General features: G+C 40.2%; 6 protein-coding genes and 1 non-coding gene across 9 annotated transcripts; 3 read left to right on the forward strand and 4 right to left on the reverse strand.

Annotated features, from left to right (window-relative positions):
- The first annotated feature begins 12,391 nt into the window (after positions 1-12,391).
- Positions 12,392-19,112, forward strand: LOC121795171 (calcium-transporting ATPase 4, plasma membrane-type-like). The gene is made up of 7 exons (XM_042193623.1): positions 12,392-12,709; positions 15,226-15,280; positions 15,386-17,367; positions 17,451-17,609; positions 17,955-18,126; positions 18,227-18,525; positions 18,600-19,112. Exons 1-7 carry the CDS (start codon positions 12,533-12,535, stop codon positions 18,903-18,905), a joined length of 3,150 nt encoding a protein of 1,049 aa, XP_042049557.1. The 5' UTR covers positions 12,392-12,532; the 3' UTR covers positions 18,906-19,112.
- Positions 19,113-26,933: 7,821 nt separating this feature from the next.
- Positions 26,934-29,577, reverse strand: LOC121795173 (UDP-URONIC ACID TRANSPORTER 1-like). The gene is made up of 4 exons (XM_042193625.1): positions 28,905-29,577; positions 28,052-28,155; positions 27,529-27,757; positions 26,934-27,343 (listed from the first exon to the last, which is right to left on the reverse strand). The coding sequence occupies exons 1-4, from the start codon at positions 29,346-29,348 to the stop codon at positions 27,197-27,199; spliced, it is 924 nt and encodes a 307-aa protein (XP_042049559.1). The 5' UTR covers positions 29,349-29,577; the 3' UTR covers positions 26,934-27,196.
- A 143-nt stretch (positions 29,578-29,720) lies between these two features.
- Positions 29,721-32,914, reverse strand: LOC121795174. Of its 3 annotated transcripts, none has more exons than XM_042193628.1 (5): positions 32,709-32,914; positions 31,880-31,922; positions 31,691-31,782; positions 31,506-31,617; positions 29,721-29,893 (listed from the first exon to the last, which is right to left on the reverse strand). In XM_042193628.1, the coding sequence occupies exons 1-4, from the start codon at positions 32,775-32,777 to the stop codon at positions 31,507-31,509; spliced, it is 315 nt and encodes a 104-aa protein (XP_042049562.1). In that variant the 5' UTR covers positions 32,778-32,914; the 3' UTR covers positions 29,721-29,893; position 31,506. The 3 variants fall into 3 exon arrangements, with proteins under 3 accessions (XP_042049562.1, XP_042049561.1, XP_042049560.1); XM_042193627.1 differs by lacking the exon at positions 29,721-29,893 and adding an exon at positions 30,962-31,212; XM_042193626.1 differs by lacking the exon at positions 29,721-29,893 and having other exon boundaries at positions 31,337-31,617; positions 32,709-32,913.
- Positions 32,915-35,673: 2,759 nt separating this feature from the next.
- Positions 35,674-38,720, forward strand: LOC121796639. Its single transcript, XM_042195447.1, has 8 exons — positions 35,674-36,331; positions 36,415-36,470; positions 36,720-36,837; positions 37,343-37,390; positions 37,593-37,789; positions 37,879-37,977; positions 38,066-38,131; positions 38,350-38,720. Exons 1-8 carry the CDS (start codon positions 35,674-35,676, stop codon positions 38,527-38,529), a joined length of 1,422 nt encoding a protein of 473 aa, XP_042051381.1. The 3' UTR covers positions 38,530-38,720.
- Positions 38,721-55,498: 16,778 nt separating this feature from the next.
- On the reverse strand, positions 55,499-58,039 carry LOC121793926 (alpha carbonic anhydrase 4-like). The gene is made up of 7 exons (XM_042191950.1): positions 57,850-58,039; positions 56,737-56,954; positions 56,541-56,647; positions 56,322-56,424; positions 56,064-56,222; positions 55,942-55,995; positions 55,499-55,720 (listed from the first exon to the last, which is right to left on the reverse strand). The coding sequence occupies exons 1-7, from the start codon at positions 57,944-57,946 to the stop codon at positions 55,649-55,651; spliced, it is 810 nt and encodes a 269-aa protein (XP_042047884.1). The 5' UTR covers positions 57,947-58,039; the 3' UTR covers positions 55,499-55,648.
- A 672-nt stretch (positions 58,040-58,711) lies between these two features.
- TRNAT-UGU lies at positions 58,712-58,783 on the reverse strand. Its single transcript has one exon. It is a non-coding gene; the product is annotated as a tRNA-Thr (tRNA).
- A 464-nt stretch (positions 58,784-59,247) lies between these two features.
- On the forward strand, positions 59,248-60,415 carry LOC121796640. The gene is made up of 2 exons (XM_042195448.1): positions 59,248-59,567; positions 60,225-60,415. The coding sequence occupies exons 1-2, from the start codon at positions 59,366-59,368 to the stop codon at positions 60,413-60,415; spliced, it is 393 nt and encodes a 130-aa protein (XP_042051382.1). The 5' UTR covers positions 59,248-59,365.
- Positions 60,416-63,641: the final 3,226 nt, after the last annotated feature.

Here is a 63,641-nt window from a genome sequence, read left to right on the forward strand (position 1 = left end):
TGATCACGCACTCTGTGATATGACCCAGTATGCACCCGAACAAGTTGACACGGAAGAGAAACTGGCAGAAAAATTCCGTGGGGGCTTAAGGCATGAGATAAAGATGGCTTTGGCTAGTCGTGGAAGACTTACATATGCGGAGGCGTTGGCCCTCGCGCTAGATGTTGAGGCAGCTATGCCTAAGGAGAGGGTGACGGAGAACACTACACTGGCTTTAACTCCATCACATCATTCCCGGGAGAAGAGAAAGTGGGATGGGAACAGGACCCACTATGACAACAAGAGGTACCAACCTACTCAAAACCGACCACAGTATGGAGGCAGACAGAATTTCGCTAGCCAAAGGGGTGACTTCCGACCCAGACCACCCCAATGCAATGTGTGCTCCAAGTACCATTTCAGAGAGTGTAGGATGCAGAACACCACCAAGTGCTTCAACTGTGGTGGAAATGGTCACTTCTCTAGAGAGTGCCCGAGCAAGAACGTGGGGATGGGTTCAAGGCCGAACAACCAAGGATTTCGTCCGCAAACGAGGGCACCACCAGTACCACCAAGGACGAATCATGATCAACCTCCGCGACAACAACAACCTCACCGTCCGAGACTACCCCTCTCAGGCTAGAGCATATGCGCTGAGTTATAGACAACCCAAGACCGAACAAGGGAATCACGAGAGTGGAAATTTGGCAGGTATGGGCAAACTTCTCGATACACCTATTGTTGTGTTATTTGATACGGGCGCATCACATTCATTCATATCAGAACTATGTGTGGACACATTAAGTTTGCCAGTTGCTAAATCTGAACATAAGATGATGATGACCTCACCAGTGGGAGGGGTAATAGAGATTTCTCGAACATGCTCGAACATAGAAATTGTTATGGGAGAACTTAGGCTAGTCGCGCAATGACTTACGAGTTATGGCCATGAAGGATGTTGACGTAATCTTAGGAATGGATTGGTTGGCTTCGAATTTTGCGACGATACGATGTAAGGAGAGACAAATAACATTACAATCCCCTGGAAAGGAACCAATCGTGTACCATGGGATCACGATGAACAGAAGCACATCTATCATCTCCGCACTTCAAGCCACAAAGATGTTGAGAAAAGGGCGTTCTGCCTATCTGGTCTATCTACAAGGAGATGAGAAGGAGGAAAGGAAAGTGGAGGATGTCGCGGTGGTACGAGAATTTCCAGACGTCTTTCCTGAAGCTTTGCCTGGTCCACCGCCAGATCGACAATTGGAGTTCACGATCGACCTAGAGCCAGGGTCGGCACCAGTATCCAAGGCCCCATATCGAATGGCGCCAAAGGAGTTGGAAGAACTCAAGATACAACTACAAGAGCTCATGGACTTGGGTTTTATTAGACCCAGTGTTTCACCGTGGGGCGCGCCTGTGCTTTTTGTGAAGAAGAAAGATGGATCCATGAGAATGTGCATCGATTAAAGAGAATTGAACAAGATGACTCTCAAGAACAAATATCCACTGCCGAGAATAGATGACTTATTCGATCAACTTCGGGGAGCCGGTGTGTTCTCAAAGATGGACTTGAGGTCCGGATACCACCAATTGAGGGTCCGAAGAGAGGACATACTGAAGACTGCTTTTCGCACAAGATATGGTCACTATGAGTTCGTGGTAATGCCATTTGGATTGACGAATGCACCTGCCGTATTCATGGATTTGATGAACCGAGTATTCCACCCATACCTGGATAAATTCGTTTTGGTATTCATAGATGATGTACTCGTTTACTCGAGGAATGAGAAGGAACACGAAGAGCACCTGTGAATTGCCTTGGAGACGTTGAGGAGTGAGAAATTGTATGCTAAATTCAGCAAGTGTGAATTTTGGCTTAAGGAAGTAAATTTCCTTGGTCATATCGTGACGGCAGAAGGAATTCGAGTGGATCCTGCTAAGGTTGAGGCGGTACAACGGTGGAAAGTACCTACAACACCAAACGAGATTCAGAGTTTCCTAGGCTTGGCAGGATACTACCGAAGGTTTATTGAAGGGTTCTCCAAGATAGCGAGACCCATGACTCAACAACTCAAGAAGGGGGTGAAGGTCAATTGGACCCCCGAGTGTGAGACAAGTTTTCAACTATTGAAGGAGAAGCTAACTAGTGCACCGATTCTAGCTGTGCCAGAGCCTGGAGTGAACTACGTAGTGTACACGGATGCTTTAAAGGTGGGACTTGGATGTGTATTGATGCAAAACAACAAGGTGATTGCTTATGCATCCCGACAATTAAAGCCACACGAGTTGAACTATCCAACCCACGACTTGGAGTTAGCAGCGGTAGTTCACGCCTTAAAGATTTGGAGACATCATCTCTACGGAGTTCGATGTGAGATTTTTACAGACCACAAAAGTCTGAAGTATTTCTTCGAGCAGAAAGATTTGAATATGCGGCAAAGAAGATGGCTCGAGTTGGTGAAGGACTACGATTGTGGCATCAATTATCACCCCGGCAAAGCAAATGTAGTGGCGGATGCTTTGAGCCAGAAAGATCATTCCCAGCTGGCTACTTTTATCACCAAGGAAGAAAGCCTAATTCGCGAGTTCAGCAAGATGTGGTTGGAAGTGGTAAGAGCACCTGAAACAATGGAAGCACGAATCGCCACTTTAGCCGTTGAACCGGATCTGAGGTCGAGAATTATTGCAGCACAACGGATGGGTGCAAAGTTGGAGGAGATTCGCGTAGAAGTGCGAACCGGTGAATCTGGGAATTTTAGTGAAGAAGGCGACAATGCCCTCACTTTTGAAGGAAGATTATGCATGCCGGATAGCGCGGAGCTCAAAAACGAGGTTATGAGTGTAGCACATGAAACTCCTTACACCGCCCACCCAGGAAGTACGAAAATGTATCAAGATTTGAAGAAATCCTTTTAGTGGAATGGTATGAAGATGGACATAGCATCATTTGTCGAAAGATGCGTAGTCTGCCAGCAAGTGAAGATTCTACATCAACGACCGTATGGGAAGTTGCAACCACTAGAGATTCCTGAATGGAAATGGGAGCACATCGCCATGGATTTTGTGACGGGATTGCCAAGGACTCTGAGAGGGAACACCGCCATTTGGGTAATTATAGACCGACTCACTAAGAGCGCGCACTTCATTCCGATCCTTGTAAGCTATGGGTCCAACAAACTGGCTCAAATCTACATAAGGGAGATAGTTCGATTGCATGGAGTCCCAGTGACTATCACGTCCGACCGCGACCCAAAATTCACCTCAAGATTTTGGATGAGTCTACAGAAAGAGCTTGGAACCAAATTGAATTTCAGTACAGCGTTTCACCCGCAAACCGATGGACAATCCGAAAGAACGATCCAAACTCTCGAGGATATGTTGAGAGCCGTGGTACTCGACCGAGGGGGAAGTTGGGAGGCAGCACTACCACTGATCGAGTTTGCCTACAACAACAGTTTTCAGGCAACGATAAACATGGCACCGTACGAGGCATTGTATGGAAGAAAGTGTAGATCACCGCTCTACTGGGATGAAGTTGGCGAGAGAAGAGTACTCGGACCTGATGCAGTTGAAGAGATGGTGGGAATCGTTCGACAAATTCGTGAGAGGATAAAAGAAGCTCAAGACAGACAGAAATCATACGCGGATGTCCGACGAACCGACTTACAATTTCAAGCTGGCGATAAAGTTTTCTTGAAGGTATCTCCGTCAAAAGGATAACACGATTTGGCGTCAAGGGCAAATTGAAGCCGCGATTTATCGGACCTTACGAAATTCTCGAATGAGTGGGCCCTGTTGCATATCGATTGGCGCTACCACCAAACCTTGGAAATGTGCACAACGTTTTCCATGTGTCGCAGTTACGAAAATACATGTTCGACCCAAAGCACGTGATCCGTTTTGAGGAAGTCGCGTTGAATCCAGACTTGAGCTATGAAGAGAGACCCCAATCTATTTTGGACCGAAAGATCCAGAATGTGAGGAATAAACTTGTTGCTTGTGTGAAAGTGCTATGGGAAAATCATGGGCATGAAGAAGCCACGTGGGAGAATGAGGATAAAATGATGGAATTGTACCCAGAACTCTTTACTTGAGGGTAGCAAATTTCGGGACGAAATTTCTGTTAAGGGTGGTAGGATGTAACACCCCACTTTTCGAACCCTAAAGTACATGTATTTAATGCTTTTGATATTGCGAGGTCCGCGAATTAATTAACGAGTAAAATTGTTGAATACCTTTCGTGACCTAATTTTGAGTTGGAATTTTGACCGGGTCAACATTGTTAAATATGTGACGTGGCTGCTCGAATAACTGGATACGGGGATAAATTAAAAGTTTTGAAAAAATTGATTATTTGTTATGAGAGCTAGAAATTATGAAATAAATTACAAGGAGAATTTAAATAATTTCCTTTCCGTGAGGAATATTTATGGGACTCAATTCCGTGTTGGATCCGATAAATTTAATATTATAAAAATCCAGTCCGTGATAAATAAATTGTGGACTGTATAATTTAAAGAAAATACAAAAATACCGTGAATTAAATCAAAACAAATCCTCTTCCTATTGACTTGGTCACCAAGTCAAATTTAATTAGAGATTTTATAAAGATTAACCTCCTCCGTGAAAAGATATTCATCCTCCGTAATCTACAAATAAAACACCAAATAAATTCAATTAAATAAAAAAAATGAATCCCTCCTCCCTCAACCCACGTTGAAAACACTATCTCTCTCCCCTAAAATCTCTCCCACATCTTTAACCACCTCTCCCCCTAATTTAATCACCAAATTAGTTCATTCTTCCTCATATTCACTCTCTGCAATCAAGAAACCAGACGTCCTCTTTCAACTTCTATTCAAGGTAAACTCTACTGAATTTCTTCCTCTACTTTACATGATTTGAAATTCAGATCAACTTATTCAATTATTCCGGTCAGAAATCGAGAACTAAGGAGAGGGAGTTCCTGTTCCGTCCAGTTGCAGATCTGCAAATTTAAGGTATACACCTCTCCCACCCAAATTTCCAATGGCATGCTACTGCATCCATATATATTTCCTCTACTGTTGCCACAATCTGCGACATATCTCCTAATCGAATGAATCGAAGCAAACTAAACTAAAAAAACAAGCTTTAACTCACGAAATCAAATAAAGAACTTACCCTCGGGGAGAAATCGGGGCGGAAGCGGGGGCTGACCAGAGGCAGCGTCTCCCGGCAGCGGTGGCGGCAACACTAACGGCGGGCAGCGGCAGCAGCGCTCCTCCCGGCGACGGCTGCACGACCACCAGCAGCGGCTCCTCCCGGTTGAGCAGCAGCGGCAACGACGGAGCAGCGGCGACGACGGAGCAGCAGCGACGCGAATCCGGTGAGCAGCGGCCGGCGACGGTGAATCGGTGGAAGGCGACGGGAGTGGGAGCTATAAATACTTTCGTCGAGAGAGAAGAAGAAAGAGGAGGAGAGAGAGAGTGTGAGATGGGGAAGATGGGGAGTAATTCTGGCCTTGGGTAATTGGGCCTCATTAAATTAGAAGTGGGTAGAATTATTAAATTGATGGGCTCCTTTTAATTGTTGGGTTTATTTTGTGATTGGAGATATAAGGTGATGAAATAATTAAGTTTTGGGCCGATAATTAATTGAGGCGAACTATTTAAATAAATCTTTGAATTGATAATTAAATTAATTGTGGGGAATTATTTAATTAATTCCGGAATATTTCAACGAATGAATAATTATATCCTAAGTCCGAAATAAATATAGATCGAGGGGAAAATGCTTGCGATAATTCAATTACTTTTTATTAATTTTGGGAATTTTAATTCGATATCAAGAGGGAAATTACGAGGAGCCATCGGAGCGATTATTGGCGTAAGCGGCCGAATAAGCGAAAATTGAGAGAACAAGATAAAAGACTTCAAGTAGAGTGCATGCATTTTATTGATTTAATTGGAAAGTATGTTGATATATGTATTATTTAAATTCTAAAGGTGAGACTTCGCAAGGGAATCGAGATACCAAAGGGAGGGAAGTGTAGAGAATTAATCAATTGAGGTGGGCTTTCTTTAAAATAAGGACAACGTCCTAAATATTTTATCGATGGAAATGAAACTGTATTTATCATGCTATGATTTGATTTTTACGTGCCTATCTGATGTGGCTTTATGCCATTATTATATAAATCGAATTCGGGTCCTTGTAGGGCCGCAAACCCTACTTGGGCTAGTGTACACCTATGGTAGATCGTGTGCTAGCGTACGGGCTGGCCGGTCTAGTGGCTTGGTTTGTGGCCACATTCCAAGTCATGTATTGGCAGATACGGTAACGTCTATGGGAAAATGACTGATCAGTCGATGTTTGAAATGGAAATGATTTTGAGTGCCTCGGGCATTTCTAAAGCTAAACCCCGATGGTTACTTGTGAATGGCATGATAAATTACTCTTTATTGAAAATGTTTTCGGCATGAGCCACTGGATATTCTTAAAATACTCAGCTCTGCATGTGTTTTCCCTATGTGCAGGTTGAGCGGCGACGAGGATGTGGTGGTGTTGAGCAAGTGAATTTAAGATTTTAATGTGTCGTTGAACCTTGAGTATCGTTGTGTCTTCACACATGACGTCACTCTCTCTCTTGGTCGTTTCCACTGTGACTTTTCGTTTATTCATGTTTTATTTGGGCCGACAACTTTAATTGTTAGGATAATGGATATTTTGAGTTACTTGTTGGATAATATCAAACTCATGATTATTTATTGGAATATTAATTGTTGGTCCAACTTGTGTTGAAACCCTAATCCTTTTCGTCCGTTTATTAAATTCTTCTTATCACGACCGCCCGTATTTATTAACCCTAAAGGGGCGGTCGTGACAGGATTTCTACAGAAATCATCTGTGAAAAGCCGCAAATGAGCTTGTTCACGGTCTCGGTGGATATACATCCGAGTCTGTGGTACTCGGACATGTTGTCCGTTCCACGCTTGAACAGTAGCTTGGTAGCGAGCAACCTCGTTGTTGATTTCCTCTTGAATTGCGAGCATCACCTCCTCTAACATTCTGGCAAATTGAGCTTCGATTGCTCTTTGAGCATCCGATCAAGCAGACATTTTTTATGGATATATTTGCGAGTGATATAGTTTGAGAGGGGGAGAAATGTGGAGTAGTAGAATAGAAACGAAAATGGTGTGGAATTTATAGAAGAAATTTTGAATTTTTAATAATAAAAAAAATCAAAATTGGGGCCCGGTTCCGTCCGTAACCCCCTCCAACATTGGGCCGGACCGCGACGAGGCCCGTCCCATCTCCATCCAATCCTGAGCCAGGCCGGAACTGCGGCCCAGTCTGCAACAATGCCTCCTCCAGCGCGCCGGGCTGCGAGCCGGGACCCAGGTGCGGTCCTGCCCACAGCGTTATTTTGCTCTAAGACACACTTGACGCAACATTATTTATTCAATAATGCTTAGTAGTTAGCATCTCCAATAATTAAGAATTATCCTATAAATAATCAATGAATTTTGGACCGTATTACTAAACCTCCCAGCTGTACATAGATCCAAATGTAAAGCTGTTTAACTAATTCAATCAAGGCAACCCAAAAACTTGTCAATATTGAGACATTTCTTCCATTATTTCACTTTGTTTTAAATTATCCCCGTCAATATTTTCTATTATGATATTCATCTATATATTGAACCAAGTCAAATTTATGAGGTCTATAGTACATAAAAGTGTATATGAGTGATCCAAAATTTGATCTTATATATACTAAGGAGGGAGTAGTATCTACATAAATAAACTGAAATTAATTGTATGTAAATCTATTAATAATTATATTCTGCCTAAAGTAGTAGTAGTAGAGTTTGACTTCTTGGCTAAAATGGTAAGCTACTAATGAAATATTGAAAATCCATTTAATTTAAAGTAAATTCTGTATACAGATTATAAAAATCTAATACATAGTATGACTTGTTCAGTAAAATGGTAAGCTACGAATTAAATTATGAATTATGAAATATTGAAAATCCATATAATTTAAAGTAAATTCGGTATACATAATTTGTTTATATGAAATCAAATACCTTAAAAATGAAATGCGACGTGGGATAGACTGAAAAGATAAAATGTGACACTTATTGTGAGACGGACAGAGTAAGTAAGAAATTACTATCTTCAAAAAAATAAAATATGTTCAACAACTTTGGTATGTCCATAAGAGCATCCACTATGGGACCGCCCCGCCTATAGCCCCGGCGGGGGCGGTCCCGGGGCGGTTTATACTGGGGGAGGTGTCCGCCCCCGGGGCGGACGACGATTTTGGGGCGGTGGGGGGCGGACAGCGGACAGGCGATGGGAGGGCGAGGACGCGCTGGGCCGTCCGTTCGCCGCGCCGACGGTCAACTCGAAAATTTTATTTTATTTTATTTTTTATTACTTACCTCTATAAATACCACTCTACACCCCTATTTTTTCACCATTTTCACAAAATCCCTCCATTCAATCTCTACACTTTCACTCTCTATAAAATGCACGGTGGAGACGACGAATCACCCGGCTCGCAAGAATCGGGCTATGGCGGCGATCCTTCACAGCCGTCGGCCGGCTATCCTTCACAGCCATCGGGGTATGGCGGATATCCTTCTCAGCCGACGGGATATGGCGGGTCTCTGGCTCAGCCGTGGATGTGGAGTCAAATTCCCCCGCCGTGGGCATCTAGCCCAAACCTACCTCCATCTCAGTCGTGGAGGTCTTCTCCAATGCCTGCACCTATTCAGCGGAATCTGAGTCGCTCCGCATTTGGAGATTACAAACCCAACCTCGACACGCTTAACCAGCCGCGTTCGGAGTCCCCTTTCCAATCCAGCCAATCTCTTTTCACCGAAGCAGATCAAGACGCGCTGGATACTATGATGGGTCTGCTCAGTTCCGGCGTCCCGGATACGCCGACAGAACGGGGCGGTAGGGGCGGAGGAGGTAGAGGTAAGGGCGGAGGCGGCAATGGCGGCAGCCGGGGCTCGGGGGGCGGCGGTGGCGGCGGCAATGGCGGTAGCCGGGGCTCGGGCAGCGGCGTCGGCAGTGGCGGTGGCGAGGACTCCAACGTCGGCGGTACCGGTGGCGCGAACCGGGGCAAGCTCTACACCAAATAGGAGAGCATTGCCGTGGCGAGGGCGTGGGATGCCATCACATCGGACCCCGTGGTGGGCACCGATCAGCCCGAGGGGAGCTTTTGGAGGCCCGTCATGATGGCGTACGAAGAGTTCAAACCCGACGGCGCCGATAAGCGTGACCCAGAACAGCTCCGAAAAAAGTGGAGCAGGATTCTGCGGGCTAACAAGCGGTTCGCGTCCATATACCAGAACAACCTTCTACACGCTGAGAGTGGCCGCAGCGAAACAGACGTGAAGGCCCTGTCGATGGGCCAATACAACACGGAGGGCTGGCCGAAGTTCACCCTGTGGGAGGAGTATCTGGTCCTCGCGGATTGTCCGAAATTCAAGTCCATCGTGGCGCGAGAGGTCAACACAGCTCCTGGGCCGAAGCGTACAAGGCACAACCTTGCCGGGGACTATAGCAGCGGAAGTGGCTCGCACTCGTTCGATCAGCCCGACGAGCAAGTCGAAGAGCCAGCCGCTACACACACTAGGCGAGGACGGCCCCCGGGACAACAGGCCTCTATCCACAGCGCCAGAGGGGCTAGAAGTGCCTCCCGCCAAACGTCGGCCGCTTCTGGATCTCGCATCCCCCAACCCGTCCCAATCCCACAGCACATGGTGCAAGCTCCCCACGAGGTCTTGAGAGATAACATAGATGTGCAGTTGATGCAACAACTGCAAGACGTATGCAGCAAATACGCAGCGGAATCTGACCCGTACGTCAGGAACGTCTACAAGAGGCTCATCACTCGGATTGACAGTCGGCTGGGGTTGGTTGATGATGCTCCTGGGGAAACCGCGGCCGGCAGCAGCGAGGGAGGAGGAGGAGGAGGAGAAGAAGAAGAAGAAGAAGAAGAAGAAGAAGAAGAAGAAGAAGAAGAAGAAGAAGAAGAAGAAGAAGGAGGAGAAGAAGAAGAAGAAGGAGAAGAAGAAGAAGAAGGAGAAGAAGAAGAAGAAGAAGAAGAAGAAGAAGAAGAAGAAGAAGAAGAATAATAATAATAAGAAGAAGACGAGGAAGCCGACTCCGACACCGAGTAGAAAAGTGGCGGAGTTTTTAGTTGTATTTTATTTTAAATATTCGTTGTATAATTTTACCCTTTTGCAATACAACGAATATTCGGGTCCAATTACCTCGTTTTCTAATTATTCACATTGCGATGATTTTAATTATACTTGATTGAAACAAAAAACATTTTAAAATAAAAATTGATTATAAAATTTGGTGGCTATTGGAAGTGTCCATCATAGTGGCGGAAACAAAATTTTGGGGCTATGGACAAAAACTGGGGCGGGGCTATCGGGGTGCCCGCCTTATAGTGGACACCCTAAGAGCATCCACAATGGCGCCTAGCGCACCGCCTAGCCGAGCCCCGGCGCTAGGCGGTGCGCTCGGCGAACCATTGCAACGTCCTAACGGTTTTCCGAAAAAAAAATCTCCTAGAGTTAGGCGATATACGGGCGCCATTGCAGGGTCCGGATCGCCGAGCGCATCACCCAGCGGATTTTTTTTCCGAAATTAATTTTCGAAACACTATATATACGCGCTTTGCACGTCATTTTCATTCGCACCACTTGTTTTAACGAGTTTTCTCTCTATCTTAATTTCTGTACAAGAGCAACAACGCGAAATGGAGAACAGCAACGAAGGTACTCCAATGACGAGTGGGCCTCAAACTCCCTCGGTACCCGTGGGAGGTGGATGGGGTCCGATGCCAGGGTACCCGTGGTAGGGGATGATGCTCGGTATGGCAGCCGGGGGGAATATGCTCGGGATGGCAGCTGGGGAGAGTATGCCGGCATGGCAGGGGGTACCGGGGATGCAACCCGGTATGCAGATGATGCCGGGGGGGAGACGGCGATGCAGCCCCCGACAAGAGAGGTACCGGCAACGCAGGGGACGCCGGGGGAGGAAAACGTCTATCGCCCCAGTTTTGGTTTTTCGACTGCTTCTTCGCACACATCAACCCCAACGGAAGCGCAGTTCACGCAATTTGAGACTTTTTCCTTAGAGGAGTTGGGGTTTGATATTCTCGGAGTTCCGGATACTCCCGTTCAAACGGGGGAGCAGTGCGGGGTCGTGGCGCCCCAAAGAAGAAGGGCAAGGGGAGGAGGGTCGGCGAGTCGTCGCAGCCGGGTGAGGACGACTGCTCGGTACGGAGGAGGTGGACGGATGCAGAGAACGCCGCGCTGTCCAAGGCGTGGGTGAGTGTTTGCGATGATCCCCTCACTTCGAACAATCAGAGGATCGTCAACTTGTAGGCTAAAATAGCAGTAGCCTACAAGACATTTTGCCCGGAGGGGAGGCCACGCACCGGGGAGGATTTCCGGAAGGTGTGGGACCGAATCCGGGCTGCGGTCTCCCAATTTTCGGGCTTGTACACCAACGCCCTCAGCATGCAGAGCAGTGGCCAAACGGAGGATGACTGCAGGAGGATAGCGGAGAAAGCCTTCCCCCAGCCCGGGTTGTATAAGGATTTCACCTATTGGAACTGCTTTGTGGTGCTGAACGAATCCGAGAAGTTTCGAGCAGGTGTTGACGCTGGCTGGCCGAAGAAGCAACGACTGAACTACACCGGTGATTTCAGCGGCAGCAGCGGTGGTTCCCACGACCTCCCCGAGACGGCCCAGGTGATCCCCACCCCTTGTTCGTTCGCTCGTCGACCTCGCTCGGCTGGGCAAAAGCAGGCGCAACGGGAGGCGAGGGGGTTCGTCGGGGGTTCTAGGAGGTCCAGTCGGCATCCCCCTTGGCCAGTCTATAGAGGATCTCAAATTCTTCGCGCGTCAACAAACGCGCGCGCTCAGATGGTCAAGACGTTAGCCGAATGGCGGGCGGCTATGGACCCCGAGGAGAAGAGTTTTCTTCACGCATTGCTCGTGAGCATGCGTGACGATTTGAGTGGAGGCGGCGGCGACGACGGTGGCGACGGAGACGAGGAGGGAATTTTTTTAATTAATGTACTTTTTTTTAATTAATGTACTTTTTTGATTTTATCATACTTTTTTTAAATTAATGTACTTTTTAAAATTTTAATAGTATTATTAAATTTTCCCGTATCTGTGTCGTAAATTTAATTCCGTATGTTGTGTGATTGTTAATTATTTGTTTTATATAATTTTGAGTGATGTTGCTAGGCTATGACTGAGCTATTTGTTTTTCTTGATGATGTGTCAAGAGGATTTTTAGGGCTGATGATGTGGGAGGAGGAGTTTGTGGCTAGGATATGGCGGCTATTTTTACCGTGGATGCTCTAAAAGATTTAGTAGTTTGCAGCAATAAAAGAGACGAGCTATATCAGCGCACTGATCGTCGTCATTCATCATCACTCTGTTTATCTCACTTCTCCACTACTGTGTGCGTATACATTCGTATTGAGGAACCCTAAAGCCGGCCAATCTAACCTCTCATGGACAATTTTATACCACCGGAGTTCGATTTGGACCACAGGAATAGGTCGGACGAGGCGCTCAAAAATTGGCGGAAAGCCGTCGGGAAGCTCGTGAAGAACCGCCGCAGAAGGTTCAGGTACGCCGCAGATCTTGAGAAGCGATCCGAAGCCAAAGAGCTGCGCAAGAAACTCAGTGTACGTATATTCATGCTTCTGTGTTTTCCCAACTACATCACTTTATGAAATGTTTGTTTTGTTTAATTTTAACATAAATTTTCCTTTCTTTGGGGATAGTATTTTATTTTTTTTAAAATTTCATTTGATACTTCGTCAATTTTTCCTGATTGTAAGGCGTAAACTGTTTGTTGCGTTATGTGCTTAATTTTTGAAGAGATATTATTTTGTGAAAATTGAGATTCCCGAATATCTTCAGAAAGATGAGTTTTTTTGCAGGCAAAGCAAAGCGATTGATTGCGTAAAAGAATCATGATTTATTATAGTAATTTGGTTGCAATTGTTAAGTTAATTTATTGGATGTGTTTCATAAAGCGAAAAAGAAGAACTTATCTCTTTGTTTCCTTCTACTTGTAAAGGACCACAGATCTGTATTACTGTAGAGTGTAGAGTGTAGGGTTTCGTTGCCAAGGGTATATCAGATCTAATTTTCCATTTCCCGAAATTTTAAACGGGATTTTGATCTTGCAAATCGGAAGGGATCAGCTGAGGCATAAGCTAATCCACCATATAATACACTAATAAAAAATAAACATGTGGAATTTATTTAGTCATTACTCCTACACTGCAACTCCTTTTTCTTTAAGAGGAAGAAACACGCGGATGAGAGACTGGACGCGGTTGTGGAGGTTGAGGCGGGGGCCGACGAGAGCTGAGGTCGAATCGGGGAGGCGGGCTCTGTCGGCGGCGTCGGCGGCGGAGGGAGGAGGGGATTGAGGATTGAGGCGGAGGGCGTAGAGAGGCGGCTCGATCCGGAGCCTGCGCTTGCGGCGGCGGCGTTCGGCTGCGGCTTCCTCTGCGGAGGAGAATCCGTAGGAGCGCTGCGAGATGAAGGAGGAATTGTCCAGGCATTGGGGCTGGGAGTGTTGAGCGGCGGCGGAGAACTGATTGGGGGTGAAATTGGTGGTAGGATACGGCGGATGAGGGGGATTGGTGAGAGGGGTATCTGTAAAGTGAATGAGATTGCTATAATTTTGAATTTCCTAACTTAGAATGCCAAGCTTCAGCAGTAATCACTCACAAACACATGCGCGTCTGTGTGCGAACAGAGAGATAAGAGAGGGAAATCGGTGTTTCTTTCTCTTAAAGACAAAGGAGTTGCAGTGTAGGGAGGGAGAGAGTAATGACTAATGAGTGAAGATATGAAGGTAGTCTTTTATTTAATTTTATAAATAAATTCCACATGTTTATTTTTGATTAGTGTATTATATGGTGGATTAGCTTATGCCTTAGCTGATCCCTTCCGCTTTCAAATCTGTTTATCTTCTGGAATAAAAAGAATATTCTCATATACTTTTAAAAGAATATTATAGTATGAGTATCGTCTAATGCTGCCTTAAAACTATGTGCTCTCTTTATTTTAATTGATGTCCACTTCTCCTTAATAAATCATGTTTATAGTATTTTGCTGGTCCATCTTACTACTACTGTATTCTGTAGCTTTAAAAACTTAGTAAACACTAACAACTCAATATGTTTCTCTTGAATACTTAAGATTTATTCTATGAAGACAAATCACATTTTTCTGCGTTTTTGCTGTTATTTCTACTTGAAAATCGCAAACTAATTTCACCGCATAAAAGAGAGGGAGGGAATAGCCATTTAGCAGCCTTTGCATGACCAATGGCTTTCGGGAATGGTTGTTTGTCTTTACAATCATGACGGTTTCTAGTGTTGCTTTTCGGAAATTATTTCAGCTTAGTCGGCTAAAGGTCTTTTACATGGAATTGACCCAGCTAACAACAATGCCTTTTATTTCACTTGCATTTATTCATCGACCACTGGAGTCTAATGGATTATGAGATGTTTAACTGAGGGCCTACACAAAATTAATTCTGAACTAGTATGTGGGTCATAGAAATTTATAATGGGACTGGTTGCTGTGACTGTGAGGGGTCATGCTGACATTGCACATGGGCTAGTTTCATGATCCTTTTGGTAAAATTTAGGAAATGTAAGTCAAAAGTTAATATTTGAGTAAATAAACACTAATAAATAATTCTGCGTGCACACATGTCTATTTGAACGTATGCTGACAAGGTTCTTTATATGTTTATGTACTCAATTATAACTTTTTCTTCCATTTAATTCACGTTTTCTCAAGTTTATTAATGGTCAACACTTATTAGTCTTGAGTTAAATATGGGGCCAGTGTTTGGTTGATATTAACCTAAGCACACATACTCTTGTAAATTTGGTATAGATTAATGGTAGATACATCAGTGTATTTCACATAGTTAAAATCTACAAACCCAGCCTTGACTGGACAAATTCTGTGTTCTGAATCTTCTGATATTCATTCTTTTTCTAGTGATGATATTGATTGGCTCGGATGTGGTTCTAGTGTATCATGGCCCTTGAGTCTTGGTTAATATATGTTCATGATAGTTTTATATGTTTCCCTAAGTTGCATCATCTTAATTACCTTCATGGCCCATTCTATATCTGATGGTGCAACTTTTCTTTATTTTAACCAGGAAAAGATTCGTATTTCTTTCCTTGCTCTAACGGCTGCCCTCAGGTTTCTTAACGGTAATGCTTCTGCTCCTGTTGGTTTGCCAGTTACAATACTCAATGTTTGATTATGATTTAGCATACTGCTCTTAGTTTTCTGACATCTGTCTTCTTTCTCTGTAGGTGCACATTTTAAGAGAACTCACCCTGAACCAGTGGAAGAAGAAATAGAAAAGGATATCCAAAATGGGCTTCCGGAAGAAGCTAGGCTTGCGAGGTTTAAAATACACCCTGATAAGCTTGGATCACTTGTTGCTTCTTATGACATTAAGACTTTAACTAAACTCAAAGGCATTGATGGACTTGCTGATAGATTGAATGTTTCTCTAGAAAAAGGAGTGAACTCAAGTGATGTGCCCGCAAGGCAAAGTATATATGGTGCCAATCGCTACACTGAGAAACCTTCTAAAGGTTTTTGGGTGTTTGTATGGGAGGCTTTGCATGACTTGACACTAATTATACTTATTGTTTGCGCTGTGGTGTCTATTGGAGTAGGTCTTGCTACTGAAGGTTGGCCAAAGGGTACATATGATGGTCTGGGAATTATCCTCAGCATACTTCTTGTGGTCATGGTTACTGCAATTAGTGATTATAAGCAATCATTACAGTTCAAAGAGTTGGATAAGGAGAAAAAGAAGATATTTATCAATGTCACTAGGGATGGAGTTCGACAGAAAGTCTCCATATATGATTTGGTTGTTGGAGATATTGTTATTCTGTCCATTGGAGACCAGGTTCCAGCTGATGGAATTTTCATATCCGGGTTTAACTTGTTGATTGATCAGTCAAGTTTGACTGGTGAAAGTGTGCCCATAAACATATACGAAAAAAGACCATTTCTTCTTGCAGGAACAAAAGTTCAAGATGGGTCTGGTAAAATGTTGGTGACTACAGTTGGAATGAGAACTGAATGGGGAAAGTTGATGGAAACTCTAAGTGAGTGTGGAGATGATGAGACCCCTCTGCAGGTCAAGCTGAATGGTGTTGCGACAATTATTGGTAAAATTGGACTTTGCTTTGCTGTTTTGACTTTCCTAGTCCTGACTGTCAGGTTTTTGATTGAGAAGGGACTTCGCGGTGAAATTAGCCAATGGGGCTCTAGTGATGCTCTCTTGCTTTTGAACTACTTCGCTACTGCAGTGACCATTATCGTTGTTGCTGTTCCTGAGGGATTGCCCCTTGCGGTTACACTTAGTCTTGCCTTCGCGATGAAGCAATTAATGAAGGAGAAGGCACTAGTAAGGCATTTGTCAGCATGTGAAACAATGGGTTCTGCTACGTGCATTTGTACTGATAAAACAGGTACATTAACCACAAACCACATGGTTGTCAGTAAAATATGGCTCTCTGGAAAATCAAATGAGGTTGATGCCAGTGGACACAAGGATGCATTAGATAGCTATATATCAGAACAAGTGTTTTCTGTTCTCTTGCAAGGAGTATTTAACAACACAGGAGCTGAGGTTGTCAATGATAAAGATGGAAAGAGGTCAATTCTGGGTACACCAACGGAGTCAGCGATTCTAGAATACGGATTGCTTTTAGGTGATTTCAAGGAGCAACGCAAAGTCTGTAAGATATTGAAGGTTGAACCTTTTAATTCTGAAAAGAAAAAGATGTCTGTTCTTGTGTCACTTCCAGATGGCAAGACCCGAGCTTTCTGCAAAGGTGCTTCAGAGATTATACTAAAAGCATGCAGCAGGGTAATTAATGCTGATGGGGAGGTTGTCGAGTTGTCAGAAGAGCAAGTAAGCTCTATCTCGGATATCATCAATGGGTTTGCTAATGAAGCTTTACGCACACTCTGCTTAGCTTTTAAAGATATTGACTATGGTTCTCCCGAGGATAGTATCCCTGAGAGTGACTATACATTGATTGCAATAGTGGGAATCAAGGATCCGGTTCGACCTGGTGTGAAGGAAGCAGTTAAGACCTGTTTAGATGCTGGCATTGCTGTGCGCATGGTTACTGGTGATAATATTAATACAGCTAAAGCTATTGCTAGAGAGTGTGGTATTCTTAAAGACGGTGATCTTGCTATAGAAGGTCCGGAGTTTCGTTCTCTAAGTATCAACCAGATGAAGGAACTAATACCAAAACTAAAGGTGGATTACAAATACTAGTATATACATGCAGATACTCCACTATTTCAAAATCATGATTTAAAGTGCCGATATATTGTGATTAGGTAATGGCACGGTCCTCACCAACAGACAAGCATACTCTAGTGAAGACATCAAGAAATGAACTAGGAGAGGTCGTTGCAGTTACAGGCGATGGGACAAATGATGCTCCAGCTATGCATGAGGCAGACATTGGACTTGCTATGGGCATCGCAGGAACAGAGGTCTGATTATATTATGTTTCCTACAGATGACTGTTTTAAGTACTGAACACAGTCCCATGCATTTCTATATTTCTTCTTCTCTAAGAATCCATTTCCTATTCATTCTCCCAGAATATAATCCAACACATTCATGTTACCAATATTTTCTTTCTAATGCATCACTTTTTTCAAAAACATTTGTTTCCAAGCTCAACCCCAGAACAATCAAAAGGCATGCAAAATTTTCTTATGGTGAATAGCATGTGAACATCTTTTGACATATGGATGCTGACTGATGGCAAAACTATTTTAAATGTCCAAGTTCATGGATAGAACCTATAATCACCCATCGAACAATTTAACCAGGTTGCAAAAGAAAGTGCAGATGTGATTGTGCTAGATGACAATTTCTCAACTATTGTAAATGTTGCAAAATGGGGACGCTCAGTGTACATCAATATTCAGAAATTCGTTCAATTCCAGCTGACTGTCAACATTGTTGCTCTCTTGATCAACTTCATATCTGCTTGTGTGTCAGGTAACTTTTTTCACTCTGCATCCTCATTTTCTCCTAAGCTCGAGCACTTACTTTCCATGAAATGAGACACAACACTGCTTTTCTTTTCTTGTCCCTTCAGGATCAGCTCCCCTCACAGCTGTGCAGTTGCTGTGGGTGAACCTAATAATGGACACTCTTGGTGCACTTGCACTGGCTACCGAGCTTCCAAACGACGGCCTGATGCAGAGACCACCAGTACAAAGAAACGAAAGCTTCATAACGAGGACTATGTGGAGGAATATCTTTGGTCAGAGCATCTATCAGTTAGCTATTCTGCTTGTCCTCAATTTCATCGGGAAGCAAATATTGGGGCTCACGGGCTCTAATGCCACTGAAGTGCTCAATACCTTCATCTTCAACACCTTCGTCTTCTGTCAGGTAATTGTTTCTCCATTTTCTTCACACTGTAAAAATTTCAGAATTATGAATTCATCTTTCCTGTATGCATCCAGGTGTTCAACGAGATCAACAGTCGCGAGATTGAGAAGATCAACATCTTCCACGGGCTGTTTGGTAACTGGATATTCTTGGGAATCATTGCGGCCACAGTAGTCTTCCAAGTAATCATAGTCGAGTTTCTGGGCGCGTTTGCCAGCACCGTACCATTGAATTGGCAGCTGTGGCTAATCAGTATTGCATTGGGCTCTGTGGGCATGCCTATCGCAGTAGTCTTGAAGTGCATTCCTGTCAAGAACAACATGACTGTGTCACAGCACGACGGTTATGATGCGCTCCCAACTGGTCCAGAACTTGCTTAAATACCGTATTTTTCCAGCTCTGACTTGAATGGAGTTCTGCAGTTTCCATTTCGGCCCACTGACACTTTCTTTGAGATATTTAATAAGGTAAGAACGAAAAAGATTTTACAGATGATCAAACACATTTGTGAAGTTGAAACCATGTTTCCGTTGGTGCTGACGTAGAACTGTACATCATTTTAAGATTATGGGCTTTTTTGGTGCAAATATTCTGATTTTTGCTCATCACATTCAAATTTGAAGAGTGTTGAAGCGTGATTTCTATCTTTTCGAACTGCCTTTGGCTTCGACTATGACGCCGATGTGTGAAGAACTTGCAGCAACGGCGCACCAAAATCCCTGTATTTAGAATCTGCTGTTTGATGAAGCGGCGAATTTTTGATGTTTGTAAATGCAGGAAATAAATGAAGATCAACACAGAGATTTTACGTGGTTCGATTTACTGAGGTAAATCTACGTCCACGGGGAGAAATGGGGGCAGGTTTGTATTGCTTGATCTGCGAATTACAGCTTACAACACTGGCCTGCTTTATGATATTCTCTCTAGAGAGCTTTTTAGAATTTAACAGAAGAAGAAAAAGAGACCTTATCTATCTGACCTAGGTTCTATTTATACAGTGAACCAAGATCGTGGCATGCAGCATTTATTAGGTAGTGGATGTCGTGGAGATCGTGGCGACCTTGCATGGGTCCACTATCCTGCATGAGTTAATGACTGCTTGACACCACTAAATAGATCGTCGGTGTAGTGGAGGTGGAAATCCTGCATGAGTCCACTATCTCCTAGTTCGGTCGAATACTGAGACCGAACTGCTGAATTATTGCCGAGCAGCTTTTGCCGATCTGAGAGTAGAGCTTGATGCCGACCTGAGAGCAGAGCTTGATGAGTTGGCTTTCACCGAGCTGTAGGCTGGGGCCGAACTCTTTGGTTGTGCCGAACTGAACTCTTTAGTCACGCCGGACTGATACTCTTTAGTCATGCCGAACTGATACTCTGTCTTGGGCTTTACTGCTGTTGGGCTTGTTTAGTACGTACTCCATCACTACCCCCTCCGAAAAGTGAAGTGAATCACTTCGGCATTCTGGATAAAAGTATGGGGTAAGTTGATGTTTGTCCACGGTCTCATGAAGTGAACTCTTCTTTGACCGGACTTGGTTTGTGTCCTAATTTGGCGAGTTTTATCGCTCGGATCGGACTTTCCGTTGTCCTAATTTGGGGATCGGACTTTCCCTTGTCCTAATTTGGGGATCGGACTTTCCCTTGTCCTAATTCGGCGAGTTTTATCGCGTGGATCGGACTTTCCCTAGTCCTAATTCAGGCAAGTTTTATCGCGAGAATTGGACTTTTGTTGCAGTTCGTTTCAGACGAAGTGCTTGTTTAAGCTGAATTGTGGTCTTGTATCCTCTTTAGAAGCTTTGACGCACAATCGTGGGCTTGTTGCAGCTCGTTTCAGACGAACTGCTTGTTTAAGCTGAATTGTGGTCTTGTATCCTCTTTAGAAGCTTTGACGCACAATCGTGGGCTTGTTGCAGCTCGTTTCAGACGAACTGCTTGTTTAAGCTGAATTGTGGTCTTGTATCTTCTGTAGAAGCTTTGACTCATAATTGTTTAGCTTGTATATGTTCTAAGAAGGGGATCAGCCTTCGAAGAACAAGATACCTCAGTAACATTTGTAAGAGACGACACGCACAGAGACAGACAAAACACACAAACAAAACGCACAGAGACAAATAAAGACCAAGTACACCAAATAAAGCACATTGAGCAAACAGGACTCAAGACTGACTGACCGGACTGTCTCTTACAAATGGAACTTTTTGAGGTTGGAAATGTGCCATGTTCGGGGGTACCTGTTCTCCTGACATGTGAGCCAATTTGTAAGACCCTTTGCCGAGGACTTCTGATACCCGATACGGACCTTCCCATGTGGGTTCGAGCTTGCCCAGCTTTTCTGCTCGGCTTACTTCGTTGTTTCTCAGGACGAGATCTCCTACTTGAAATTGCAGCTTCTTCACCCTTTGGTTGTAATACCGGGCTACTTGCTCCTTGTACTTGGCTGCTTTTATGCATGCCAATTCTCTTCTTTCTTCGGCAAGATCTAGCTCGGCTCTCAGTCCGTCGTCGTTCATTTCTGAGGAGAAATTTAGAGTTCGGGGACTGGGTACGCCGATCTCCACCGGAATTACGGCTTCAGTGCCGTATACCAGACTGTACGGAGTTTCACCGTTGGAGGTTGTGGGTGTAGTTCGGTAGGACCATAGGACTTGAGGGAGATTTTCTACCCATTGTCCTTTGGCTTGTTCTAACCGAGCTTTTAACCCCTTCACCAGGATACGATTTGTTACCTCCGTTTGTCCGTTTGCTTGTGGATGAGAGACCGAAGTGAACCGCTGTTGAATATTCAGCTCTTGGCACCAATTCTTGAACGTCTTGTCGGTGAACTGAGTCCCGTTATCCGAGTTGAGGATGTGGGGTATGCCAAATCGGCACACTATGTTCTTCCAGACGAAATCCAATGCCTTCGAGCTCGTTATCGTAGCTAATGGTTCAGCTTCCACCCACTTCGTAAAGTAGTCCACGGCAACGATTAGGAATTTCATTTGCCGAGGAGCTTGAGGAAGTGGTCCCACTATGTCTATGCCCCATTGCATGAAAGGCCAAGGACTTTGCATAGTGGATAGATCGGTATGCGGCATCCTTGGGATATTTGCATGGATTTGGCACTTCGGGCATGTCTTGACGAGCTGCACTGCTTCTTGTACCAAGGTTGGCCAATAATATCCCCATCTTAGAACTTTTTTAGCTAAAGCTCTAGCTCCGATGTGGCTGCCGCACGATCCTTCATGAACTTCTCTGAGGATGTAGTCCGTCTCTTCTGGTCCTACGCACCGCAATAACGGCTGGAGGTAAGACTTTCTAAAGAGGACTCCTTCATGAAGTTCGTACCGAAGTGCTCGGCACGCGATCTTCCGAGCTTCTCTCTTATCCTCGGGCAATTGTCCTTGATCCAGATACTGCAAGATCGGCGTCATCCAGTTCGGCGAGCTGGATACTGAATGTACCTCGGCTTCATCAATGCTTCGATGCATTAATTCTTCCGCCTTTGAGCTCGGATCTGAGGCCAACTTACTTAAAGTATCTGCTCGGCTATTTTCCGCTCTGGGAACGCGGATTATCCGAAAATAGGAGAAACTTCGGCTGATGCTTTGCGCTTTGTCCAAATACTTCTTCATTCTCTCGTCACGAGCTTCACTTGTACCCAACATGTGATTTACTATGACTTGTGAATCACAATGGACTTTGAGAGATTTGACGAGCAGACTTTGCGCTAACTGGAGTCCGGCAAGGAGGGCTTCGTACTCGGCTTCATTATTAGTAGTGGGGAATAGGAACCGAAGTGAGTAGGTTACCTCGTGTCCGTCGGGAGCGACGAGCAAAATACCAGCTCCACTTCCCATCTTGTTTGAAGCTCCATCTACGAATCCGCTCCAGCAGTCTGGCGGCTCTACTTCGGATTCCAAGGGCTGTGCTAGTTCGGCATTGGCAGACTTTTTCTGTTCGGCAATGACAGGGATTGCTTGATCGAACTTGGCCTCTGCAAGAAAATCTGCCAAGGCTTGTCCCTTGATGGCTTTCCGAGGTAGGTACTCGATTGAGTGTTCTCCCAGCTCTATGGCCCATTTGGCGATTCTGCCTGATGCTTCTGGCTTGGTCAAAACTTGCCGAAGAGGCAGATCGGTTAAGACGCATACCTTGTGAGCATAGAAGTATGGCCGCAGTCTCCTTGCTGCATTTACTAACGCCAGAGCAATTTTTTCCAGAGGTTGATACCTTGTTTCTGGACCTCTTAATGCTCGGCTGGTAAAGTAGATGGGAAACTGCTTTAGGCCTTCTTCTCGTACAAGCACCGCGCTGATGGTTTGATCTGATGCCGCTAAGTATAAGAATATTACTTCGGCTTCGGTTGGAGCAGAGAGAATAGGAAGCTCGGCTAGATAACTTTTGAGCTCGTCAAAGGCCTTTTTCTGCTCGGCTCCCCACTCGAACTTTGGTGCTTTTTTCAACACTTTGAAGAACGGCAGTTGCTTTTCGGCTGCTTGGGAAAGGAATCGATTCAGTGCGGCTAGACATCCGGTTAGCCTTTGCACGTCATGTATGGACTTCGGCATTGCCATGTTTTGTACGACTTGAACTTTTGAAGGGTTTGCCTTGAGTCCGTCCTTTGAAACCCAACAACCCAGAAATTTTTCTGAATCTACCAAAAAGGTACATTTTTGGGGGTTGAGTTTGAGGTTGGCTTTTCGGAGCACGTCGAGAGTGGATTTGAGGTTGTCTTCGTACTCCGAAGTGCTTTTGCTTTTGACAACTATGTCGTCGACATACACTTCAACCTGTTTCCCGATTAGGTGCCGAAAAAGCTTGTCTACCATCCTTTGATAAGTGGCTCCGGCATTCTTTAAACCGAATGGCATCTTTTTATAAGCGAAAATGCCGAAATCGGTGATGAAAGCTGTTTTCGGAGTGTCACTCTCATCCATCAACACTTGGTGATATCCTTTGTATAAATCAAGAAAACAGAAAATTTCGAAGCCGATCAAAGCTTCTACTTTTTTATCTATATTCGGAAGGGGATAGCAATCTTTTGGACAGTGCTTGTTTAGATCGGTAAAATCTATGCACATCCGCCATCCTCCTCCTTTTTTCTTGATCATCACAGGATTGGCCACCCAAGAAGGATATTTCACCTCGAATAGTACATCCGCTTTTAGTAATTGGCGGACTTCGTCATGGATGACTTGGCTTCTTTCTGCCGCAAAGAGTCTTTGCTTCTGTTTTACTGGCCGGATTGAAGGATCAATATTTAACCGATGAGTGATTACCTCGGGGGGCACTCCGGTCATGTCCAACGAAGACCATGCAAAGACATCTTTGAACTCCTTGAGGAGCTGAATGGTCTTTTCCCGGAGTAGAGGCGTTCCTGCGAAGCCGATCTTGACCGTTCTGGATGGATCATCTTCGTATAACTGAACGGTCATTGAGTTCGGCTCTGAAGTGACTTCGGTCATCTCGCTTGCCTCCGACTCCGGTTGCTGTGATTGCTATGCTTGATGGTGCCGAAGTGATTGCTCGGCACTTTTAAGCGCAATCTGCAGACATTCTTTTGCTCTCTTTTGATCACCTCGGATGACCGCTATCCCACCTTTAGTGGGGATCTTGATGGTGAGGTGATAAGTAGAGCAAACGGCCCGAACTGTGTTGAGCCAGTCCCTCCCCAGGATGATGTTGTACGGAGACCGAGCTTTCACCACAAAGAACTCGATCATCGTATTGGAGCTTGTAGGCGCTTTTCCCACCGTGATCGGAAGGCTGATAATACCTTCAGGGCGGGTGTCCTCCTGGGCGAAACTTTTCAGAGGAAGTGGAGCCGGACTGAGCCGAGCTGGATCCATTTCCATTTTATCGAAACATTCTTTAAAAAGAATGCTGACTGACGCTCCTGTATCCACAAATACTCTGTGGACCAGTTTGTTTGCCACCCCGGCTTGAATGACAATAGCGTCTTGGTGAGGAGAGATGGCTGGGACGGGATCGGCATCTGAAAATGTAATCACTTCGTCTTTCTTCAGCCTTTTATGTGTTGGTTCCTCTTGATTGGAACCTCTGCGTTCTGCTTTTAGGGACGACTTAGTCTTCCCGGCTGGGAGAGCATCAATAGTCAGGATTACTCCATCATATTGCGGCTCGTCGTCGTCTTCGGGATCCTCATGCCTTTTCGGATCCTGAGGATTGCAGTTCGCACCTCTCTGCTTTTTGTTCTTTTTCGGCTGCTTGCTTTGGTATTTTTTTAACGTTCCTGTTTTCACAAGAACATCAATACCTGCAGCCAAATCTCGGCACTCCTCGGTATCGTGACCGTGGGTTTGATGGAAGGAGCAATATTGATCCTGAAGTCGCCGTGCGGCTGATTTCGTCATCCGCTTTGGTTTTTCGAACATATCGGAATGTAGTTCGAAAATTTCCGCTCTTGACTTGTTTAATGGTACGAACTGAGCGGGCGGCTTCTCAGGATTGAGACGTGGCCCCAATCTGCCTTGTACCGGTGCCCTTTGAATTCTTTCAAAAGGAGTTCGGCGAGGAAGCACCTGGTCGCTTTGATCGGGCTTCCTTTTGTCTCCTTGGGATGAGCTGTCTAACGACCGTTTTCGACGGTCTGCCTCATCCGCACGAGAAAACTGGTCCGCAATGTCCCACATTTCTTGAGCTGTTTGCGGACCGCACTCCACGAGCTTTCTGTAGAGAGCTCCGGGCAGGATTCCATTTTGGAATGCCGAGATGACAAGTAGATCATTGAGATTATCTACTTGTAGGCATTCCTTATGGAATCTCGTCAGGAAGTCGCTGATCTTTTCGTCGCGACCTTGACGTATAGAAAGCAGCTGAGCCGAAGTGATTCGGGCTTCCGCTTTCTGAAAGAACCTCCTGTGGAAAGCATCCATGAGATCTCGGTAGGATCTGATGCTGCCTTGAGGAAGGCTGTCGAACCACCTTCTGGCGTTCCCGATGAGCAGCTCGGGGAACAGCTTGCACATGTGGACCTCATTGAGACCCTGGTTCGCCATATTATATTGATAGCGTCCCAAGAAGTCATGAGGATCCTCTAGCCCGTCATAAGTCATTGACGGTGTCCGATAGTTCCGCGGCAAAGGAGTTCGGGTGATGTCGTCCGAGAATGGAGTCTTTAATGCTCCGTACATGGCGAACCCGACATCTCTTCGGTACGGAGGAGATGGAGTTCTCCTGTGGTTCCGGTACCGAGGAGGAACATGTCGGGGTTGAGGATTCTTTCTCCTGGAAGACACGTCACTACTGCGGTAGTGACTTTCATGTCTGGATGAGGAGGGAGAATCCGCCGTTGTCTTCTCCGACTGTTGGCTCTTCTGCAGGAAGGTTAAGAACTCCTCCTGCTTCTCGGCCAAGAACAGCTTGACAGCCTCGTTCAAATTGGGCTGCTGGGAAGACTCGGTGCGATGACTCCTGGAGTGGCTTGCTCCTTCTTCGTGAGAACCGGAGGTAGACGTCTCCCGAGGCCGTTTTTCAGACCTGCGAGCTGGACTAGCTTCCTCACGGTTATCACGAACAGTATTATGGGTGTTATGTGATCTGGTATGCATTTTTTTTTTTTTTTTTTTTTTGGGGTAGAAAAAGGGTCAAAAATTCGCTTTATCACAAATTTGGTTCTCTGTTTCCCACAGACGGCGCCAGTGATGAAGCGGCGAATTTTTGATGTTTGTAAATGCAGGAAATAAATGAAGATCAACACAGAGATTTTACGTGGTTCGATTTACTGAGGTAAATCTACGTCCACGGGGAGAAATGGGGGCAGGTTTGTATTGCTTGATCTGCGAATTACAGCTTACAACACTGGCCTGCTTTATGATATTCTCTCTAGAGAGCTTTTTAGAATTTAACAGAAGAAGAAAAAGAGACCTTATCTATCTGACCTAGGTTCTATTTATACAGTGAACCAAGATCGTGGCATGCAGCATTTATTAGGTAGTGGATGTCGTGGAGATCGTGGCGACCTTGCATGGGTCCACTATCCTGCATGAGTTAATGACTGCTTGACACCACTAAATAGATCGTCGGTGTAGTGGAGGTGGAAATCCTGCATGAGTCCACTATCTCCTAGTTCGGTCGAATACTGAGACCGAACTGCTGAATTATTGCCGAGCAGCTTTTGCCGATCTGAGAGTAGAGCTTGATGCCGACCTGAGAGCAGAGCTTGATGAGTTGGCTTTCACCGAGCTGTAGGCTGGGGCCGAACTCTTTGGTTGTGCCGAACTGAACTCTTTAGTCACGCCGGACTGATACTCTTTAGTCATGCCGAACTGATACTCTGTCTTGGGCTTTACTGCTGTTGGGCTTGTTTAGTACGTACTCCATCACTGTTGAATCTGTATTTTGATTTCGAACTATTTCTTACTTTTATTGTTCAGGTTTCTCTTTTGCTTTATGTTCTTGTTTGCTGTGTTATAAATCCATAATTTTATCACTAAAAATAAGCTTACATTTCTAAACTTGTCTACTAGTCTGATTCAGGGCATAGCATAATGCAAATTGGAGCTGCCAAAAAATAAACTCTATCTAACTATCTAAAGCTGATGTTGCACAGCAATGTGCAAGCCACTGATCTCTTAAGTCTCTTGTAGTTGCAATTACAATAATGGCCTCTATATATTCCTACTGAACATAGGATAAGATCACACGCAAAGAATAGCACTGCGAATGCTCATTTGAGTCTCCTCTTCGACTCTCCATAGGCAACGACCCCCATGACTGTCATGGTGTAACCAGCAATACCGATGAAGGTGACTGGATTTCTGAAGATGAGGATCGAGATGACAACGGCCACTGCACCTTTAGCATTACCTAAAACCTGGTCACAAAAATAAGCAAGTACCAGAAGACTTCAGATAGATAAACAAATATGGCTAATTTTATCACATCACTGGTCTTATTTTTCAAATGCACGATCATATGTATTGCGGTGTGAAGACCCCTTAAAAGAAACGTATTCAATACTATCCATCCATACACACAATCTGGTTGAGGAATACGTACTTGGAGTGTTAGAGCACTGGTATGCTTAGTCACCAGGAAATTGCACAAGTTCGCTCCATAAGCCATTGTTGAATTGACGAAAAGAAAAGTCCACATGAATTTATGTTCCTTTCCAAGCGTGACAACTAAGTCGAGCACATCAGGCTCCATTACGAACGCAGCAGGGATCAAAACTACAACAGCAATTGGTGCCATATAAAGCATCAAATTCATAGAGTTCAGCTTTTCCCTGCAATAACAAGTGGTTTGTTGTTGACTATGCTTTGAGAAAGAGAAGATCAACTCCAACAGAGAGCAACGATTATCAAAACACGGATACAACAGTGTTTTTATTAAGACAGTCAGCTAGACTACATGTTGCTTCTCCTTCAGCTTCTATCTGTTGATGATTGAAGAAAATAAAATGTGAAACGGTCTAGACTTACTGCCTAAAGCTTTTTTTTTCAGCTAGAAGAAGTCATACAGGAAAGGCAAAAGGAGAGTCAAGAAAATAGTTTAGCAGATATTTTGATTAGTTACTTACCCTTCACTAGAAAGAAGGACCCCCTGAAGCACTGACTTGAAGGCTCTCGCTGCAGTTGCGCTTATACACATAATAAACCCATACAAATGGAAGCTGGGCTCGCCCTACAAGAGACAAGAAACTAATGTAATATCAGAAACCAGAAATCAAGATTGAGTACGAAACAATTGGTAGTAGTTAGTACAGATGCCATTAACCAACGATAGTATTGCTTTAGACTAAATGCAAAATGCGTATATACTAATGACTCCAGAACAGGGCTCAGTCGCAGCATTCACTGTTATTAAGGGAACTAGGAAAGTAGCTCGAGCACGTTGGCAACTTCTGCAGATATACAGGACGTGGATAGAAATTACATTGCGAATTGTGAATGCGCTGTGCAACAGAGGTAAAATCAGCATGCATGAGCACTGCCGATCCTATTATGTCTAACCAACAAAAGATAACCACGCCAGTGAAGGTATAGTCTTTGCACAATATAGTAAATTCGTTAAAACTTTAGATCATTTAGTTATATTACAAGCAGCACTTAGATAAAAATACATCTAACCGTGATAAATAAAACACGCGAAGTAACAAGATCGCAGATCTGATATTCATTTCTGAAGTGAACAGCAAAAGTTAGTAGCAAAAGTGAGAGATCGAATCGATCCAACAAGGGAAAACTGAAATTAATTGTTGTTACCATAAACCGTACTATCAATTAGGATGCATCGATATTCAGATCTTGTATAAAATAGCCAATCGAAGCCACAAAATTTCCTTAGTTATGATGCAGCAAAACAATCACAAAATTCGAATCTATCATCAGATGAGATGAAGCAAAAAAACTCATACATACATACATACATACCCCACTAGCAATGACGACGCCAGCCACTACAGGGACTAGGCAGGTATAGGTAGCCCAGGCCTCCCGCTTCTGCGTCATGAGATACGCAAATAGCGCGGTGAAGAAGGGAGTGGTGGCACCGACGGCCTGATTGAAGGAGACGGGAAGGAACTTGAGGGAGATGTTGCCGCCGACGACGGAGGCGCAGAATACGATGCTGAGGGTGGCGATTCGGAGGAATTGGGAGCGCGATTTGAGGCGCTGGAAGGGGACGAGTTTGAGGAAGATGATGGAGATGTAGCTGAGGACGGCGCAGGCGGACATGTGGCACATTGTGAGGAAGATGGGGAAGGAGAAGCCATAGTTGGAGAGGAGGAATTTGTTGAGGAGGAGGACGCCGATGTTGGTCGAGTACCATAGGATTACGAGGCTGGTGATGAACACTGCGTCCTTCTTAGATGACATTGTTTATTTTGTGAGAGAGAGGTTGTTGGATTTGGATTGAATTGTTGGATTTTCATTTCCTGGTGGACATTGTGGATTAATTGCAGAGATCTGTGTTCTGCAATTGCAGGATGAATTATTGTTGGTGTGTGTGTGTGTTAAAAGAATTTGTGTTGCCAAATTTGTATAGGTGGCGGCGATGGAGTCTGCCTAATCCGAGGCTTTACATTTCAATTTTCACGCTTCAACAATGCAATGCATACTTCACACCACCACTCTACCACATTACGTTATTATTCCTTTTTTTCATTTCAGGCTAACAAATTGTCATACATTATTTATTACTCCATTTTAACTTCAAATAGTTTGTAAATTTTAAATATAAAATAATAATAATAGTGAAATTCCTTTATTATTAAATATTTAAAATTACTCATTAAAAATATATATAAATCTTCAAAATCCTAAAATATAAAACTATTCGGTGTACATCCGGCGTTGCATCTCTGACATCGACGACATATCATCCTCATCCATCATCATTTCCCTCAATTGGCTCTCCTCACCTATATAATGAAAATGAACAAAGATCAAATACAAAAGAAGATTCATTGCCTTTGGTTTATGTGTCTTCAATGTGTTTTATTTTCATTTTGGTTTCATTTGTTTTATTTTACTTCATTTTTTATTTTTTCTATATCTTTTTATTTGTATTTATTTTTTAATATTTGTTAAAAAATATTATTTTAAATTTTATTAAAATATTAAGAAACATGATTTTAATTGGTACTTTTTGTTTTAATTTTAAAAAATTTAGTTAATTCCAATTTAAAATGAAATATTTTTCATTAATTACATTTTTTATTTAAAGAAATTAAAAATGGGACCCACAATGCTTAATTGAAGGAATGGTGGACAAAAAGTGGTTTAGGCCCATAAATAGTGTAGTGAATAAATGGTGTAAAGAATAGTAGGGTATGTAGTGAATAAATGGTTTAAAGAATAGTAGGGTAGTGGATACCCCACCTGACTTAATCTACACATAATAGCATAATTGACTCAACTCACTACTCAAATAACTATTCCCTCCGTCCAAACTTAATTAGTTCGTAATCCTTTTCGGGTCATCTCAGGTATTATCTCTTTATTTAACTCACTAAATATGGAGTATTTCTAAATTATTGTGTCGAATAAAACGTCTCACTTAAGTAAGTCGGGACGGAGGAGTGCCTATTTACAGCAACTTCCCTGTGTATATTTATTGGCTCGATAACATGCATCAAGACCAAGGCGAAATTATTACTAGTTAGGAATCTGAGGGGAGTCACGGCTACTACAGACTTAAGAGGGAACAGCTGCAACAACTTATTGGATTGGAGTAATTGTTACTGTGGTAAATGGTAATACGCGCATATTTCTAGTTCTCTCATTTATCCTTTTTTGATCAAATTAGTTTTTACGCATCAAGCATACTCATTCATCTATTTTGTATGTTCTCATCTGTAAATACAATCTAAGCATCGATCATGACTCACACAAGGAAAAAAAAAGGTGTGACTAGTGGATGGTAATTTTGTTGTGAAGCCTATTACTGAAAAATATGTCAAGCCTATAACTACTTTCAGTGCTTAATCTGAAAGCAAAACATGCATTTTGATTTCTTTACTATAGAAAGCAAAATATCAATCTGCTCATGATCAGATAAAACATCTCTTTGAGGGAAGCTAGAGCAATTATAGGCAATCTAATTTAGTTTCCCAGGTTACTTAACACGTTAAGCCATGAGACTCTGCAAAGCCGATGTTCCAGATAAACTCAATACTTGCAATCTAGCTGTTCACTCCTGACTTGGACTCGGCATCAAGCAAACAACCGCAATGAGTCTCTGTTGTTAAGTGATTGAGGAAAAAAATCACTGAACAAAGATTTGAAATCTAGGTGGAAAAGATCATCATCTTTAGAGAGAATATTTTATTCTTCTATAGAAAGAAGAATAAATGCATGTAGGATTCACATTTAAAGAGAGCAAATTTCTATGATTTAAATTAATCATTTGACAAAAGAAGCTCGAATACAAGTTTTCGTTTTTCCAGTTTCCAGTTCACCAGATCTTGAATTCTAGAACAATCAGTTTCCAATAAAAGAACACGCTATCAATGCAGTTCATATTCTCCATACCTTACTTAGCTACCGGTTTGCTACCAGCCTCCTTCAATGCTCGAACAAGATGTATAATCCGGTATTCTAGCTTTGCATTTTCAGTAGCAAGCCTCTGCAACTCCTTCGTAGCCTGATGCAAGGATAATCAGAAAGGTGGATTTTAATTCAACACATTACTGTAAGATCCCAGTAATGAACACTACCTTTTCCCTTTCCGCAAGCTGCTCGGCCTTTGCACTCTCGAGCTGCGATTGGAGGTCGCCTACTAACTTAAGTTGTTCGTCGTTTCCAGATCCTGAACAAGACCATTTGCAAAGGGGACCAAAAATCAGAGGACCATTTTTTATGTCCAAGTTTCCAGCTGAGGAAGTGAACCTGAATCTTGAGAATACCTTGGTTTCTGGCCAGAGAAGCTTCAAGTCTTGCCAGGCGATCCTTCACAACGTAATCAAGTGTCAAAATAATTTTATGGCAATGCAATCAAAATATATACAGATTATGCAACCTTCACTGAAACGATGGACAAAAATTTTCCTAGATATTATTTAGCTATATTGTTTGGTGACAGAACCTTTTTACAGGTTACAGAGACTCCAAAACTCGAGCTGAACTCTTATTTTGCTCTCCTGCTAGTTTCCATCCAAAAAAAAAAAGCAAATTGAAGTGGTGAACACCATAATGTCACATAAGTCGAAGCCGTGTATTTATGGTCTAATTTGGGGTTAACTATTTTGGTAAAACATAACAGATGCCAAGTAGTTGCCGACTGAATATAGTGAATGTGATTTGTGCATTAGTAATTACGCATTGGTAGGAAGTATCTTGTTACTCAGAGCATGTGATTATGCACATATGCAAGCAGCATCTCTACAGCCACAGCAATAACACAATTGATAAGGTTCGCTTCCTAAATATTTCCATATTATCTACAATAGCATAGAGTAAAAATACTAGGTCACTGATAAAATAAAGAATGTTAAGCAAATGCCCTTAATTTTTGCTATAATCCAACATCATTCTTCAATTCAAATTGAGAAACTCATGGCTTAACCGCATCAACAAGCACAAGCGTATGAGAAAAAATAGCATTCAATCAATAAAGAATGACACGCCAAATTCAGAAATCAACAAACACGCGCACACACACAGCAGTAGGATGAAATCCAAAAATAAAAATAAAAATAAAAATCAAGAATCTTAAAAGAGTTGGAGCACTGAAACCTCTGCTTCAGAAGCTCTTTGGTAAAAGGGCCTCAGTGTTTCTTCGAGATTGTTTGATTCCGCCGCCATTTTCGCTCCCTCGCTCACAACGAATGCGAACTCAGATAGTTGTACCAACAAAGTAAAAGATCAATTTGCAACTTACACGACGTTTTTAGTTTATTTGGAATGCGTTTGTTTTAGCAGAAATGTCAAAATTAGGGAAAAATTAGCCCTCGATGTGGTTATTCAATTTTCAGGTTAATTGATAACCTAGTCGAATAATATATCCTCGGTCGCATAAAAATATAAATATTTAAGATGACATAGATTTTAATGCATAATTAATAAAATAAAATATAGAAAAAATAATAATTGGAATATTGTTAGTGAATAATGAGACTCGCCTTATTAAAAAGAAAGAAGTTACCAAAAAAAACTATTTTTAAGACGCATACCAAAATGAAAAATGTCATATTTTTATGAAACAGAGTATAGTACTAAAAAAATTTAATCTCAGTATAAATTGACATGATATCAATCATTGGTGTTAACTGAAATATTCATTTTTTAAAAAATACCCATATTGAAATTTAGAGTTTTATTGGTTAGTAAATATATTTGACCATATTTGTTCTGATATCCCACGTACCTTCGCCTAGGAGCATCCACAATAGAACTCGAGAGGGTGTGTCGTGCCACTCAAGGCATTCCACCGGGTGGCGCCCTCATCGGGAGGTCGGGTCGGATGACAAAGACAAGGGATGGTGATGGAGTGGGATACTGCTCTACGCCCTTGCGGACAAGGCGCCGCCAGAGAGGGAGGAATTTTGGATAGGGAGGGGCGGGGGTTGGGGAATTTTTAAAATTATAATTTATCAATTTTTTATGAAAAAAAATGAAATTTTAATTTTAGGAGTTGTAAATTTTTAGTTTTTTAGACTTCATAGGATTTTATTTTTTATGAATTTAATAAATTAATTTCATTTTTTATGTTGTTATAAAATATAATTTTATAATAATTTGAATGAAAATAATGAATAGCGCAAATTAATAGAATAGATAGTTTTACTAGCTGAGTAGTTGTAGCAGAAAAAGATGATTTCAATCGATTTTGTGTGCATTTATGTGGTAAAAGAAAATGAAAATTCTAAAATAAACTTTCACAATTAATTCCATTTAAATCTTACTCATACAATATTAATGGTGTAGCGCGATAGGGACCTAACTATAGAATATAATACTACTAGTATTATGACGTACGTGAAGTATACAAATTAATATGGTACCATAATGCCATTGCATTGCAATAGGCCAATAGCCAATAGCCAATAGCCAATAGTATAAGATTATTATCATACGGTTTTAACGCTAAAAAATACGGTGTACCGGGAAATATGCTTGTAAAAATAGTCTTCACCGAGCAAGAGCCTTTAAAATGTCAACACATAATTTTGTTGACATTTTAATATATTGTATTGACATTATGTGTTGATATTTTAATATCATAGTGTTGGCATTTTTAATATAGTGCGTTAATGAGTTAACAAAATTAACAACTTAAAAAGTTAGCAATATAGCACACCCCGGATGCATAATATATAAACTGAATTATTTTATTTAGTGGAGCATTGTGTAGGAGTTATGAGCTACAGTATATGGGAGGGATATTACATCCAATATTGTGGTGGTAGTCATTGTAATTTCGTTGGACATGCATCATCAGTTGAAATTTGAAAATACTAAAATTGATTAGTTAAAATGAGAAGTAGTTGCAGCAGCTGAAACTCCTAACCTCTGAAATTAATGACCGCTTGTAAAGTGGGATCCAATCCATTCCATTCCATTCCATTCCATTCCATACCATTAATTACCACCACCTTAAATGCATGGTTTGGCATCCAACTGCTTCAATCAATGCCCACTCCCTCTCTCTCTCTCCACCTTTCTGTATTCTGAATGCTAGTTGTGACCCCAGACACAGAATAAATATGAATAATTTAGGAGGTGCATGCAATTTCAATCATTTTAAAATCAATTAATGTTTCTAAGTAGCCTCTCCAAGATTCCAGAGTTGTTGAAATTGTCACTCAAGCAAAGGTTGGTGCTTTTTTTCCCTTTTCTTTTCTAGAATTTTAGGTTTTTTATCACTTGGTAGTTGAACAAACTCCGGCGGAATTCACAAAGTTACCCATTTATTTATTATAGTAGTATATTCAGTTGTGATATTACATATGCAATGAAGCTAAATTTTGAAGAGATTAGGCTTTATCTGATTGTGCATTGTCTGTTTGTGAAATATTTGTGGTTGGGATTAACAAAATTTAAAGAATTGGAGGGTTGGATATTGAGTAGGGATTAGATCAGACCATAAAATTAGTTCAGAGTTGGGTGGACTTTTCACTAGAAAAACATTCTGCTTTTCTGATTATCCGCCAACCCCAGATTTCTGTGATTGAATATTGGTTGTTAGATAGATCATATATAGATCCAGAAAATATTAGCACAAGTTATAGAACATCTGTATAAATTCTTGATAGAAAATTTGAATTTGCTGATTAGTGTTCTTCATCATTTTGTTGTGTTGGAATAGTTGTGATTGTAGTCAAAGATCATTGATAAGTCACCCCTTTTGCACTTGCAAATTACTTAAAATTCTTACTAGAGTGTTTTAATTTGAACTTTTATAGAGAAATGCAAGTTTCTTTATTAGTTTCTCCTTCATATTTTTGTTGTTGGAATAGTTATCATTGACAAGCAACTCCTGCTCTTGCAAATTTTTGGGATTTTCCTTTGCACTTGAAAACTAGTTTAAATTCTGGATAAGGGTATCTTGATTTGGATTTTTGGAGAAATACAAGTTTCTTTATTAGTTTCTGCTTCATAAATTGGTGATTGTAGTGAAAGATCATTGATAAGCAACTCCTTTTGCACTTGCAAATTTGCCAAGTCTTGTTGAAACTTGAGCTCCTTATACTTGGAAGAGATGGTTGGCAGCATTGAGGTTGCAAACAACTGCACACACTCAAATGGGGTCGTACAGAGCAGCAATGGCTCCGAGGAGAAGCTAGACGAGCTTCGTAGATACGTTGGCAAGGCCGATGGCGACCTCTTGAAGATTGTTGGTGTTGGAGGAGGCGCGTGGGGGAGTGTCTTTGCAGCATTGCTTCAAGACAGTTATGGCCAGTACCGGGACAAGGTCCAGATCAGGATATGGAGGCGGCCTGGGAGAGCTGTTGACAGAGCCACAGCTGAGCACCTGTTTGAGGTGATCAACTCAAGGGAGGACGTGCTGAGGAGGCTGATAAGGAGATGCGCGTATCTCAAGTATGTCAAGGCACGCCTGGGTGACCGGACGCTCTATGCTGACGAGATCTTGAAAGACGGCTTCTGCCTCAACATGATTGACACGCCACTTTGCCCTATGAAGGTTGTGACTAACCTGCAGGAGGCGGTTTGGGATGCGGATATTGTCATCAATGGCCTGCCCTCGACTGAGATACGTGAGGTCTTTGAGGAGATAAGGGATCATTGGAAGGAGAGGATCACCACACCGGTCATCATATCTCTGGCAAAGGGGATAGAGGCGGAGATCAGCCCGTCTCCTCGGATAATAACACCCACACAGATGATCAGCCAAGAAAGTAAGTTGATTGCAACCAATTTAGTCACATAGAGATGTGCAGCTGCATTACTCATCCTATTTTTGTTCTGACTGCGATATCAGCTGGAGTCCCAATAGAGAACATTCCCTGTGCGTGTGTCTTAATCTCTGCAAATATCGTCTCTTTTTTTTCATTTTATCAACTTTTTTTTTGGGTGGAATTGCTAGTAATTAGTGAATTGGGGGAAATGTATGGTTTCGCGTCTTTCTGGGTTTTATAATGTTGATTTGAGGTGTATTATATTGGGAAATATCATTAGCTTAGGTTGATTGTTCTTGCATTTTGTAGCAAATGCAAAAATCCCGAAAATTTGGGGGTTACTGCTGAGTGAAAACCTTATTTGACTGGTTGCTTTGATGATTTTAAGGTACTTTACTGGCTGTCTGGCCTTACATGCAATGATGAGAATTTTATAGCTAAATCCGGTGCTCAACGTGTTGCTTCTGCTGAGGGTGTTGCTCTGATAGCCCCAGACACTTCTCCTAGTGAGTCTCTTTGTTTTTTGTGCTGGATTTTATATATTAATGCTTGATCTATTCACTTTGTGAGAGTATTGTTGTCAAGAATTAGTGCAGAACTCTTTTCCTTTCGTTTAATGTTTAGAAGGTAACCGCAGACTTCAACTCGTTTCAAAGATTCAACTTGGCTTTGTTTTAGCTTGAGTTTTCAACTTATAATTGATAGCAGCTGAGATTCTTTACTCTGCACCTGGAATCTCAACAGTTCCCATATTATATTGATGACTGATTCCTCTCTATGACCATATGGTAAATGAGGAGCATGCCGCGTCTTATCATGGTTCCGAAGTTAGGAAATATGAAGCCTTGCTTTTATATGGTTCTCAATTTATGCATGTGCTTTACTGTAAACAATTTTTCTGTATTCCTTTTTAATTTGTCTCCTTATTTTCCTTCCTAATTAAAGCATTAGAAATACTTATCTCTAAACCTTGTTATTGTTCTAATGGTGAAGTGTCTCCTTTCGTTTCAGGGGGCTTGAACATTGAAGGAGAAGCTGATAGCTGGGATTTTGGTGTAGGTCTGTAAAGAGGATCTATATAATTTACCTTCCTTCTTCTATGTCCATGTCATTCATGAATGGATATAAATTAAGACATATAACCTGTCTTAGCAGCTTTTTTCGTTCACAACGAGCCTCCTAATTCGTGCTTGGTTAAACACAGTCATCTTCAAGATGAAAGATTAGTATTATTGTTTTATTAAATGTTTCTGATCAACAGGTGCTGGATTTTATCTGAATGCTACACAAGAGAAGTGGAAGAACTGGCAAATGTACGACTATGTTGTGAAAGAGTTGCCAGCAGTTCTTAAGGAGAACTTTCTTCAGCTTGACACGTCTCGGGCATCTATATCTGGTCATTCCATGGGTGGACATGGAGCTCTGACAATTTACCTAAAAAACTTAGACAAGTACAAGGTTGATGTGTACAATTCTATGTTATCATTGGCCTTCATTTACTTTGCACCCAAATCCTTTTGCTTAAGTTGCACATTGCATGTTTACAGTCGGTGTCAGCATTCGCTCCTGTTGCAAATCCTATAAACTGTCCATGGGGCCAGAAAGCATTCACAAATTATTTGGGTGAAAACAAGGCTGCCTGGGAGGTATGATCTTTCTGTGATTATGGCCTGTTTGAAGCTGGTGTATTTTTAAAATTAAGTACTTGAACATAAGATATATATCAATATGCAGGAGTATGATGCCAGCATTCTTGTATCGAAGTATACCAATGTTTCAGCGACTATTCTCATTGATCAGGTAAAATTCGCCTTTTTCCATCACTTCAAATGTCTGTTCAGATTATAGTTGAACTTATAGAAAAACCATTGCTTTGATTAACTGCGTTTGTGTCTTCATTGTTCAGTTTACATTTGTATGTTTGGACTTGGGACTTTACCGTTTCTTTCTACTTTCAAGTCAAAGGTATAGCAGGAGCGAAGGTTGTTGCTGATATCTTAACATTCTGTCTTGTGCAGGGAGACGCAGACAAGTTTCTGAGCGAACAGCTCCAGCCGCAAAAGTTTGATGAGGCTTGCCGGAAATCGAAGGTGCCGCTGCTGCTCCGAATGCAACCAGGTTACGATCACTCCTACTATTTCATTGCTACGTTCATCGACGATCATATCCGCCACCACGCCCAAGCCCTTAATCTGTAATGCAATGGCGCTCTAGATCATGTCAGAATGGACTTTGCTTCTGTTTGAACTTGAAAATTATGTAGAAGACGATAGAAGTTGGAGTTGTTTATTGTGTTTGATTTTCCCCTCTCGTTTTCTGGCTTTGATCGCCTACCTTACGCAGAATATATGTGCTTGAATTACTAATACCATCCGGATCCATGTCTCAATACCGTCTCATCCCTTCACTATTCATGGGTCTCACTGCACTTTTTACCACATCTCCTAACTAATAGACAGCACTTGCATTGTTTTATCTCTTAACTATCTCATCCCTTAACTATCTCATCCCTTAACTATTCATTCAATTTCATTTTTTTATTTCCAACAAATTCAATTAATATTTCATTGAAATATTAAATTAATACTAATAATTCATTAAATCATTAAAAACCACAAAAATTACAACCCTGAAAATACGAAAAATACATAATTGAAATCCTAATGTTACAATTTATTGAAATCCGCATAATTATGGAAAGTGATGCGGTGATCATCTAACGGTTGTCAAATTTTGCTCAAATGGATGAAAGAAATGATAAGAATTAAATCAAATTTCCTTTTCTATGATTTCATAGCTATATACCTATCTTCAGAAGGATGGTATGATTGTTTTAAAAAACCGACTATTGAAGTCGGCTCAAACCTTATGAGAAAATGGTGTTCTTCTGAAAATAATGATATTTTTACAGCGATTCATCCCCCTCTTCAATCCTTAAAAATACAAACTTCCAAAGGGGAAATTATTGCTGACCCTTTCAAACGAACTAAAGTAAATGACCCTGAAGAAAATAGAGAATTTTGAAAAATTATTCAACAAAATAATTATGCAAACCAGGCTCTTCATACTATTGCAGGTCAATTAGATACTATTTTTTCAAATAACCTCCCTGCTAGCAGACAAAGTATCCTTAATGATACTTCCAAACCTTTTTTCAAAAGTAATGAAATTTTAAAAAATAAGAATATTTCTTTTAATTCAAAAACTGAGAACATTCTTAAAAAACTCTCTGAAAACCTTGGTGAATCAAGTAAACCAACTACAAATGTTATTCATGAAAGCCATGAGACGAGTACTGAGCAATCAAGCTACTCTTCATCTGAAAAGGAAGATAATTTTGTTGAAAAATTAGAAGACGTTTTCAAAGATTCTAATAACTCCCCCCTCAAGATAAATAAAATCTTCAAAGGGAAAAATTTTAATAGCAGTAAACCTTATTATAATAGACCTTCACCAGCAGACTTACTCTATGAAGAAAGAGGTCAATTTCATAAATCCAGTTATGACGGAACTTCAATAACTGAATGGAATATTGATGGAAAACCTGAATATGAAATTCTCAATACCTTACAAGAAATGGGAATGGCAAAAATGGCATATAGATACGCAGGTATTTCTGAAAAAGAAGCTTGTGTCCTCCTTGTTAATGGCTTTACAGGTCAACTTAAAAATTGGTGGGATAACGCTTTAAGTTTGGAAAGCAAAGAAGAAATTCTTAATCATGTTGTTAATATTGAGGATCAAGATGGGGATATACAAGAAGCAAGCGATGCTTGTGACTTTCTTGTTGTCACCATTTCCATGTATTTCGTAGGAAATCCTAGGGAAGAGTATAATAGCTCTTCTATGGTTTTAAACAACCTTAGATGTCCTTCATTATCTGATTACAGATGGTACAAAGATGTCTTTCTAACTCATGTCCTCAAAAGAAGTGATTGTAACCAAGCTTTCTGGAAAGAAAGATTCATAGCAGGATTACCTAAACTTTTTAGTGAAAGAATAATACAAAAACTCAAAGATGATATTAACTCTGAAAATATCACTTTCGAAAATATAACGTTTGGCCAATTATTTGTTTTTGTCAAAAAGGAAGGGCTAGCCCTTTGCATGGAAATAAAAATACAAAACAAATATAGAAAAGACAAACAAAAGGAGAAAAATGAATTAGGATGCTTCTGTGAAATGTTCGGGATTGAAAAAATTGAAGCTCCTTCTTCTAAGATTAAAAGGAAAACTAAAAAATTCAAAAAATTGCAAAAGCGAGATAATTACAAACCAACCCAAGGTAATTTTAGAAGAACAAAACCTATAAGAAAATTTAAACCACCCAATAATAAAGACAGAAATGAAATAAGATGTTGGTATTGCAAAAAATCAGGTCACACTAAAGACCAATGTTGGAAGAAAAGGAAGAAAAACATTAGGTCATTAAGTAAACAAATTAATAACATGCTAAGAGAAGAAGTTAATTCCTCAGATTCAGAAAATGAATCAGAAATTGAAGAAATTCAAAACATTTCTGAAAGTAGTAATTATCATAGTAGTGTTGAAAATGAAAATGATATTTTCTCCTTTTGAAAATGGATTCTTACTAAATTTAGGATTTAAGTTAGACGACATAAGCCTAAGATAAACTCTAAACATGATAGCTAAATTTTTGCAGGGATGAAACTCATCTCCATGTATTTGAACATCAAGAACAAGAGATTCAAGAATCATAGGATCTGTAAGGTCTACAGAGAAATTTGGAGAGCAATTAAAGTATATTGGGCCATTACAAATATTAGTTTGAACCATAGCTAGTATAGAAGTTTTGTAATTTTTTAATCTTTTGTCCCTAAGAACAATATATATAGGGGTATCAACTCCTATATGAACAAGAGGCTTAACCGCAACTTGAGCAAGCCCAAAATGGGCAAATCTATATTTTTGTTCTCTATATCTTTTTATGGATTCTTCTTTGAGAAGAGGGAAACTTTCAGATTTTTGCAAAATACTCCTAGTTTCTTCATGAGTTCTAATGGAGAAAACTGTCTTGAAATCAAACAGACTTATGTCATAGAAATTTTCTACTTTTTCTTCAGGAATACTCCAGTTTGAATAATTAATAGGAGCATAAGTTTCATTACTCAAAACTATATTCTTATCCATTTTATTTTTGGTTTTGGGTCCTAAAAGACTTCTAAACTTACTGGTCATACTCAAACAGAGGGATAGAGATTAAGATTAGGAGTTGGTTTAGATCTAAGAAACTGGTCGCAGGGGAACACTATGCGTGGAACACCTAGACTTAAGGCTTACCAACCGTCTTACAAGCTTGCCAAACCTGAATTCCAACGTTTCTTTGACTAAGTTTATTCCTAAGGATAATCTGATCATCTCAGCTTCGAGTATAAGACAGTATAAATTATAGGTCTAATAACATCCATTACCGCCATTAAAATGGCTCTGATACCATTTGTACCCAGGTTATCTTTTGATAGTTTTGAATCATCAAACTTATTGGTTAAAACCTTGTTGTTAGAACACGTATTGGCAGAAGCCTTATTGTGTAATAACGTATTGGTCAGAACCATATGGTTTGTGATATGAATGTTATGATAAATTATTCCGTTATTAAACATTATGAAAGACATATTGAAAATATTTTGCATAATGAAAGAAAGCAGAATGAAAGTAAAGAGATTTTAAAAACTAACTTTGGATTAAAACTTCAAGGTAGCAGAGGGAAGGAGGGAGAAGAGCAATGGTTCTGAGATCAGTAACCGGTGTGCTTCTCTTCCTAGAAAACCTCTTATTTATAGCCAACATCCCTGGCTACATAGGAGTAACGTCAGTAGTGACGTAAAACACAATAATTTACATAGTGGAGCAACTATTACAAACAGTATCTTACAGAAACGTAAGCAGTGACGTAAAACACAATAATTTACATAGTGGAATAACTATTACAAGCAGTTTCTTACAAAAGAGTGGCTACGTGTTGATTTTTCTGGAGTAGCCGTCATTCTTGACTTTTGAGGAGAGAGCTTTTGAAGAAGGTGGCTCATGAAGCAATCATGCAGCCAATATGATGTTAATTTGCCGGATCTTGTTTTTACAACGTTTGATGTATTGACAACGTCTTCATTCTTCATTATCATGGTAGAAATCCATATGATAACTTCTTCTAAATCGATATTTGTACATTTCTTCCAGACATCTTTCTTCATTAAGAATTGCTGCCTGGAGCCATCTGAGTTCTGATCTAAAATCGAACTGTTGAAAAGGATGCATCGGTCAGGCTGCAGTAATAATGGAGATAATTTCGAGTGTTCTTTTCATCCTTTTGATTCTATTGATTCTATGAAAAATGTCATCAATGGTTTCTCTAAGAAATGGAAAATCCACTTCTTCAGGAGGGACCTCAAGAACAATCTTTGCAATTTCTGAGAGGGAGGTAACCATTTCGGTATCAATCTTGATATTATCAATGAGAAACCTAGAATAGGCTTCAGTATTCTTCTTTCTAAAGAAACCTGTTTTCAAAATCAAAGGGGTCTTGACCCCCAATAGGATCAGAAGAGACCGATTCTTCAGACTTTGAAGAGACAGACTTTTGGGCCATAAATTCAAAGAAGTCTTTCTTGATATGTTCTGGAAGGTTTTTCAGAAAATCATTTGGTTCCGAGGTACTGGCCTTCTTTGTTCTTTCTGCCTTGCTTTTTTCTTTGTTATCCTTTTGGAAAATCACTTTTTCACCAGTGGTAAAAAATTGTTTGACAGCAGATTCACCTCCAATATGATTTTGGAACTTAGCCCACCATTTAACTTTATAGACCCTTGTCAAGGAGAAAGGAGTATGATCTGGAAAGATTTTTTCAAAATTGAAATCATAGGAAAAAATCCAAGGGACTTTGAATTCCGCATGGAACATGATGAATTTCTGGAAATTTTTGAGAGTGGAATATTCAGCAAAAGTATGAAACCCTTGTTGAACATCAGAAGGGAGAAATTGGATTAAAGATCCCATTTTTCTCCACCAATCGGGGAACCAAACAGGGAACTGTTTTTCACAATTATGATGAAAGCTTATGAACCAAGAGTGATTATAATATCTCAATAAGAAAGCTCTGAACCAGACATTCTTATAATCGATATAATTGTACCCTTGAGCTGGGTGGTTAAAATTTTTGAACTCATTGAGGCCACCAAAAGTGGTTGTGGTAAGGACTCTTTTGATAATGCATTTTGAATACTCAATTCTTTGGATCTGTTGTAAATATGAGTTATTTCAACTGAGTCAGAGTCAATTAGAATAAACTCATAATACTTCTGATCCTTCAAACAATCATCAGATTCTCAGAGTTGGGAAGTATTTGGAAACCGTTTTCTTATGAAATCAATTTGAGAGGGTTTGGCAGGAAACTCAGAGAAAGGAGTCATCCCACAATCTTCATGCCAGTCTTTAGGAAAGTATTTGAACTGTTCAGGCATGTTTGGTATTTGAATATTAGTGGATTTCGGAATATTTGAGGTAAGAGCAGTTTTATAGGGTATTTCAAGGGCGTTTTGAAGAGGGGAAAATCTGTTAGAAAGAATTTGATTAGGTTTTTGAGAAGTTGCTGGGGTCGAGGAAGAGACCAAGGCTTTTGAGGTTGCTTTTGAAGGGAAGACTTCATAGTCTTTGATACTTTGTCTCTTGGATGTCCTAGAGTCTGTCATTGTGACCTTGAAGAAATTCTCTAGTTAGAAAATCAGGTAGAGAATTGTTTTCTCCTTTAATGAACTCAATTTCAAAATCAAATACGGATAAAATTGCTTGTCATCTGGCAAAAATTTGTTTTGAAACAATATTTTGGACATCTTTGGTAAGAACCTCTTTTGCAGATTTGCAATCAATCCTTATTAAGAATTTTTTGTTATAAAGGTCATCTTGGAATTTTTGGATGCATAAAACGATGGATAGAATTTCTTTTTTAATAACGGAATAATTTATTTATGCATTATTCCAGATACCAGAATGGTACCTGACAAGATTTTCTTTTGAATCAAGTCTTTGTTTTAGAATTCCTCCATAACCTATGTTAGAAGCATCTGTTTCTATGATCATAAAGGCTTCTGAATTGGGTATGCCAAGACATGGAAGAGTCTTAACTTGTTGTTTGATAGTTTTGACAACATTAGTATGTTCTTCTGTCCAATTTGAGGGGTTTTTCTTAAGCCTTTGATAAAGAGGTTTACATGTTTCTCTAAGGTTGGGAAAGAAATCTGAGATGTAGTTCAAACATCCTAAGAACCTTTGTAATTGGGTTTTGTCTTTGATTTCATCAGGGAATTTGTCTGTGAAGGTAATAGACCTACTGATGGGTCTAAAGGTTCCTTTGTCAATCTCGTAACCTAGGAATCTAATATTAGTTTGAAAGAGTTTCATTTTTGGGGTGGAAATGACTAAACCATTTTTCTCTATAGTTTTTAGGAAAATTCCTAAATGTCTTATGTGCTGATCAAGATCTTGGGAAAAGACGAGAACATCATCAATGTAGACAATGCAGAATTGACTGTAAGGATTTAAAATATCATTCATGATTTTTTGGAATTCTGAGGGGGCATTTTTTAAACCAAAGGGCATTACATTCCATTCATAATGTCCAAAGGGAACTGTGAAGGCTGTCTTATATCTATCCTTCTCAGCAATTTGAATTTGCCAGAATCCTGACTTAAGATCGAATTTGGAGAATATTTTGGAACTATACAGTCTATTTATGAGGTCTCTCTTATTTGGGATTGGATGTCTAATCCATTGTAAAACTGCATTGAGAGGTTTGTAATTAATAACCAATCTGGGAGTTCCTCTTTCTAATTCTGCCTGTTTCATAACATAGAAAGCTGAACAGCTCCACGGAGAATTTGAAGGCCTAATAAGCTTTTTCCCTAATAAGTCTTTGATTTCTTTCTTACAAACTTCAAGGAGTTCTTGGTTCATTTGGATAGGCCTTGATTTCGTTGGAATCTTACTTTCATGAAAACTTTCTTCATAAGGTAGATAAATCATATGATGCTTCCTTTCCCAGAAAGCATTGGGGACTTCGTTACAAACCTTTTGGATAAAATTGTCCTCTATTTCTTTGATTTTTGAAATGAATTTAGGAGTTTCAAGTTGCTCTTTAATCCTTTGGAAAGGAATTTCTTCCTTTAAATAGCTTATCTGTTTTTGTTTTTGGGTTATGTTATTGATTTGTCTAAAAATAGAACTGTTTTGAAGATTAAGGATTTCTTGTTTTAGAATAGGAGAAATGAACTTGAATTTTATTTTTCTTCCTTGGACATTGGTAGTGATGCCATTATCATCAACAAAGAAGGGATAGATTTGAGTTAGGAAGGGTGTTCCTAGAATCATATTATAAGTAATATCTTCAACAATTGTGAAAATATTCTTGAAACAATATCCTTCATTACAGATATGGGCTTTGGAGAGTTTATATTTAATTCTCAGAGGGTTATTATTGGTTGTATAAAGCTTTTCTTTGGTTTTATCACAATATTTAGTAGGAACAATTCCTTCTCTGATTATGTTATGATCAGCTCCTGAGTCAACTAAAGCCATAATATTAGTTTTGAAATCATTTATAACAAGAGTTATGTTAACATGCCATTTTTGATAGATAACTTATTGGATAACTTTTATGGAATTGTTTGCTGAATTTTGTTCCGGATTTTCCCAATTATTTACTTCCGCATTATTTTCCACAACAGAAAGTCTTGTTTCAAACTCAAGATTCTTTTCTTTTAATTCATAAAATTCTTTATTAATCTGTTTTTTAAGGTTGTTAATTTCACTCTGGAGGTCTTTCGTCGTTATTTGTTTTGATATACTTTGATAAGGATATTTATACCATAATTTGTTTAGGCTAAATTGTTCTTTGATATTAATTTTCTTAGAAATAGAGGGTTCCTCAAGAATTATGTTTTTTAACTTATTAAGATAATCATCCCTTAGTTCAGTGTCATGAATTTGATGGATGAGATCAAGAATAGTTTCTTTATTTTCTTTAGAAATGACATTGATGCAAATTTTGCAAATATCCTTTTCATTTTCAACACTACTATGATAATTACTAGCTCCATTAGATCCTCCTGGAGTTGGGCGTGTGCGATAGAAGGGCGTGCCCGAACACAGCCGCTCTTGCAAAGATGGATGCACTCCACTGCGAGGCGGACTAATTGCGGTAGAGCTTCCCAGGGTTTCAGGGTCGAACCAATTTCCCGCCTTAGGTCCTTCGTCGGCGACAATCATGTTGTGCAAGATTATGCACGTATACATGATGTCGACCATATTCTGCATAAACCAAGTACGAGCCGGGGATTTGATAATGTTGAATCGAACTTGTAGAACCTCGAACGCTCTTTCCATATCTTTGCGAGCAGCCTCTTGCTTCTGCTCAAAAAGAGTCCATTTTTCGTTTATCGGCCTGTTGAACGTCTTCACGAAGGTTGGCCACTTCGGATAGATGCCGTCGGCAAGATAGTACCCCATTTTATACTGGCAGTTATTAGCGGTGAAGTTGATGGCCGGCGCTTTACCATTTAAAACTTCACTGAAGAGGTCAGATTGGTTGAGCACGTTGACGTCGTTGTTCGATCCGGGGACCCAAAAACGCATGTCAAATCCATAGCCGGTAGTCGGCAACGGCCTCGAGTATAACGGTGGGGTGGGTGCCTTTGTGGCCACTGCCCACTAGTGTATAATTCCCTCCATGCCACAGGGCAATTCTTCCATTGCCAATGCATGCAATCGACGCTGCCGAGCATCCCGGGGAATCCGTGCACTGTTTCGTGAAGTCGGAGCAGAAACTGACAATCTGCGGTGCTTGGATTCTTGAGAAATTCGTCGGTGAAGGCTGCCCGGACGCCTTTGCAAAAGTTCATCAAACACAGTCTCCCAGTGCTTCCCCAATGTGCAGGTATTCGTCGAAACAGATTGTTGCAGTACATTTCTCGAGCGTCGAACCCTTCTTGGAAGTACTCTTCCCTGGCCGCCAATGTATTTGCGATATGCATAAATAGCTCCCGCCGCATGCGGAAACGGCGACGGAAGTAGGTATCTCCCCATACCAGGTTCTCACAAAAGTAATCCCGTACCAACCTTGCGGCGGCTTCCTCCCGTTCACGATGAATGCATTTCCGGGGTCGCTTTTGATGCGCCGCGGTTCCTCCTCCTCCCTACGTCTATTTGCTTCTAGCGATTATTCCATCATTCGACGCATTTGCTCAAATGGATCCATGAATGGATTAAATTTGGGAGAAGAATAATATTTTGAGATGAAGAATGTAGAGTGTTTGAGTGAGAATAGAGAGTTTTTTTATAGTGGATAATTTGTGGGAATGATTTCATATTTATAGAAGTGATTGGGGCCTTAAAAATAGAAAAAAATAGAGAGTTTTTTTTTATTTTCAATTTTTTTCAGAATTTAAAAAAAAAACATTTTTCAACGGATATAAATGACGCCAACTCGCGGGCCGGCGAGTGGGCATCACGGACAAACGGGAGCTCGCCAGCCTCATCTCCACGGAGGGATGTGGGACGCGACGGGATGAGATGGAGCTCCCGCATCGCTGTCTCGATGCGGTCTTGTCTCCCCGAGACAAGATCTCGAGGCGGGTGGTCTGACACTTGAAAATGCTTGATAATAGTATGTACATGCATTTCAAGATCTGCATATATCAGATGCGTTAATGAGAGCAAATTAAATAGGATATTGAATTATTTATAAAATACTTATTTATAAAAACCACTGTACAAATCTTTTTTCACAATAGCAATTTTTTGTTATAAAAAAAATGTTTAAAACCTTATTCGTTCTTTATGGTGTGTTGGTCAGTTAAAGTATTGGATGTTTCATTATCTATTTGGATTGAATTGCTTCTTTTTTCTCAATAAATAAAAACACATTAAACAATGATTTGCAAATTGCAATATAGACATCACCTGAAATATTTAATAAATTAGCTACCTAAATATGAATTTGCAAGATAAAATGGAAAATATTCGACATATAGATAGCCCGAAATATTATTGGTAGTAGTAGTAGTCGTATCAATAGTGTTTAAAAATATTATACCATCCACTACGCTGTCTCAATACCGTCCCTTAACTACTATTTGACCACTATTTGAGGACCTCACTGTCCTTTTTTCCTCCATCCCTTAATTAAGGGACGGAACCTGTAACGCTCCGTCCCTTAACCGTCCCTTATTCCGTCCCTTAATTACTATTCATTCAATTTCATTTTTATTTTTTTTACAACCCAATTAAATTTAAACAAACCCAATTCATTAAAATTAAAACAACATTATAACTTAAACTTAAAAAAAAGACATAATTAAAATTCTAAAAAATTAAAAAATGACATAATTTAATCTTCTCCGCCAAAGTTTTCCCAAATGTGCTCAATTAGATCCTCTTGGAGCTGGGTGTGGGCGCTAGAGTCGCGTGTCCTTGCCCGAATAGCCAACCGTTCTTGTATAGACGGATGCGCTCCACTTCGCGGCGGACTACTTGCGGTTGAGCTTCCGGGAGATTCGGGGTCGAACCAATTTCCCGCATCGGGTCCTTCGTCTCGGACAATCATGTTGTGCAAGATTATGCACGTATACATGATGTCGACCATGCTCTCCATGAACCAGGAACGAGCCGAGGCTTTGATGATGTTGAAGCGCGCTTTGAGAACCCCGAACGCCCTCTCCACATCCTTGCGTGCAGCCTCCTGCTTCTGCGCAAAAAGAGCATGTTTTGGGTTCGCAGGCCTGCCGCACGTCTTCACATAGGTCGGCCACTTCGGGTAGATGTCGTCGGCGAGATAGTACCCCATTTTATACAGCCGGTTGTTGGGACGAAGTTGATGGCCGGCGCTTTACCATCCAAAACTTCGGTAAAGAGATCGGACTGGTGGAGCACGTTTACGTCGTTGTTCGAGCCAGGGACCCCGAAGTACGCGTGCCAGATCCAAAGCCCGTAGTCGGCAACGGCCTCGAGTACAACGGTTGGGTGGGTGCCTTTGTGGCCGCTCGTGTAGGACCCCCTCCAAGCCACCGGGCAATTCTTCCATTGCCAGTGCATGCAATCGACACTGTCAAGCATCCCGGGGAATCCGTGCACTTGTTCGTGCAGGTTGAGGAGGAACTGACATCATCCGTGCTTGGCCTCCGGAGAAATTCGTCACTGAAGGCTGCCCGGACGCCTCTGCAGAAGTTGAGCAAGCACATGCGCCCAGTGGTGTCTCCGATGTGGAGGTATTCGTCGAATATGTCGGTCGTTTGTCCAGTCGCAAGCTGACGGATGGCTGCAGTACATTTCTGCAGCGTCGTGTGGCTGGGACGGCCGACCGCGTCGAACCCTTCTCGGAAGAACTCTTCCCGGGCCGCCAAAGTATTCGCTATGTGGAGAAATAGCGGTTTACTCATGCGGAAACGGTGACGGAAGTAGGTATCTCCCCAAATCGGGTTATCGCAGAAGTAGTCGTGCACTAACCGTGCGGCGGCTTCCTCCCGGTTCCGATTGATGTACTTCCGGGAGCGTCGTGGGGGTGGCGCGGCTTCCTCCGCCTCTCGTCGTCGATCTTCTTCAAGTGATTGTTCCATTAATTGACGCATTTGCTCAAAAGGATCCATTTGTTTGAGTTGATTTAAGTTGGAAATTGGAGTGATAGAGAGGATTTGAAAGGAATAGATGTGTGTTTGTGTGAAATTAGTATGAAATAGGATTATTTATAGAGTAAATAAATAAATAAAATTAAAAAAAAAAAGAAAATAAAAAATTAACGGTAACATTACCGTTTGAAAATTTTTTTATTAAAATTCGATTTTTTAAAAAAAAATCAAATTTAAAAAAAAATGAATTATTGTGTCATCCGTGACGACGCCCACTCGCGGGCCAGCGAGTGGGCGTCACGCATGCATCGGGGGCGCGCCACGTCGCCCGGGCGCGTGACGGGCCGGTGCGTCCCTTGTCTCGCGGATGCGGGCTACGGGACGGGCTGGGGACGGGCTACGGGACAGGACGAGGGTTGCAACGCGTCCCGCGGCGGAACCGTTCCTCCGGGACGGAACGCGAGCCGCGCGGGACGCGTAGTGGATGCTCTTATAGTTAAAGGTATATCAATTCGAATAAGGTCAATGTTGACGAGTACTAACAATTGAGGAGCGTTGTAACGAATTATTTTGTACGCGTGGCGTTGCTTAAGAAAGAAACTACTCCACGTCGTTGATTACTTGTTCTTAGGATATTGGGCCAATTTTTCTCGTTATTTTATGTGTTCATCCTTAAATATTCCATTGCTTAGCTAATTATATCTATTGTTTTTTCCACAAAAAAAATTGAGCTATCAGAATATATTCATTATGTATAATTTTAAACCAAATAAATAGCGAAAATAACTATTTTCAAAAAAAACTATTGTATTCCGAAAATGCAACGACGAATTTTAAGTACTAGTAGTAATCAAAAGAAGCAGTGGTTTCTTTGGATAATGGAACAAAATGATGTTTATGAAGATGGTGTTGCAGGGCATGCACAAGGGTCACGAACCGCCGGTTCCGGTTCATGAACCGGCGGTTCAAGGTTCAGGAAATGCTTGAACCTGAACCGGCCCGACTAGCTCCCGGCGGGCCGGCGGTTTACGCGGCAGTTCAAAACCGCCGGTTTTCGACTTGAACCGCCGGTTCCAGGCCGGTTCGACGGTTCGTCGATTTTTTTTTTTCATTTTTCAACTATTCAATCAAATTACATTACACTTTCAAAGTTGTTTATGTATGAAATATGAGTAAATAAAATTGAAAAAAATACAATTAAAGTTGCAATTTTATTGAAATTGCATGTTTACAAGTTACAACAACTACAAATCGAAAACATATGCCGGTCTTGAAGTCTTAAACAAAATTTAAATACAAATGAGACTACTAGTCAACAACTAATTACAAATGACAAGAACGACGTTGAAGTTCTTAAACGTATAAGTGTATTATATATATACTCTTAACCGGCGAAGAAGATCTTTCTACATAACTAAATTAAGGACACCTTTAGTAATTCAACTTTAAATGTTGAGTTTCGTCTACCAATCAACAATTATAGTAGAATTGTCAAAAGTTTCCCTCATATAGTCGTATAGAGAAATATACTTCATCGACTAGAGTATATACAAATACAATTATGTAATTGTATTTGCATATTTTTAAAGTAGGAATTAATGGAAAAAAAAGAAATAAAAGAAAAAGGACTTGAGCTCAACTTAAATTTAAAATTTAAGTTGAGGTGCCTACGTATCCCAATTGCTCATTTGCATTAAGGAATCAAAGTCCACGTAGTTCTCTTACCTTACTTACCTATTTGGCTTGGCCGGCGGCGGTTGACGGTTGGCCTAAGCTTCATCCCCGGTGAATTCATCTTGTGATCCCTCTTGACGATCATCCAAATCATTTTCTAGTTCTCGGACATCAGCTTTGGCCCAATCATCAAGTAACATCACGGCTTCCATATTTTTCGTCGAGAGCTTACTTCTTGATTCATCCAACACGCGCGAGCCAACACTAAAAGCGGACTCAACGGCTACGGTGGAAGCCGGAACAGAAAAAATCTCCTTGGCCATTGAAGCAAGGATGGGAAAATCTTTCTCGTGGGTTCCCCACCAATCGAGGACGTCGATTTGGGCGGGAGGAGTAGGACCTTCATCACCAAAGGAAAAGAGTGAATCAAAATATAAATCTAATTCACTGACCATACCTGAGGACCTTCCGCCGGTGCTGTAGTTGTATAGGTCGGCTAGTTGGGATTGCGCGTCGGAGTCATCATAATCGGCTTGAAATGCAAAGCCATAGCTATGTTGTGGAGGTGAGGGTCTTCTGACTGGGTGAGTGGTGTTATACTTGGTTTCATATTCGGTGTAGAGAGAGCGCAAGTTAAACTCGAGGTTTTGTTGCACAACAGACCGGTCCGGGAGGTTTATTTGAAAGGTTTCTGAGAGGTCGACTCCAAATTCGTCACTTGTATCGGATTGGATTGCTTGAAGGGGACCAAGATCAGTTGAACTCAAATGGTTATAATAAAAATCTAAAATTCTAGAGGTACATGCTAATTTCCATTTTGGATCCAATACCTTTGCAATCAAAAACACGTTAGGAATCTCACTGAAATACTTGAGTCATTTTTCAATCATATAATACAAAACGCACATTAACTCGGGAGAAGAGGAAGCATTTTTCATTGCAGTTTTAAAACCAAGGGATATGTACATGCAATGCTCCAAAACACGAACAACAGTGCAATAATAAACACCCGACAATTCAACAGTAGCATTTTTAAAATATTTGAACAATTTAAATAAAGCCAAACTGTTATCCCAACAACTATGCGAAAGATATAAATCACGGTAGGGATTAGTTCTATAAAAATCACATAAAGCATCTTTATGTGTCAAAGTAGAATTCAGACAATCATATGTCGAATTCCATCTATGAGACACATCCATAGTAAAATTCGTGTACCTGACATTCTTTTGATGGCAATATTTCTTCCATGTTTTGCCAATAGGTGGCTTTTGATGGATTAATCTAACTGCATTTCTAATAGGAGAAACATGCTTTTGCCATAATTAAAGCGCATCCTGTACACATAAATTTAAAATATGGCAAATGCATCTTTGATGAAAATACTTACCTCCAATTACCGGTGTACAAGCCGCAATCAAATCGGCGATACTTGCGGTGTTGGCAGTTGCATTATCAAAACCAATAGAAAATATCTTGTTGCATAACTGAAACTCATTCAACACTTGTATAATCAAAGAAGCAATTTCGGGTGCAGTGTGTGGAGTTTCAAATTCTCTAAAACCAATTAAACGCTTGTTCAAAGTCCAACTATTGTCCACAAAGTGAACCGTAATACCCATGTATGAATGACGGTTAAAACAATCCGTCCAAACATCTGAGCAAATGTTCACCCTGTGGCCCAAGTTAACTAAATAACGTGATAATTCTACCTTTTTCTCCAAGCATTGCCGAACGGTAGATCGTTGTACGGTCATTATACCTATTCTTTTGATTGCTACATTCAAACCACTTTGCATAGTAACCTCAAAACTTTTGTCATCAAAAACATTAAAGGGCAAATGCTTCATAGCCGCCCATCTAGTCATTGTATCATCAAAATTCATTTTCTCATATTTAAATAGAGGCGTACCTGACGAACCCGAGCCGGCGGGTTGGAAGTTTAGTTGGCTTTGGGTAGAGGTAGTGCCGCATTCTACCGGATGCTTTGTCACCAAATGGCGACGGAGGGTGCCATATCCACCACCGGCGGACCATTTGTACACTTTATCGCAATAGTTGCAATAAACATGAAACTCCGAAGTCTCTTCTTGAGAGTTCGGATCGTGAGGACTTGGAATCACCACCGGGACCTTCTTGTAGTGTTTGACAAAAATGTATGATTTCAAAGCTTTTGTCGGGTTAGCGGGTGGAGGGGGAGGCGTCTCTTCATTTCCGCCGGTGCTAGAAGGAATACGAGAATGCGATCTATCCTCGTTGTTGTCCGAGTCCGGCGATATAGTAACGTCGAACTCCTCATCTTGTTGGGAACGACCTCCCCTACCCCCACCTTGTTACATTTCAGCAAGTAGCATGGCGGTCCTATGATCTTCTTCCATCTACAAATATTATGTACGTAGAAGTTAAAAGTATGAACGCAAAAAAAAATTAATGAAATTTTGAAATATGAATTGGAAAACAAATTTTTCATTACTTACTTGCATGCGTTCGGCTGCCACTCGGGAAACCTCTTTCATAACATCTCGACGACTAGGTCGTCGAGATTTTGAGGGACGCGTAGTACTTTGATCTTGGGCTATTCCCTTGCCCCGATCACCACGTCCCGATCCACCACGAGAAGAAGACATATTGAATATATTGATAAATGAAAGTAATATGGACTTGGAATGAAGTATGTATGAAGTATAAAAGAAGTGGTAAATTATGAGCACAACAAATATAGTAGTGAGTAGAAAGTGTAGAATTAAACTTGCGCAATTAGAGAGAAAGATGAGAGAATAGAGAAATGGAGATTGAGAATGAAATTCTGAAAACTCAAGAATGGGGCAAGGAATAATGAAGTAAAATTGGATGAAATAAAAAATAAAACAAAAAAAATTTGAAAATTTGAATTCTGCCGAAAACCGCCGGTTTACCGCCGAAACCGCCGGTTCAACCCGAAACCGGCGGTTCGTCCACGGTTTGCATCAGAAAACCGGCGGTTTCTGACCGAAAACCGGCGGTTTCTGACCGGTTTTTGCAGGTCTAAACACTGAATCTACGACCTAGCCTCTGAAAAGTTGTCGGAACCGGGGGAAACCGGCTCCCAAACCAGCGGTTCAACCCGAAAACCGCCGGTTCCAACTGTAAACCGCCGGCTATCCTAAACCCCTACTTGAACCCTACGAACCCCTAACCTACGAAACACTATTTGACCCTTTGAACCGGCGGTTCGAACTGCCGAACTGCCGGTTCACGGTTCAATATATTGCCGAACCTGAACCGGCCTTTATGAACCGTGAAACCGCCGGCAGGTTCAAACCGCCGGTTCCGGTCCCGGTTCCGGTTCATGAACCGGCGGGCCCGAACCGGCGGTTAACCGCCGGTCCGGTTCGGTTTGTGCACACCTAGTGTTGCCCAATTGCAAGTTTTCAAGTGTCTACCAAGTATGCTATTAAAGGCATGAAGAATGTGGATTAGTTGGCCACATTTTGGCTGGTGGTATGGGGATGGCAGCTTGAATGTGAGTGCATGCTTAGTCGAGTCGTGTTGTATGATTGACAAGTCTAAAAAGTCCGGTTTCATTTGGGTTGCTTCATATATTAGTTAGTGTGCTGTTATTTCTTGAAATAGGCCCAAAAGAATTCAGTTAAGTCTTTTACAGTCTCCAGAGCTGGAGGGTGCCTCACTCTCATGTAGATGTCTCTATTTGCATCTGACCTAGTTAAATCTTGGCTTGACCAGGCAATATTTGAGAGATTGATACAAACCTACTGACAGAGGCCCCCCTCAGTCTCAGTATCACCAGTGGTTCTGGAGTTGCTGGTTTCCAAGTTTGACAAAACATGGCCGTCGAATACGACAATTTCATAGTGAGTGTTTTCATTTACATTGACAAACTCTACTGATAAATATATCAAGAATTTAACAAAATACACATAAAAATGCACAGCACAGTAATCCTCTGCTGTCCATTATTCCAAAATTATTACCGCTCCAAGAATAGCATATACAACCGTGTAAGTATTTAATTAATTAACTAGCCGGACGATACATGTACACCTCTAGATCTGAGCTCTGTGTTGGCCTTGCATTCCTCTCATATCCCTACAAATTCATTCAACATGATGGTTCAGAAAGAGATGTAACAAGGAACATGTAAGTCTATGGTTGAAACGAGCCGTAACAACAAGGATCATACTGAACGAGAAGTAACAATAAGGAACATGTAAATCTGTGGTTGAAACACGGGATGTAACATAGGATGAACATGCTGACTTAATGTAAGAAACTTAGAAATCATCGAGTGATGGAACAGTGGCACTTACATCGTGGACAGCATCCCTTAATGCTTTCACTTGCTCCCTTGAAACAGTCCTCACCTGCATCACAAGAAGAGTTTCAGACATCTTCAACAGCAAAATCCTTTCTTGATACTGTTTCGGCTCACCTTCTTTAGTATTGTCCAGAGAACCCCTTCTGTGCAGGGGGGAACAGTGAGAGAGCCGATGTATCTGTAGTACTTTCTGCTCCCGAACTTGATCTCCCAAGGATCAACCACCCCCAAATGATTCCCATCATGGTCTGATGCTTTGATGGTCTCTAGAAGCTGTGGGACGACGGTAAGACATCATCAGAAACTCCTAACATACAGTGATCTTCAAGAATATCAATGACACGAGATGAAGACCAACTGAAAACCACTCACCTTAGCCAGGAAGGGATCAGGACGTCCCAGCTTGTATGTGACACCAATCACAGCAAGGTGACCAAGGGAGTTGTTGTGAACCATATGAATCTCCAATTCATATCTGCATGCGAAGAAATCATTCATATGATATATAGTCCGACTGCTCGAGGAAGAGTACAGTTACAGGCGAACGCTAGTATTGGTAATGGTCGAGATACGAGAAGAATTGATCCAAACCTTTTCCCATTCAAAGTGTGTTCACTAGGAGTGTGCCAATGGCACTGTAGTAGGTTGTATTCCGTTCCATTTAGTATAGCACCCCCTGCATCTCCTTGCCATACAATCTGATAAAAATTGGTTAATTGTTTGCTCGGTACAAAGTAATTACATGAAACATGTCGCTCAACTCCAGTTCCAAGTGTGATCTGTATACCTCAATATCATGGCCCCGATTCTTTATTAGAGCGGGAGCTGGCTTGTATTTCCTTTTCAAAGTGCCTAGTTTAGGCATGACCTCAACTCTCTCGTCGGCAAGATCAATTGGAGATTGAAGTCTCCCGTTTGCACAGGCCTTCCATTTCGGATTGAGATCAGCCCACTTCCCTGGCCCTTTCATAGCACCTGGGGTGTATGTAAATGGCCTTTCATCCTCTGTTGTGAAGAATAAGTGAGTGAAATAACTTGTTAAGAATGGAAATCTTAGAGTAGTTCAATTCCACCGATCAGTTGCAAGCATATGTACATAGATACAACATTTCCGGATTATCATGTTAGAATCTTTCATCATACAGCTCAAAGCAAACCATCTTAACACAGAAAGCAAGATTCAGACAGCACACATTACTCTTAAGTTGTGCCAATGCAGGACATGAAAAAGCAACAGATTCACTTTGATAAAAGATTGCAATGCTGCATGCTTTATGCCTCAAAAACAATAGTATTAGGAATCTTTGTATGCTAGTAGATTGTATACTAAGATTTGAGCTGGAATAGGCATCAAAAGGATATAAAGTAAACAATGCTTTTATCTTGGAAACATAATATACTTATAAATTACAATTACTGCAAATGCAAACTTACCTGGTTCACATGCATGCGACCATAGCATAAGTTATTTATTAAGACATTATAAAACTTAGTCAGGCAGGTGGACATATTCTTGTCTGTCAAAGATGCGAATTGCCAATATTATGCGTATAAACAATACTCCATGAGACATTTTTCAATGCGCTTTCTGTCAAAGGACCATTAATTCGTCCTATCTTCCTCCTTAATTTACTCATCTTCTATGACTATGATCCTCAACTTAGGCAGATCAAACCATGTTGAATTGAACTAATTCTCAGGTAAAATAAATTAAAACAATGGATTTCTGACATCATCAATACTCAAGAAAAATCAGATTGAGGAATGCATCTTCACATGAATCAAAAAGAAAAGAAAGAATTACTAGCAAATACGATTTGGATGAAAATAGGAGAATGTTCGGCAATCAAGGAATTAGGGCTGTGTTAAAGTGATATATGGGAGAGAAAGAGTGTCTAACCAACTTCACTTTCATCGGCAATGACGGATACATAAAGGGAGAAGAGGAGGAGGAGAAACGCAATGTAGAGAGCGGAAGAAGAACGAATGCGGCTCATGATTCGTCCAGCACAATATGCAGCTGGGGCGGAGGAGCTCGCAGCGGCACAACAGCTAGCTATTCTTGGAGTTGTAGGATTTTGGATTAATTCGATGCCTGCCTACTTATATAGGAGTATAGTTGTAATATGACCGCTAAAATAAATAGAGAGAGAAGGTAGGGTGGGCCGCTAGTGTAGGGTATGGGACTAAGATTTCAATCATTGTCATAATAAACGAATAAACACCTGACCTTAATCGTCATTTATGATTATGTCCGTTTTGTGGTTATCACAATTATACTTTGCATCCTCCATAATCAAACAATATATTTTTTTATATTTTATTTTTCATAACATATGAAAATATTTCAATTTCATACCATAAATAAAAACATATACTGGTTCTATTATAATAGAGAAATGATATGCTAAAAATAGAGCTTTAATATACATGAAAAAATTATTATAACATTTTTTAATCTATTAAAATCAAATTAAATATAGTATTTAGATAAGATGCTCATGTAAGATAAGATAAGTGGCATCTCATTTCTTCCTCTAACTCCAAACAAAGTGTAAATTATCAATTAAACTTGTAGTACTTGCATTGCATATCTAAGTTGTAGTATGTATGACATCATTTCTTCTAGTAATAATAGAGGTATAGAGATCGAAAATGAAAATGGTAAAGAAGGTGAAATAATATTTCATTTCTATTTTGTTTTCTAAAGAAGATTTAGGTATCAAAAATAAAAATGAATCTGAATTAAAGATGTTAAAAATTGCCCCCATGCAGGATCGAACTACAGACCTCCAGTTTACAAGACTGGCGCTCTACCACTGAGCTATAGGGGCTTCTTTCTTAAATTCTAAACCTTCTATATCTCTGTCATCACTTCAATCTTCGCCAATACACAATTTTATGCAACACCAAACCTTGTACTCAGGGGCGGAGGGAGGGTGGGGCCAGGGGGGCCCATGGTCCCCCCACTAATTCTTAAAAAACTTAGGGGTATTTTAGTAATTTCACAATAATTATAATTTATAATAAATATAATATTAGAGATAGGTTTCAGCAAAATATATATGAATCGTGCCTCTTAATTTAGCGTATTCATTCTGCCGTTCCAATCCAAGTCTGAATTTAGTGTATTCATTCTGTCGTTCCAAGTCTGAAATCTGGTAAACTAGAACATATTCAAAACTCAAATATAATTATTCAATTAATTTTTCTACATAGGTTGTTTTTTTGTTTGGCTGCAATAATAATTCAAAGGGGGAGAAAGAAGATAGCTTATGTAATTCAATGGCTACGGTGGTTCTGTAGTTGGAATTTTATAACTCCAATTCTTTATTTGATGTGTGTGTTAATAGTTTTGCATACAGAAAATATCAAATATTTTGAACTTAATCAGTGTTGACTATTTTTGTAGGTATATGGATCGTTATTTCAAGAAACTTTCTTCTGTTGATTCTTCATCAGTTGAACCTTCACTTCTTCAACCTCAAGAATTATCGAATGAAGATAAAAGTAAGGTTGATTTAGAGAATCTTCCAAGTGATCCAGGAGAACGACCTGATATAATGAGTTATCCACCAAATTTAATAGAACAAGTTCGCAGAGCTTACTTACTTAAAGGTCCGTGTCAACCACGTAATCATGATTTTCGTCCTACAGTAGATAGAAATCGAAAACGTAAATTTGTCTCACATTGGTTTGATGAATTTAAGGATTGGTTGGAATATAGTGTTACAAAGGAAGCAGTTTTTTGTTTATATTGCTATCTTTTTTCAAGACTCCACGGAAATGGACAAGATGCTTTTGTATCAGGGGGATTTACGGTCTGGCGCAAGAAAGAAAGATTAAGAGATCATGTTGGAAACCATAAAAAGGAAGACGTAGAGCTGAGAAAAATGAAGAATCTCCACTATTATCGAGTTGAGCTCTTTTGTTCTGTTATTGACTTGCAAGCTCAAGAGTTGAATCAACGTTTTGATGAAGTCAACACAGACTTAGTTTTATGCATGTCATGTTTTGATCCTAGGGATTTATTTTCTGCATTTGATTTGGAGAAGCTGCTTCGTCTTGCACGGTATTATCCTTCTGAATTTTCTGAAGTTGCTTTGTCCGAGCTTAAAAGTCAACTTGAGAACTTTATTTTCGATGTGCGCATAGATGAAAAGTTTTCACAAATATCAGGAATCAGTGGTCTTGCTCAAAAGATGGTTTCTACAAAGAAACATGAAGTTTTTCCAATGGTTTATTCATTAGTTAAGTTGTCATTGATCTTACCAGTTGCCACTGCATCAGTAGAAAGAGCATTTTCAGCAATGAAGATCATCAAGACTTCTCTACGTAATAGCATGGGAGACCAACTATTGAATGATTGCTTAGTTCCTTACATCGAAAAGGATGTGTTTGTTAAAGTTACCAATGAAACTATTATGCAGCGGTTTCAGAAGAAGAATAGAAGACAAATGTTATGATGTGATTGCATTTGACTTTTACATTTTGAACCTTATAATTTAATTTATGTACTTTTTTTTGAAGTTTAATTTTGGACCCCCATTATGAAATCTCTGGCTCCGCCACTGCTTGTACTGTACCTCTCGCAAACCAATTATCACTACCCAACGTAATAACATACTCCATATATATTTTAATAGATTTATTTGCATATAAATACACAAACTTTTATTAATTTTTTTCCTGATTTTTTTTAATATAAATACATAAATTTTGAATTTTCCTCATTTTTTTTCCCTAAATCAAAAATTCAAACTGACGTGGCAAACGAGAACTTAGATGTCAATTAAAACAACGTAGTTATAATTTTTATTTAAAAATTTAGAAAATGAAATTCCACCTCAATAATCTCTTCTTCTTTCTTCCTCTCTACTTCGGTTCCAATTCCCAAATCTCCGTCTTTTTCATCTCCTTTTCAATCACCCAAAAGTCAAAACATACCATAAAATACTCTGTAACTTTCACCTTCCAAAACCGTCCCTCCAAATAAAATGGTAACTTCCTTATTCCCTCCGTCCCGGACTACTTGCACTTATTTCCTTTCTGGGCGTCCCAAGTTATTTGCACTCTTACCATTTTTAGTAAAAATTATCACCTACAGCCGCAATTGTTGACTTTGCTATACACTCATTCCTTAATCTCCGTGCCGAAAAGGAAATGTTCGAGTAGTCTGGGACGGAGGGAGTAATATCCATAGAATTAAATTAAAATTTTAAACACAATCAAAATTTGATTAAGACAAATCTTCTCGTGCACAATACAAAGCACAATACAAAAGCCATTTATTTCAATCGGATTATACGCTTATAAAGCTTAAATCAACGTTTGTATAACATTAACGAAAGCTGCGTGTTTCACTAATCTAACAAATAACAACAATAATAATCAATCAAGCCTAAACCTAAATGATAACTGTGATGGGATTGGGAACTAGAGGCACCAAAAGAATCCAAGGATGAAAGTTATATTTTGTCATGTATTTCCGGTGATTGAAAGAGAAAGATGAAAGAAGATTGAGGTGGGAAGATGAATGAAAGTAGAGAGATATGAAGGAGAGAGAAAGAGGTGAGGTGGTATTTTATTTTGTTTAAATTTTGCCACATCAATTTTGATTTTTGATTTAGGGAAAAAAATTAGAAAAATTTAAAATTAATATTTTATATTTAAAAAATAAAATTTAGAAAAAAAACAGAAAGTTCATGTATTTATAAGCAAATAACTCATTCTAATTAATATATTAAAGCAATCATAATAACCATGTAAATTTAATGCAACCAACATAATTGTGAAATAACAATATCTGAAAGAGTAATGCTAAATGGTCATATTATGGTCAGTCATAAACTTAAAATATTAATAAAAAGTTATACATTTATTGTTGATTCACTTTAATTTGATTCATCTAGAAAGCAACAATTTATTTTTGACTATATTATCCTTGAACACTAACACTAGTAAATAACAAAGAGAAATGTAACCCCTATTTTCAATTCTTTTATGTTGATTTCGTATGATTTTTTATACTTTTATTTATTATTTTGTATTACTCCCTCCGTCCCATGCTACTCGCACTTTTCATTTTAGGCCGTAAATTTGGGATTGATTTTTTTGTGTAATTAAAAAAGAATTTTAGGTGTAATGAGACATCACTTAATAAAAGAGCTCTTAACTTAAACTAACATATTAATTAAATGCATTAATTCTAACTTAAATTATAAATAGTGTAAGGACTTTGTGACGAGCCGAAAAGCAAACGTGCGAGTAGCACGGGACGGAGGGAGTATTATTTAAATTTTGTGTGAAATTAATTTTAAAGTTAGAATATAAATATCTAATGATATTATAATTCAATTATTACTAATAATTTTTGTTCTCCTTTATATAAAATAAGTCAATTATTAATATTTAGTATCTACATAATTATAACAAAATATATGTAAATATTATACTAGTATATAATGCATTTATAAAAAAAGTAATTCAGTTTTTTAGAGGGATAATGTTTCAATATTAAAAGTATACATAGAAAACATCTTATTCTAGAAACATAAATTAGACAATTGGAAATTACTTATTTGAAATCCATTAAATAAATTAAAATCCTAGATAATTTATGAAAAAGACTCATATAGTTTATAATCAGTTTAATATATTAAAAAATTCAATTAGTCGAAAATGAGTAGTATATATTATTATTTGAAATTAATACTACTGTATTATGTAAAAATAAAATATTACTACTATAAAACTCAAATAAAACTCAGAGTAGTCTATCACATGGCACCAACTACCAAAACTCATCCATTAAGCTCAATTTTATCCCTCAGTTCTTACTAGTAAATAAAAATCTACTCTATAAAAAAACATAACAAGTTAGGAGTATTAATTAAATTAAAACTTATATAGACAAAATATCATTACGTAGCACCCCCACCCCCCATCACACGTTAACTATGCTGTCACAGCCAATTATTGTATTATCTCACAAATTAATTCATAAATATTGAATATTGTTATTATTACTATTCAAAATTTTAATTTATACACCTATATTATATGTTTTTAATAAGTTATTATTAATAATAACAATAATAAAATATAATAAATAAGTATAATTACTAGTATTAAAATTATTGTTAAATATGATTCATAATTTTAAAATTTAAAAATAGATATGTATAATCATACTCCCTCAGTTCCACTGTAGTTAAGACGCTTTTTTTGCACGTATTTTAGAAAAAAAATAATAAATACTACTCCTAGTTAAAGTGAGGAGAGATAGAGTAAAGTAAAAGAGGCTATAAAGTGAATTAAAAGAGAGAGAATAAAATAGAGAAGACTTTTCAATTTTATTCTCTCTCTCTCACTCTCTCTCACACACACACACACACATATTTTTTTTTATCATTTTACCAAAACACATATAAAAAATAACGCCTCAGCTACCTTGAGACGAAAGGAGTATAAAAATATGCACGTCAACCGCTTGCTTAGAATTAGGAATGTCAGTGCAGCCCGCAACCCGTGGGCTCCTGAATAGCCTGCTAAATTTTGAGGTTTAGGGTTGAAAATCTCGATAAAATTATAACCCTGGACCAGACATGAAACTCGATGGGTGGGCCTGGTGATTTGGACCTAGATACAACTATTATCTATTATATACTTCTTTGGCATCTAATTTAACAT

This window comes from Salvia splendens, chromosome 3 (genome assembly GCF_004379255.2).
Source record: "Salvia splendens isolate huo1 chromosome 3, SspV2, whole genome shotgun sequence".
In the NCBI taxonomy this organism is placed as follows: domain Eukaryota; kingdom Viridiplantae; phylum Streptophyta; class Magnoliopsida; order Lamiales; family Lamiaceae; genus Salvia; species Salvia splendens.

Excerpts from the sequence above, each read along its gene's own strand:
- LOC121793926 (XM_042191950.1), bottom strand. The coding sequence starts at position 57,946 with ATGAGCCGCATTCGTTCTTCTTCCGCTCTCTACATTGCGTTTCTCCTC. Across the intron at positions 56,955-57,849 it reads TGCCGATGAAAGTGAAGTTG|AGGATGAAAGGCCATTTACA; the intron begins GTTAGACACTCT and ends TCTTCACAACAG. Across the intron at positions 55,996-56,063 it reads TCTGGACAATACTAAAGAAG|GTGAGGACTGTTTCAAGGGA; the intron begins GTGAGCCGAAAC and ends CTTGTGATGCAG.
- LOC121795171 (XM_042193623.1), top strand. The coding sequence starts at position 12,533 with ATGGACAATTTTATACCACCGGAGTTCGATTTGGACCACAGGAATAGG. Across the intron at positions 15,281-15,385 it reads TGCCCTCAGGTTTCTTAACG|GTGCACATTTTAAGAGAACT; the intron begins GTAATGCTTCTG and ends CTTTCTCTGTAG. Across the intron at positions 18,526-18,599 it reads ACACCTTCGTCTTCTGTCAG|GTGTTCAACGAGATCAACAG; the intron begins GTAATTGTTTCT and ends GTATGCATCCAG.
- LOC121795174 (XM_042193628.1), bottom strand. The coding sequence starts at position 32,777 with ATGGCGGCGGAATCAAACAATCTCGAAGAAACACTGAGGCCCTTTTAC. Across the intron at positions 31,923-32,708 it reads AAAGAGCTTCTGAAGCAGAG|GATCGCCTGGCAAGACTTGA; the intron begins GTTTCAGTGCTC and ends TACGTTGTGAAG. Across the intron at positions 31,618-31,690 it reads AGCTTGCGGAAAGGGAAAAG|GCTACGAAGGAGTTGCAGAG; the intron begins GTAGTGTTCATT and ends TCCTTGCATCAG.
- LOC121795173 (XM_042193625.1), bottom strand. The coding sequence starts at position 29,348 with ATGTCATCTAAGAAGGACGCAGTGTTCATCACCAGCCTCGTAATCCTA. Across the intron at positions 28,156-28,904 it reads GCGTCGTCATTGCTAGTGGG|GGCGAGCCCAGCTTCCATTT; the intron begins GTATGTATGTAT and ends TGTCTCTTGTAG. Across the intron at positions 27,758-28,051 it reads GTCCTTCTTTCTAGTGAAGG|GGAAAAGCTGAACTCTATGA; the intron begins GTAAGTAACTAA and ends TTGTTATTGCAG.
- LOC121796639 (XM_042195447.1), top strand. The coding sequence starts at position 35,674 with ATGGTTGGCAGCATTGAGGTTGCAAACAACTGCACACACTCAAATGGG. Across the intron at positions 36,838-37,342 it reads AGCCCCAGACACTTCTCCTA|GGGGCTTGAACATTGAAGGA; the intron begins GTGAGTCTCTTT and ends CTTTCGTTTCAG. Across the intron at positions 37,790-37,878 it reads AAAACTTAGACAAGTACAAG|TCGGTGTCAGCATTCGCTCC; the intron begins GTTGATGTGTAC and ends GCATGTTTACAG.
- LOC121796640 (XM_042195448.1), top strand. The coding sequence starts at position 59,366 with ATGGATCGTTATTTCAAGAAACTTTCTTCTGTTGATTCTTCATCAGTT. Across the intron at positions 59,568-60,224 it reads CAGAGCTTACTTACTTAAAG|TTGCCACTGCATCAGTAGAA; the intron begins GTCCGTGTCAAC and ends TGATCTTACCAG.